The sequence below is a fragment of the Gossypium arboreum genome, chromosome 5, assembly GCF_025698485.1.
Source record: "Gossypium arboreum isolate Shixiya-1 chromosome 5, ASM2569848v2, whole genome shotgun sequence".
Classification (NCBI taxonomy): Eukaryota; Viridiplantae; Streptophyta; class Magnoliopsida; order Malvales; family Malvaceae; genus Gossypium; species Gossypium arboreum.
Window position 1 is genome coordinate 544,041 of NC_069074.1, and position 70,452 is coordinate 614,492.

The 70,452-nt window shown below is 32.8% G+C and overlaps 8 protein-coding genes and 1 long non-coding RNA gene across 14 annotated transcripts; 3 read left to right on the forward strand and 6 right to left on the reverse strand.

Moving 5' to 3' along the window:
- Positions 1-2,404: 2,404 nt before the first annotated feature.
- Positions 2,405-7,033, reverse strand: LOC108455395 (ARF guanine-nucleotide exchange factor GNL2). Its single transcript, XM_017753955.2, has 2 exons — positions 5,942-7,033; positions 2,405-5,634 (listed from the first exon to the last, which is right to left on the reverse strand). Exons 1-2 carry the CDS (start codon positions 6,988-6,990, stop codon positions 2,550-2,552), a joined length of 4,134 nt encoding a protein of 1,377 aa, XP_017609444.2. The 5' UTR covers positions 6,991-7,033; the 3' UTR covers positions 2,405-2,549.
- Positions 7,034-7,305: 272 nt separating this feature from the next.
- LOC108454848 (aldehyde dehydrogenase family 2 member C4-like) lies at positions 7,306-11,587 on the reverse strand. The gene is made up of 9 exons (XM_017753447.2): positions 11,292-11,587; positions 11,029-11,171; positions 9,280-9,663; positions 9,121-9,210; positions 8,855-9,028; positions 8,637-8,774; positions 8,080-8,217; positions 7,815-7,876; positions 7,306-7,745 (listed from the first exon to the last, which is right to left on the reverse strand). Exons 1-9 carry the CDS (start codon positions 11,401-11,403, stop codon positions 7,472-7,474), a joined length of 1,515 nt encoding a protein of 504 aa, XP_017608936.1. The 5' UTR covers positions 11,404-11,587; the 3' UTR covers positions 7,306-7,471.
- Positions 11,588-16,432: 4,845 nt separating this feature from the next.
- LOC108457211 (casein kinase 1-like protein HD16) lies at positions 16,433-22,013 on the reverse strand. Of its 6 annotated transcripts, none has more exons than XM_053028280.1 (18): positions 21,769-22,013; positions 20,851-20,950; positions 20,556-20,749; positions 20,156-20,281; positions 19,990-20,063; positions 19,836-19,905; positions 19,673-19,728; positions 19,462-19,533; positions 19,285-19,379; positions 19,126-19,192; positions 18,795-18,924; positions 18,474-18,692; positions 18,234-18,364; positions 17,749-17,923; positions 17,568-17,658; positions 17,106-17,263; positions 16,837-17,025; positions 16,433-16,695 (listed from the first exon to the last, which is right to left on the reverse strand). In XM_053028280.1, exons 2-18 carry the CDS (start codon positions 20,945-20,947, stop codon positions 16,636-16,638), a joined length of 2,004 nt encoding a protein of 667 aa, XP_052884240.1. In that variant the 5' UTR covers positions 20,948-20,950; positions 21,769-22,013; the 3' UTR covers positions 16,433-16,635. The 6 variants fall into 6 exon arrangements, with proteins under 6 accessions (XP_052884240.1, XP_052884238.1, XP_017611629.1 ...); XM_053028278.1 differs by having other exon boundaries at positions 20,851-20,955; XM_017756140.2 differs by lacking the exon at positions 21,769-22,013 and adding an exon at positions 21,639-21,760 and having other exon boundaries at positions 20,851-20,948.
- A 5,857-nt stretch (positions 22,014-27,870) lies between these two features.
- Positions 27,871-30,479, forward strand: LOC108454687 (ras-related protein RHN1-like). The gene is made up of 8 exons (XM_017753221.2): positions 27,871-28,432; positions 28,563-28,640; positions 28,739-28,906; positions 29,199-29,247; positions 29,337-29,410; positions 29,567-29,660; positions 29,758-29,865; positions 30,112-30,479. The coding sequence occupies exons 1-7, from the start codon at positions 28,394-28,396 to the stop codon at positions 29,856-29,858; spliced, it is 603 nt and encodes a 200-aa protein (XP_017608710.1). The 5' UTR covers positions 27,871-28,393; the 3' UTR covers positions 29,859-29,865; positions 30,112-30,479.
- A 3,836-nt stretch (positions 30,480-34,315) lies between these two features.
- Positions 34,316-35,439, reverse strand: LOC108454482 (uncharacterized). Its single transcript, XM_017752958.2, has 3 exons — positions 35,087-35,439; positions 34,608-34,795; positions 34,316-34,525 (listed from the first exon to the last, which is right to left on the reverse strand). Coding segments are annotated over exons 1-3 (411 nt in total). The 5' UTR covers positions 35,309-35,439; the 3' UTR covers positions 34,316-34,524.
- Positions 35,440-36,850: 1,411 nt separating this feature from the next.
- Positions 36,851-37,848, reverse strand: LOC128293231 (uncharacterized). Its single transcript, XR_008283361.1, has 2 exons — positions 37,574-37,848; positions 36,851-37,497 (listed from the first exon to the last, which is right to left on the reverse strand). It is a non-coding gene; the product is annotated as an uncharacterized LOC128293231 (long non-coding RNA).
- Positions 37,849-39,071: 1,223 nt separating this feature from the next.
- Positions 39,072-40,375, reverse strand: LOC108454278 (uncharacterized). The gene is made up of 2 exons (XM_017752689.2): positions 39,952-40,375; positions 39,072-39,648 (listed from the first exon to the last, which is right to left on the reverse strand). Exons 1-2 carry the CDS (start codon positions 40,159-40,161, stop codon positions 39,460-39,462), a joined length of 399 nt encoding a protein of 132 aa, XP_017608178.2. The 5' UTR covers positions 40,162-40,375; the 3' UTR covers positions 39,072-39,459.
- A 3,169-nt stretch (positions 40,376-43,544) lies between these two features.
- On the forward strand, positions 43,545-49,007 carry LOC108457240 (kinesin-like protein KIN-13B). Its single transcript, XM_017756195.2, has 12 exons — positions 43,545-44,028; positions 44,131-44,307; positions 44,617-44,805; positions 45,115-45,222; positions 45,554-45,631; positions 45,712-45,793; positions 46,689-46,848; positions 46,928-47,230; positions 47,580-47,798; positions 47,879-48,317; positions 48,407-48,472; positions 48,550-49,007. Exons 1-12 carry the CDS (start codon positions 43,897-43,899, stop codon positions 48,724-48,726), a joined length of 2,130 nt encoding a protein of 709 aa, XP_017611684.1. The 5' UTR covers positions 43,545-43,896; the 3' UTR covers positions 48,727-49,007.
- Positions 49,008-53,087: 4,080 nt separating this feature from the next.
- On the forward strand, positions 53,088-54,662 carry LOC108455753 (heat stress transcription factor C-1). The gene is made up of 2 exons (XM_017754297.2): positions 53,088-53,544; positions 53,621-54,662. Exons 1-2 carry the CDS (start codon positions 53,335-53,337, stop codon positions 54,458-54,460), a joined length of 1,050 nt encoding a protein of 349 aa, XP_017609786.1. The 5' UTR covers positions 53,088-53,334; the 3' UTR covers positions 54,461-54,662.
- Positions 54,663-70,452: the final 15,790 nt, after the last annotated feature.

Below are 70,452 nucleotides of genomic sequence, written 5' to 3' on the forward strand. Positions count from 1 at the left end.
TGGTTCAATATACAGTTGCACCCACTAAACCATGTTTTAATTCAATCCACCACCACTTTTGTATTTATAATCATTTCAATTTTGACTTACTCTTTGGTTGGATTCGAAGCAACCAATGTTAACAGTGTGGGAGATGAATCAGCTATGCCCTCCAAATCAAACAGGGGTCAAAACGGAGATATATAAGTTAACGGGCTTGAATTCATAGGAGTCCTAGGTTATTACTGTTGCTTTTGAAAATTTTTATCTTGTTAAAAAGAGTTTATAGTAATCTAAAAATATTGTAAAGTAAAAGTATATTCACTTACCAATTTCAAGTGGATTATTTACTTAAACAAAAATTTACATCCAATTTATTTATAAATTTTGAAAAGAAGTTACAATGCCTAGATTTATTGATTATAAAAAAAACTCTTTTCATTATTTTTTTTAAAAGTGCTTTGATTTAAGGATCGTCTAGACTTGATTTAAAAGGATGTAGTTTGCGTCAAGGGTTGTCAAGATTTAATCTTGAAACTGAATTTGGAGAGATGCTTGGTTGAGAATTTGATTTGATTTGGATTCAAGGGTATTCTAGACTTGATCTTGAATCGATGACGTGTAACACCCCTAAAAGGATTGTATGAAACAGTGACGCCACGTCATCTGTATCCCTTTCCAATAGTTTTATGCCATATTAGTATTCTTATCCTGAATTTTAGAATTTTATCCTGAATTTTAGTATTTTAATTTGAATTTGATATTTTTCAGGATAAAATCCTGAAATTCAGGATAAGAGTATTGATGTGGCATAAAACTATTGGAAAGGGATACGATGATGACGTAAGCGTCAATACAATCTTTTCCCAATCAATATAATATAAAAGTAGTATTAAATTGAATGATGTATAATTGATTTTTCTGGTAAAGTGAGAAAATGATAAAAGAAAGGTTGAGTGATACCAAGAAAAAAAATTGAATTAAGAAGTATGTTGTGATAAATTAATTTAAAGCAATGATTAAATTGTAAATATATGAAAAGCTTCACTTGGATTTAAGTTTTACACTGAAAATATGTTACAAACATGTTTGTAGGGTTAAAATATGACTAGAAAGGGATTCAAATAATTGAATTTAGCCAGAATTACTTCAGTGCTCAAATGTGTCATTCCTATATTCGACTTGGTAGTCAGGTCGGATATAGGGGTGTTACATGATATTTACTTTAATGGTTGTCGATACTTTATCTTGCAAATATGTTTGAAGATAGCTTGAATCCAACTTCATCTTAGAGGATTGAGTCTGCTTCAAGTGTTGTCGAGATTTGATATTGAAAACATGTTTTTTTCCTTTGTTGGTGCAATCGGATTGGGGAAAACGTTGATCTAAAGGTCATTTAGACAAACCTTATTTGTGTTGGTGCAATCGGATTGGCGAGAACTTTGATTCAAAGGTTGTTTAGACTTGATATTGAATGGAAGAATGATTCTGCTTTAAGGGCTTTCTAAGCTTGAAAAAACAGGGTTGGTCTCCTTCTTGTTTTCTATTAGTTGAACAACATCAAAAAAACAACTTTGTTGGTAGACAACTTTTGACTTATGGTATATGGGGATGCCTGTTGAAGAAACTCGAGAGTGCACCATGGGTGTATTGAAAAATGGTGAAACACATTGTAAATTACTATTTTTCTTTTTTCACTTTATATGGGTAAATTCTTAGCGATTATAGTCTTCCATTTGGTAATCATTGTGCTTTCATTTTGCACACATAAAGCTAAACCATAGTATTATATATATATAATTTGTTGTTTACTGTTTGTCCCATTCTGGGTAACTGTTATTTTTAGGTATTTTTCACTTGATGATTCAATCAGTGTTGTGTACAGGTTTAATGGAATGTCTTGGTTCCTTTACTGGGCAGTCTAAGTTTATAATACTTATAAAGGTTCAGTCCTCTATTGGGTATTTTTAGATTTTTGCCTGGTCATCTAATTTGAGCCATAAAACCTCAAACAAAAAAGCCCATCTAGGCTGATTATAGACATAAGATCCAGTAATGTATATTATTACACAGCCTAAACCCTGGTCGTATCCACACTGTAATATTACAATTTACATATTACAGTTTCCAGTGTTCTTAGCAATAAATTTTATATTTTGAAAATATTTTTAAAATGTGAATAGTTTTTCCAATGGTGAGAAGTTACCGTGGGTAGTTTAATTAAGGATTTGAAGGGTAATTATTTTATATAAATGATATAATTTTTGTTAAATATAAATATTATATTAACAAAAAATATATAAGTACATTAATAAAAAATATTAAACTAGTCTTACATTATGTATATATTTTAGATTTAGTTTACATTCTTTAACTAAATCATGATAAATTTTATATTTTTAAAATTTAAAATTTTAATTTTTACATAATTTTTTATTAATTTACTTTTAATATTCTACATGTAATAATATACTTGTAATATTATCGAGAAATCTGAAAATTTTAAAATTAAAAATTAACCTGAACGATGTTTAAGACTAACGTTAACCTCACTAGTAATTCGACTCGGTTTATATTTCATCAGGAAAAAGCTCTTCTTTGAGTGAAGGAGCAATCCACTGTATCTGAATGTATGTAATATCCCATAGATCATCTTCCTCCTTACGTACCAAAATCCCAGTTTCCCGCATCTTCGTTATCATCTTCCTCAACAACTCCGGCACCACTTCCTGCAATTTCGTTTCCCCATATTCTCCCAAATCAGCTTTCATGCACGTATCCATCCTTCTCAATACCCCTAACCAAAACGTCCTAAACCCTGGATTCTCCATTATCTGATTCAAGTATTGTAAATACACATCCGTCAGCAGCTCCATTGACAGCTTTAAAGTCCCCTCCATGCTTCTCGTTTCCCTCTCCGCGTTTTCCCGTCGAGAATATTCTATCATCTTTTCATGTTGATCATCCACCATAGCAAATATAACAAGAGTAAAGCAGTTTATACATCTTGATGAAGATAGTTCCAGGTCTTCAGCTAGTTTAAACCCTCTACGAAGGGCCAATATTGCATGGTTTCTTATCTCTTCTCGACGTGCTAAGCTGGTTTTCCTTAAGGCTTCACCTAGTTTAACAAATAAACTCATTATAAAGTTGACGGATTCTATGCCTTTGGGGTTATCCTCGCTTGATGAAGTACTGGTATTGCTTGAAAAGCTGTAACTGTTGGTTTGATCAGAGGCGGTTGTATACCATTGGATTAACAGCTTCACTGAGTCTGACATTAGATCGAGGATCTTCAAGTTTTTCTCGAGAGGACTGTTTTTAAGAGCAACGAAACCAAATGCACAATCGATACAGTAAGCATAGTTTATCTTTGAGATATGGAAGGCATCGGACATTAACATGATTAAAGCTTCCACTGCTTGATCATAGGTTTCTGGGTGTCGACCAGTGATTGAAAGCAAATGAAGAACCGATTTCCATCCTAGTTGTGTCTGCAAATTTGCTGGGTATTCTGTCAGAATCTTGCTCACTGACTGTGTTATGTACTCACAACATGTGTCGAGGATTTCTTTATCTAATTTCCACATCAAATTTATGGACTTAAAAATGAGTTCCTCGGGTGTTTTATCGGCTTGGTATGAAGCCAGAAGCTTGAGGCAGACTTTGAAAAGGCCAATAATGCCTTTTTCTGCAAATGGGACAGGGGAAAATAAAGGGAATTGAGCAACTGCAAGTAAATAATCATTGTAAGAAGGCCAAAAAACTGGGAACCTGTGAAGGTTGGCTAAAGAGATGGCAATGATCAAATCCCAGCAGAATCCAACTGTTTCTTCTTCTTCAGTGGGTGTACTGAACTTTTGGCCTTTACCAGCTGCTGCAAATATCAAAGAACGCCCAAGGTTCATCAATGCCTCAACGGGTAACTGAAAGCTGTTGCCAAATATACTCCCGATTTGGCATTGTCTTATAATCTTCAAATTTTGCTCAAACTCGCTCATTCCCAGAGATATGGACTCTTCCATGCTATCTAGTGTTAGGAAATGTGAGAATCGACTAACCACACCAGCAGTGTTTTTAGAGAACTTAGAATCATGATTGGGGATTATGACTCCGGATTCGGATTTTGAACCTTCTGGTGCATCTGATGACGAAGTGACGTCGAATTCGATGACCGATTGAGGAAGTAGTCTAAGCCGTTTGAGTTTCAACAAGCAGTCGATGATGTTCCTCCAACCGCCTCGAAGCGACCTTCCAAAGTTGTTAGCTGTGGTGAAAAGCGCAAGTGTAGCCATTCTTGGTTTCATATCATTGCTGAACGCAAACAGGGTTTCTTCGGCCGATGCATACGGGTTCAAAAGCGTCGTAAATTTACAAAATGACGCGACAAGCTCGTCGAGCGTGTCGGCCAGCCCGTACTGAGCTATCCTAGCTAAAGAGATCAAACCTTCAATACATTCGTGTAGCATTTCATCTTCGTCTGCATGTTCAAAGAACGCCGAAAGAGCTGCAATCGTCGGGCCGGCAACGCAGGCAAACATATCTCTTCCCAATCGACGATCGAAATCACAAAGGATATACGGTTGCATTAATTTAGCTCGGTTCATCAACTCGATCCATCGGCTCGGGTTCATCTCTACCGGACCAGATTGACCGAAAAGCGTGATCGCATTATTCGAAATGGAATGAAAGAGCTCAGACAGGTACTCTCTAGGAAGATCTTGCCCACCATTAATTGCTCTATTGTTCCTTATAAACTCATCTTCCGTCATCTTCTTCTTCACTTGTGGATTATGTTGATCTGTATTAAGCATAATAAGAGAATAACAAAGAATAAACACCGAATCTTTCGTCACAAATATTTCCGATGATTGTTGATCAAAGAATCTCTCCGAGAAAGCTTCGAGTATTCTCTGAATCTTCTGTGACTCTCCGGGGAGTCTGAACGTTTCAAGATAAGTTCGTAAAGCAGAATCGAGAATCATGCCATGAAATTCAAAAGTTGCAGTGAATTCTTTAAGAACTTGAATGTGAAGTTCATCAGGGTCACCCAGATAATCACCGATCATGTTCTTATCCAGCCCCGGAGTGTATCGGAAAAAAAAGGCAAAAGCTTTAGGATTCGGTGGATCAGAAACCAATTGACAATGTTTCAGATACTCCAATCCTTTCTTTTCATCTCGACTGAAATGACTAGCAGCAATTAAAATCTTCCTTTTTTGAGCTTTCCTTACACGTATATATTCCACCCAAGTTTCTAAATCATCCTTGGGTTTCTCTACCCAAAAGGGTCTGTATTCTTTAATTTCAATAGGATATGGATCTGATGGGGTTGAATCTTCTTCTTTATCGATGTTTGTAGAAATGCTATGAATCATAATAATCAATCCTTCGAAAGCTTGGACTTGTAATGTCGAGGTTGGACCGTTCCCTGGAAAGGCTTGCTTGCATAGCAACTTCCCTACATCTTCGAAAATGTTTCTGCAAACCGGATCACAATCGTAATTTACATAAGCTTCGATTACAAACGTTGGTTGCCTGAAAAAATTTATAATTGCTTCCAATGCCACTTCCTGGAGCTGCAAAGAAACTCCTGGTGCGGCGATTCTCAACAATACAAACGAAAAGAAAGCCTCTAATTGAAGACGTATGAACCTGCAAAAAGGTAAAAAAATAACAATTATTTTTATTATAATTTGATATAATGTAAAATTTAATTTTCAATGTTTACATATTTGATTAAATCAGTAAAACTTAACCTTTAATCTTAAAAAAAATTTGAATTCTTTGTTGTTTTCTAATAAAAATACATTAAAATTTTAAATATGACAATTTGACCTTCATTTTTTATTATTATTTATAAATTTTATATTAGTTGATAAATAATGTAATATAAATATGAAATACATATTAACCAAGGATTAACAAAGCTAACATCATTCCATGGAAAAAGAAATAAAACCTGCGAAGAAAGTGATAGATATTCAAGACGGTGCTGCAAATCATGGAAAGAACAAGTGGGGTTGAACAAGTCCCGTAATGGATCAAATGGTGAAATAAATCATCTTGTACCATCCTCAAAAGCTTTGGGTGTTTCCCAATTTCATCACCGCTTAATTCTATAGCACAGTTTATCAAAACCAATGCGAAAAGTTGAACATCTTCATCGGCTGTGTGACAAATTGGTCCTTCAGTATTGTCCACAACTTCAACTACATTCAACAACGAACATAAGAACTGGAAAATATCTACGGCGCAACGTATTCCGTACCCCGAGTTTTCATCGATGTCGTCGGTATCAGATTCCGAGCTCTCCCCTTCGTTAACGTCGACATCGGGCAATCGCGAAAAGATGATCTGAATCAACTCGTGCATGGTATGCCTTGCCGTGCGTTGAAGCAGATCTCCCCTGGTTACTGATTGTTGAACGACCTGAAAACATGTATTCACAATGGTACAAACAGCCTGATCGGTGAGCAAAACCGATGCATTGTGTCTCATCGTCGCTGTTAAAACCTGTAAAATTTTCATCATTACAGCGTCTTCGGAAACAGGGTCTGTTTGTTCCAAGCGGCAGCTGGTGATCCCTGTAACGACGATGTTAATAGCGTCTTTGGCTCCTGGGGTTTTCTCATCGAAGATACCGAGTTTAAGAATCTTCAAAATAGCTGAAAGAGCAACCCCGGTGGCTGCTGCTGGGATACCATCGCTTTGAACAACGTCAAGGAAAGGGGAGAGATAAATGCAAGGATCAATGGTTCGCCATTCTTGATGAGGATTGAAGATGAAACCCCTTAATGATTTCAAGGATTGTTGGAGCGAAGAGTCAAAATAATCTTCTTGGGGTGAAATGAATTGAGATGTGGGATCGATCGGCCGCCGTATCACGGCTAGAACTGCCCCTACCTCGGTGTTCAACATGCAAGAGAGTCCCAGCTCTTTCCTCTTCGATTTCAGCATTTCTTTCTTCTTATAAAAAAAATGCCTAGGAATCTTAGTTTTTTTTTTCATGCATGGAATAATAATATTAGGGTGTGGGAGTCGAGTGTTTTTTTTTCCTCGTGTGATTAGTGAGAAAAACAGTAATTAAATGTAATTAACGTGAATGTGAAAGAAAGAAAATCATATCTCCAAAAAAATTGGAAGAAAGGTAGGCGGATTGTTTGCTAAACTTGAGGTTAATTAAATACTTTGTTAATTAACCGTCTTTAGTAAATTTATATGGTTAAGGGTGAATATTTGAAGACTTCTACCACTAATATCTCCTCCATTTGTTCAGTTTTATTGACTTAAAATTGTTTTTTTGTTTTTTTTTTTGAGAGAGAATTATAAGATGTAATAGATTGGACCCCAAAAAAATTACATTGATTAACCATTCGCTGGCATTCTAGACCATTTATTATGGAAATCAAATCAGAATGTCACAAACCAGATTATATTATTGGTGGATTGCTATAAAACCAGCTCCGGTGTTCATAATCACTCTGCTTATTTAGTGCCAGGGAGAATCATGAATGGGAGTAACAATGGACTTGATTTGCAGATACTGGTTAAGGGCATCCAAACCAAATTCCCTTCCAAAGCCACTCATCTTATATCCACCATAAGGGCAATCCACATCAAATGCTGTGTAACAATTGAGCCATATAATCCCCGCTCTGATGGATCTTGACACCGTGTTCGCCACGTTCAAGTTCTTGGTTATTACCCCTGCTGCTAGCCCATATGTTGTGTTGTTTGCTCTCTTTATTGCTTCTTCCATTGTTCTGAAAATTAATCAAACCACTCAATAATTTGAAAACTCCCAACAACAAACAATAGGAAAGAAAATTTACTTGAATTTCATCAATGACATCACAGGGCCAAAAATTTCTTCTTTTGCTATAGTCATGTCCTCCTGTTTGTGTGCACAAACAAAATTTACTCAATTGTTAAAGCAAACTTCCAAAAAGTAAATCTATTATAAAAATTGGATTAAATTAATTTTTTTATTATTAAATGAATCAAATCTAATTTTGCATTATTAAAAAATAAAGTTAATCCGTCCCTGTAATATAATATATGTACCTCAATAGCATAGTTATTTTCTAAGGAATTCACCTTAACATCAGTAAATATCGTAGGCTCAATGTAGAATCCCTTGCTGCCCAGCCGCTTGCCCCCTGTTAACAACGTAGCTCCTTCTCTTTTTCCATGCTCAATGTATGAGAGAATTTTCTCGAATTGCTTCTTATCGGTCTATGTCATTTGGTCAAACATTGCGTTAATTAAAGGAACTAGAATACATATATAAAATATATGTAAGTACTTGTACTCTTTATAAATTTAAAATTTAGTCTTTATACTTTTATTTTTAATAATTTAGTCCCTTTAATTTTTAGATTTCAAAATTCAAGTTCATTACAATGTTATTTTTTAGTTACATTGCTGCAGAGTGATTTTTTTTAACTTTAAAATGTCATACCAACCAATATAACAAAAAATATAATTGTATCAATAATTAAACACAATTTTGATATCGAAAAGTAAAAGAATTAAATTCATGAAAATAAAAGTACAGAAACTAAATTTAAATTTCAAATGTGTGAAAAATATAGAAATTTATGACATATTTTAACTTAAAAATAATAGTATAACTTATCCATTATCATTCTTACTTGGGGTCCTTGATTAACTCGAGGATCAAAAGGATCTCCAATCACCCATGCATTTGCCTTCTCTACCAACTTTTTTACAAAAGTTTGATAAATTCCTTCTTGAACATAAACACGAGAGCTTGCAACACAAATTTCCCCCTATGAAATTTAGAAAAAATGAGAAAAATTAGGCTGATAATGACATGCAATAAGAGCAACCCACACACACACACGCTTACTTTGTTGTAAAAGATGGCATTGAAAGCAATATTTACAGCCTGATCAATATCAGCATCTTCAAATATTAATAGAGGTGATTTTCCACCCAACTCCAATGACACTGGTTTCAGATTGCTTGCTGCTGCTGCTGCCATTATCTTACGTCCAACTTCAGTAGACCCCGTAAAAGTCACCTACAAAACCCACCCAACATAACAATATTTCTTCATAAATTAATGTGTGTTTAGTTAAGTTTCTCATCCTAAACATGAAACTAAAGTCTCACTTTATCAATGTCCATATGAGAGCTAATGGCAGCTCCCGCAGTCTCTCCAAATCCAGTTACAACATTCAGCACTCCGTCAGGGAGGCCAGCCTGAAATCAATAAAAAACCATTTAATCATTTTAAAAGGGTTTTAAACGAATTATCTAAAGCTTAATTACCAGTTTAGCGAGATAAGCATAATAAAGAGCCGAGAGAGGAGTCTGCTCAGCAGGTTTGACGACCATGCTGCAGCCTGCGGCTAATGCCGGGCTAGCTTTCATGAAAAACATGATAGCGGGAAAGTTCCAGGGAATTATACTTCCGACTACTCCAATGGGTTCCCTCAGAGTGTAGCCCTGAAATCCTTTGGACAATTTTAACACTGTTCCATGGATTTTATCGGCTGCACCTGCATAGTAACGAAGATTCCTTGCTGCACCTGGGATGTCCATGGCCTTACAATGAGAGAACAGCTTGCCCCCATTGATGGCATCCAGTGCGGCTAATTCTTCTACGTTTTTTTCAATTAGATCAGCGAACTTCATCATGATCATGCCCCGCTCCTGATATCCAATTTAAGGGAAATTTTTCAAAAGAAGAATATGCCAAGTAAAGAAGTATAGCAAGCAAAATGGCAATATTTAGCCTTCCATCTTTTGGCATAAGAATTTGTATATATATATATTATTATTCTCTTGGTAAATAAAGAGGCTAAGCCTTAAACAGCAGTTAATCAAATTGATTAAGTTGAATGAATTTGAACAGTCTAGTAGTGATTTAATTAACATGCATGAATATATTTATTTAAAATGCGTGAATGTAATAGATTATATTAAAATACATGTATAATATGATCGATGTGAGTGAACAAATAAAAGAAAATTTTCATTCCATTACCATCTCTAAATTCTATCCAACAGCTTCCAACAATATATTTTGATTTTTTATTCATATATTTTGAATCTTTGATGCATACATAATTACCCTTCCTTTATGAACAACTATACCTACGTAACCTAATGCAGTATTTAGACAATAACATATCACAAGTAAAATTTACAGTTACAGTTAAACAAATTTCATTAAAATACATAATAACAACACGTTCATCATGAAAGGTAACATTAATCATCGAAATAATTAAATAAATTAATAAAACCGACACCATATCCAACTAATTAATTCAAGAAACTCATATAAAGATATGAAAATGAAGTTGAATATGTTAAGATGTCATCATCAATCCGAAAAGCAAAAATTACATAACTGTGTATACTATGACGTGTTGAAATACTAATCTTAAATATACCCTCTAATTAAATGCCTATAATTTTAAATATACCCTCGAATTAAATGCCTATAATTAGGGTTGGGAAGCGGGACCTCATAAATTTAAAAGGTTAAAATTAAATTAAATATATTTTTTAAATTAAAATTTTAAGGTACAAAAATTTCCATCTAGTGGAATCGATAATCATCCATTGCAATATATCGAGATAAATAATTGAATACCTTATCAAATAAAAAAGTTTCACTTGTTAATCTAGATAATAATCTTTTTTTCTTTTTATAGACTTCAACTAATACATTGTATTAAGAGTGCTGTATTCCCGCGATTTATCAGTAAAACACACACAAAGGAAGTGGTTAAAAATAGCTGAACTATTGGCTTAACTGATGGACCATTTGGTTTTTATTTAAAACAACCGAATAGAAACACCGACTCCGTGACTAGTATGTAGTAACTACTGAGGCTAATAAGCTGCCAAAAGGAGTTTCGTTTTTTTTAAAATATCGACAGATTATAGATACAAGATTTGAAAATTAGCTTGTTGAATAAGAAAATATATGTATATAATATATATGATTGATTTGAACGCATAGCAAAAGGATTTAGAAGAAGAGAAAAAGTAACTAGTAAAACGTACTGAGCCGGACATGCGAGGCCAAGGGCCATGGTCAAAAGCTTGACGGGCAGCCTTCACAGCCAAATCAATATCCTCTTTATCTCCTTCTGAAACTCGTGTTATCGCTTCCCCTGTTCTTGGATCAATGGCCTCAAACGTTTTCCCTGTAGCAATCAAATCATTCAAATTTAAAAGTAAAAAGGAAATCAAATGAGTTCACTTATCTATCAGAGAAAGGGAGGGAGGGAAAAAAAGAACAGACATGGAAATGGAACGAAAGATACCAGAAACGGAATCCACAAACTTGCCATTGATGAAGAGCTTGGTGAATTTTATTGGCGGAATCTTAAAAACAGATTCAGAGGCTTTGGAACTTCCGTTGTATTCGCTGGCCATTTCTAATTTCTCCGTCTCTGCCTTTCTCGTACTGGTTTATCTAAAGGAACAAGAAGAGCTGACGAGGCCTTTATTTTATTTACTTTTATTTTCTCGCTTTTTGATAACTTAGAGCTCGTTTTATCTTCGTCTGGCAATGAGTTGAGCTAGCTCATCCCCCCGTAGTCTGTATTTAAAGCCAAAATTTTGCCACTTTATTTAAAATAAAAACCTTGTTATTCTTTTTACCTTACACTAACTGAATTAAATAATTTAAATTTTACTTTTCAAGAAATTAATCAATATTATTTTATTTTTAAATATTTTATAAAAATATTTAAATAAAATAACTAAAATTTCTACTTAAATTAAATTATATGTCTAAAGATAAAACTCAAAATAGTGAAATTTTGTATATAAACCACTCCACTATAAATTAATTAATACTTTTTATAAATAATTTTCTAAGTAATTATTTAGTACATTGATATTGAATTTTTTTATTTCACAAGCGAAATTAATTTTTAACTATAAGTTCTTTTTATCTTTTAAATACAATTTAAAGACACGTGACAAAATCTTAATAGTGCTTGCATAGTTAAAAATTTCACCTCTAGTATACCAAATAATTTTCACCTACATGTATAAATATAAAATGAAAATTTTTAATTCCACAAATAAACTTCAAATATCCACACGTCTTGTATTTTTAAAAATAAAATTATTTGTTTGTTTTAATATACATTAAAGAGATAGGTACCACCCATTTAGGCTTAGTTTGGATGGGCGGTGTGTTTACCTCTGGTGAGGTTAAAAAGCAATGATGGCGGTGAGATTAATTCTTGTAGCGATGAGATTAGCAACAATGGTGGAGTGTGTGTTTGAATTCAAACGTGGTATAGCGATGAAGTGAGAATAAAAATAACTATTAAGGACATCGATTAGAATTGATATATAATAGAAGTTTTTAAATTATTTTACTTTTTAAAATTATTAAAATATGTGAATTTATAAATTCATTTAATAAAATATTAAATGTATCTTCCAATATTTTATTATAAATATTTTAATGAATTATATAATCAATTTAAATTATTTATTAGATAAAATGATCATTATTTTAATTTTTATAGTTAAATATTCTTTTATAACAATGATAAATATTATTTTCACAAATAGTAACATTATACTTGAATTAAATTTTGAAGTATCTAAAAGGATAAAATGGTAAAATAATAAATAAAAGTAAGGGTATTTTTGTGCGTTAAAAATACCTACTACCCCACTGCCTTCAATTGCTGCTAAAACCTCCAGCTTCTTTTCAGCATAGCAGTGTGGTTGAAATCAACTTTCACTGCACTGTGTTGCTGAACCAAGCAACATATCAGTGAAGTTGCTACCCCAATTACACCTCGTTGATGTTAAAAGCCAAACCAAAAGAGCCCTTAATTGGGTTTGTGAATTTTTTTAAAAAATAGACACTTGTAGAGTTAAAATTTGTTATCTACAATATATTAAATGCTTTCATTTCTGTTTTTGTAGTAAGGAAAATACATAAGGCAAGAGATTTCGTGGGTTAAAAATATTAACTTGGATGATTAATTTTTATAAAGTAAAATAAAAATTATTAGGATCTTTTCTCCTTTGAATATTTTGATAAATAATATAAGAATCTCTAAATCAAAAGATTTGTAATCCATAAAAGGCAATCCAAACATTCTTCAATTATTATAAATATAGAAATATAAAGTTTATATGTGAAATATTTATTGGGTTAAAAGATGGTGATGCTGACAGGTGTTGTGAGAGAGAGGAGGGAAGGGGAAGGATTTTTTTTTATATAAATTTATTTTTTATTATGTGTCAATCTTTGGTTGAAGACTTTTTATATAAAATATAAATATATTTGTAGTTTAAAACTTAAATATGTTCATATTATTTTTATTTGTTTCACCTTTGATTGTGGGTGTTTCATGTGACTAGTACATATATATGACTTATATCAATGTTATTGGTAAAAGTATGAGTGAAGCGAATGCAGTTTGGGGTTGATTGCATTTCTAACTCCTATATTGAAAAACTAAGTCAATTTGCTTTTATATATTTTAAAATATATAAATTAATTATATAATATTTTTTAAAAGTGATTAATAATATCAACTATGTCATCATTTAATAGATAAAATTTATTGAAAGAATTAATTTACACATTTTAAAATATATAATAATTAATTTATTCATTTTTCAATAGAGGGTCAATGCAAGTTATCCCTAAAAAGGAGCTTCCTAGTATTTTTACCTTATGCTATATTTAAGTTTTTTGTTTTTTTATATAAGATATATAGAAAAAATAATTTAAACTTAAAAAATCACCCAAAATGAGAGTTGAGAGATTTCCATAATCTTAAAAATTAAAAATTAAGAATATATATTTTACACGTTTTTTTCCATCCAACATGGAAAAGTGTCTGGTTTTAATGGCATCATGTTGCATGTGTTATGTTATAAAGACAGGTAAGAAAAAAGGTAAGAGCTGCTCTTAATTAAAAAAAAAAATGTAGAAGATTCAGTTATTATATAAGAAAATTGTAGAATTCCGTGACACTTACAACATTCAGAACAGTAATAAAGTCTAAAAAGTGTTACCTCTAAAGAAAATAGTGAAAAGATAATAACCACAAAAGTCACAGTCAAAAGATTACAAACTCGTGCAAATCGTTTTCGTGATGCACGACTCAGTTTTGGCAAAACAAAATATTTGTATAAGATTTCTATATATTTTCTGAAATATTTCATTTTTCTGTAAAATTTTATATCAAATTAAGTTGTTTATATTTAAATGAATATGCTAAAAGTAGAAATTGATAGTTATATGTTTATTTAAGGCGAAGATAAAAAATTTTTAGGAAAACTGAAATGAAATTTTAATAATTTATATCTTTATAAAATTTAAAAGATTAAAATAAATTTCTATAATTTTAAAAAATTAAAATATAATTTTATTTTTATTATTTTAAAATTTTAAAATTTTTAAAAATTAAAACAATAATTTTTATTTTAAATAGCCGCCCTCTTTAATGTCCATAATCTGGTCATTGAGTTGATTTCCGATTCGCCTCTGGACCAAGACTTTGATAACCTTAATTTCAACATACACATTTACCAATCTCCTATTTGTCGCTTTAGCTTTTTGGATCTCTCTTTTTAAAAAATTTTAAAAAAATATATGTTTCGATGTATTACATTTATTAAACTAAAAAATTAAGAAATGACATTTATGAGGCAAACATAAATTATTTTTTATTACATCCTAAGAGTTTTCTATCACGTATCTTTGAAGTTTTAAAAGTGCTACAAAATAATTTTATTTTCAGAATTAAATACTAATTATAGGGTTTAGTATTTAAGTCTGCGAGGAGTTAGTTTCGCTCTTTTTAGGTGTTTTTTCTTAAAATATAAACAGTGGGATCACTAATATTAATATGCACCATTCCAGGAATAATGAAATAGAAGCCTGGAATCATCGAGGTATTACTAATATCGGCTGGAATCATCGAGGTGAAATTACTAATATCGTCAATAAATATTAAAATATTAAATGATATCTGAAGCTGTCAAAATGTCACGTTCTATTCCAGAAATCGAATTTTATTTGTTTAAAATTCCTAAAAAGTCCTCGTTTTATAAGGGCTGGTGACACCCTTTTGAAATCAAGATATATTTTTATTTTCATTAAAATATTTTTTTTATAAGTAGTGTTATAACCATCTATTCTCGTAAATTTTCATCTTATTTTCGTAGTTATTTTATTTAACATTATTGACGTAAGAAACTGAAAATTTATATATAAAAATATTTTTTTTCTCCCACCCACTTTATCAATGTGACAAAATTCTGTTTTACTTGCAGATCAACAGATTGCTAATGTAGAAAACGGGAAAAATTGGATTTAGAGATACTTTTTGTTTTCTATCCTATTTTAAACTTGAACAAAAGGGGAAGAGAATCACGCCATCGTATTATGTATTATTTGTCACATAAGGTTACTCAGAAAGCTAAATATGGCAAACTATATGATCACAATAATTCTTCACGTGCCCTGGAATATCTGGTTAATTTCCATGGCTTTTTCTCAAATTAAAATTTGAATTATATTCATCCGCATGAAACTAGGGTTGGTTACGGGCTTAAATTATTTTCATACCCTTCTAAAAATTACCAAAAATAACATAAGAAAAACCCAGTTGTGGGTATTAGTTAAAGTACCTAACAAGTCCTTATATTATAAGAACTGAATTATATTAGTCCTTTATTACTAAACAGGTTAAAAAGAATTTAAGTCTATCTAAATTGTAATAGAGTTAACATTTACTGTATAAAATTTATCTTAAAAATTATTTGTTCCAATTACAATTCAATTTCAAATAGAATGTTCCATTTACAAAACCATAAAAACTTTAAAAATCTATTCCTATCTGGCCTTATTTGAGATTAAACCGATCCATTTAATAAAGAAAAAGGACTAATTTGATCAAGTCCCTACAATAGAGGGACCTCCGACTTTGTATTCTAGTATAAAATAATAGCGACAAATTTCAGCATTCATTGTAAACGCTACTCGGGGAAAATTAAAAATTCTTCCCTAGTCCCTTGTCATATAGCTGATATTACAACCAATGAAGTTTTTTGTCAAGCTGAAAGCCCAACAACATAAAACAGTCTCTGATGCTAGATATGATCAACAAATTTAACATCCTCAGGGCTGCCCACTTCACACAGACAAACTTGGTAGGGTTTTAACAAAGCCATTGCGATTAGCATTGTCTCGACTGGCTTTGCCCAGTACAAGCTTTTTCTTTTTTTTCTATATCATTTGGTAATATATTGTCTGCTCATCTCTTAGCAAGTTAAAAGCTATATTGTGAAATTATCATAAGATAGCCATTTTAAGAAAAACCCTTCTCAGGTATTGTATACTAAAGGGGTATTAGAGGCTGAGATGGCAACAGAATAAACAAACACGATGTAATTTATGCTTGATAGACGAGGATTCGAGCAAAATCAAAAAGATAAGATGGAAGGAAACTTTTGATTCAAAGCATTAAGTATTAGCTGGACAAAATGCGCAATCAGATGGAATCTTTACAAGACTCATCAACAGTTATTAATTTCAAGGCCTTGAATAATAGACCGGGATAGTTTACCTGCCTTTTTAACTTGTAAACTGCAGTTGCTTCTTCCGAATACCAAACTTCAGGACACTGTCCTCCCATAGCAAATGGATGAAATATACAGATTTTTCAACCATTTATCCTGAAAAACAGATAAGTGGGATAAATCAACTATTTAATTACATTCCTCGTGAGTTAACATCTAAGAATCATTTTATTGTATAAAATAATACTACTAGCAGGCAATCTTCAGCCTTGCTAAAATCATGCAAAATTAGATTACCTTTACATGGGTACTAGGAAAAGCAGATGTACGCAAAGTTTCTTGCATTACATCTTGTGATTTTCTCTTGGACGCACTAAGTATGAATGCAGCTTGATCCTCTGTAGCAGCTGCTGCGGTAATCCGATATCCTTTTTCCCATCTTCTATGAATCCCCTCACTTGGATAAAGGAAATCGAGTTCAACAACCTAGTCAGCAAGTGCAAAAAGATGTAAGTGATTGCTTCAGTATCATATAATTGAGTATTATACAGCTGGAATTAGGCAACCTGAGTAGGATAGCCTGCATTACGGGACATGACAATGCCCCATTTGCTGCCTGCAGCGGTCATTGAGGTCACAGAGAAGCCTTCTTTCCACTTCTTATTAATCCATTTGAAAGGAAATACGTCACTAACTTTGTAGGACTGTTGCGTGTAGGGTGTACCTTTAGTAGCAGTAAGGAGAAAACAACATTGAACTTCGCAACATCAATTTCCAGGTAAAGTTCATGGGAAGTGATCTACTAACAAGATAATCATAACAGGAGAATGTCTATTTTTCCTAATCAAAGAACTTAGCATGAGCTGAACTACAAGACTACAACAATCAGATGTTATAGTCCCAAAGGCTTGACAGTTTGGTAAAACTTTCCACACTATATATACAACAGCCCACCGTTTTAGATAATGTTTTTTTTTTTATCCAAATATTTATGTTCACCAAATAAAATAAGGCAAACATGAAATTACCCTTTGACATTACAACCAGTGCACTGCCATTGCAAGCACCAGCAACTGAAGTAATGTAGTAATTCTTCTCCCATTGTTCCATTATCCATTCCTGATCATATAGTCAGTAAGAAGCCTGAGACTTCAGTAATAAGAATGATTGAAACTGAAAAGCTGAGAGCTGAGAACCAGTTAGTTCTACCTTATGCAAAAAGACAGGAGATAACTCATAAACCTGAGATGTGAAACCTGTCCCTGCATCCATAACAATGGCCCACAGATTCAATGATGAAGCTACACAGCTAATATACAAGCCATCTTCTTTTCCTTTCTCCACATGTTGCTGGAGTCTTGAATCTATAACATTGTAGTGATACCTGCAATTAGTATTGCAAGTATTGATAAAAAAGGATGAAGAATCTAATACCAAAAGTTGCAGGAGATACCAAATTCCAAAATGAAACAGCAATGATTGGCTTTTCATGACCACCTTACTTACTTATTCCTTCTTCATCTTTTTTTTTTTTTTTTTTTTTTAACTGGAGGTAAGATGGATTTCCACCATTGCCCCATTCAGGTTATCAGTGAAGCATATGAAACAGCCAAAATACACATGCGCTTGTGGACACAGTTAAAGGATAATCTTACACAAGATGCAAGATCATTGGTTTGGAATAGAATTTTCACCTCTGTTTCATTGGATTTCTGGAACTATATACTGTGATCCACTGAGAAGCAGGAGAACCTAGCCGAAGTTTCTTCCTAAGCTGCTCACCATCTTCCAGCTCAAAAAGTGCTCTTCCCCTTTTTTGACCCAGCTGATGCATTGAGGTTCATCAACAAATACTAAAGTTAAAAAATCCAAACATTTTTGGTTTAAAGAGAAGGTATTGGCACAAGTTAAAATCCCAATTCCCAGGTAACCACCTTAATAGCTCCATCAATTTGGATAGGACGTATTGATGAATTGAAATCAATGCTATTATGGAAAAGAGAAATAAGCTTTGAGTAATTTGGTTCTTCATCAAATTTCATGTTGGTCACAATCTCAAGAAATTGTTGAAAAGGAGGAGGGCACAAGTAACAAAGCATCTCAGGAGAAGTTGCCATCTTCTTCTTACAAACAAGAAATCCTTTGTTCTCCCCCTGCAGCCCCGTAATACATCAAAGCATAACACATTAATGACAAAGGACAGCAATTAGGCTACAAAGTTCTGATTGCAAATACAAACGTTTGAACAAACTTACAATGTAACCTTGCCAGGGAAGTTTTCCTCTAAGTAAAAATATTAGTGTATAAGCCAATGACTCAAGGTCATCCCTTCGACTGCCTGTCCTACCCAAATGAGCATGCACACTTGCATAACGTACAGTTCCCCTAAAACAGAAGGAATAATAATAAATTCAAAATCTCAATCTAAACAATTAAATTCTTGTCATCCTTCAGTCGAATAAGACCAGGCAAGTAAGCTGGGAAAATTATGCTAGCTACTTAATGAAGTCTGTAAACATACATCTCTGTACAAATAATAAATAGATAAAATAGGGTCATACTCCTAACATAACAAAAGTCAGTTACCTAAACACATCAGGCTTTTGGTCATAATCTACATGACGTCCAGAAGCTGCCTCCTTCCACCTCGAAGCTGAAAAGAACCAAAAATTATAGGCCACTCTACAAATGGTATGTTATAGAATAGGAAAGCACCTCCATCAAATTATAGGAAAGCAACTATACCCAAACCCAGATCAACTAAATACAACTTCTTCTCATTTGAGGTCCCAGGCTGACCAAGCAAAAAGTTCTCAGGCTTAACATCTCCATGTACAAAGCTGAAGTAGAGAAAAGAAATGTGGGCAAATTACAAGTAAAAAATGTGAGTAAATAAAATGGAATGCAACAACTTCAAAGTACCCTTTGTGATGGAGCTGCTCTAAAATTGATATTGCCTCAACTGCTATACAAGCAACCATATCTTCTGTAAGCCTATATCAAGAGCAAAAACAACAAGATATAGTGGCATCAATGTGTTAGTTAAAAAAATAAAATTAAAAGCATAAAATTTTAAGAAAACTGATAATAAAGTAAAAATGAAAAATAACTTAAGAGAATAATGGTCCCATACATCTGATTGTTTGAGTTCCAAACATCCCATAAACTTGGACCAAGCATATCCATAACCTAGTCACAAGATTCACAGAAACATCAATAAAGACTCCATTTCTTGGTTTTTTCCCCTTTTTCCAAAATACAACAGTGGATTTGAAGCTCTTTACTAAGAAACTCACGAGTATGTAGTAGTCCCCTAGTTGACCCTTGTAATGAACCGATGGAAGTCCATAGCAGCCATTAAGAGAGCTGAACGATAATTTTGAGAAAGTAAAATAAATTAGGTCACAAAATTTGAAGTTCAAATGACTGCAAGGGCCAAAGTTTGCATACCTGTATACTTGCCACTCATAAGGAGGACCAGAACTACATCCCTTACCATTTCGATGCTCAAATTTCAAAGCAACCTGCAAAATAAAGTAGGATAATGGCATTAACAACAGATTTGACTTCCTGTGAATTTTGTTTGGGTTCACTGGAATAGCAAGTGAAAGAGAACCTCAAAGGCATCAGCACCAGTGCATCCTATGGCACTAGTGATCCTTCTTCCAACATAAACTTGTCCAAAACCACCTTTACCCAACTTTCTATCCAACATGTACACAGGAGAGTTACCAAATTGTACCTGCCGAAGGAGAAGCAGATTTCACATCAGTATAAATAACTTGAAAAGTCAATTTGGAGATGATAAATATAAGTGAATTGGTCAGCGATTTCTTTTTCATGATAAGGGAAAGTAGGAACAGTTGAAGTGATTGCGTAGGCCTATCTGGTCATTTACCTCCAACAGTTTGACATCTGCACCCACTAACATGAGACTCTCATCCACTATTGTTCTAGTATAAGAAAAGTAAATTAATGGCCCCATAAGTCAGCTTACTATCGAAGAAAATTTGTACCCTTTCAGGAAGTGGACTAGTGCTTCCTTCTTCCTCAACAGCAACCAATCTTTCAGCAGTTTTCTCAACCGGGTGCTTCACTGGCAAGTTTAATCCACTGCAACCCCTGCCACAAGCACCAGGGCCAACAAGCACTGCATTGTCATCCTGGTTCATTGCTCTGCGTCCTCTACCTCGACCTCGACCTCTATTAGCTGATTATAGATTCATATTATACAAGGAAACATCGGTAACCTCAAATTGGATTGATTATAAACAAAGAGATTTGAAGACATGAAACCAAAAAGGTTATTACCACCACCACGCTGAGCAGTTGTAGCTAAGACAGCAGGGGTCTCCTGGTTGTCATTGATCCTCTTTGATCGTCGAATTCCCCCTTTCAAATCTGGCATCCTTTTCTAAGAAAAAAGAGAGAGTAAAAGCTCCTATCAACCATTTTCATGATATTTTATTTTATCATCATACACAATCCCAGAACTTGGCAATTCATAACATATATACCAGTAAAATTCAATCAATTTCAAATTTATTGCAACCTAAAAAATTCTATTTCAACAATTATACATCAAAGCTCAAGTTATAAGTAACAATAGTTGAATCACATGCTTAAAACATCAAATCGTAAGCATGAACCGTAATCTAAGAAAAAATCGACTGCAATTTCAGATTCATCCAAAGTTGCAAAACCAACACTCTGATCATCATCAAAAAAGAAAACCCGGAAATTGCCACTGATCTTTTATATAGGGTAGAAACCCAATTACTAAATATTGAATCCAAATCAGTTCAAACACAAATATATCATCCACAACCAAAAGAACATACAGAAAACAGTTTAAAACTTTCCCAATTTAAAGAAAAAGTTAAAAACTTTAACAAATTTCAGCATCCGCCGTAAACAAAAGCCTGATCACACCAACATGAATTTGATTACTTGTAAATCAAACGATCATCCAAAAAACCGATTCCAAAAAACAAAAAAGAACATGTACAATTTTCTAACAAAAAAAAAAACATTAATGAAACCCAGAAAGCGATTCCCATAAAACAATGCACGAAATGAACAAAAACATTAAAACATACACAAACCGATTTGCCTCTTTTACTGGGTTTTTGTTTGATCTATTTTTTATTGCTTTTGTTACAACAAAGCTCAAAGATGATAAAAAAACGTTGGGAATATGATATATATATATATATATATATATATACCTTTTATTCGAAGAAGAAGAAAATGAAACGACGCAAACCAATCATGTGCTTCAAAAAGTTAGGTTCTTGAAAGAACATGAAAAATATGAAGTGTTAATTGAGAAAAAATAATACGATCGAAGGGAAAAACAATGTGTCATGGCTGTGGATGGCAGAGAGGAAGTTAGGAACGAAATTGGGAATTTGGAAGATTTGAGCCCTAAATCTCAACACCTGACTTTGCTACGACTTAGCTACGTAGGATCCCATTAAGGAGTTTCGTGGAATTATTATTATTTAAAATGGATTTTCATTTTTTTATTTTAAATAATTAATATTTTTGGGGTCAATAATATTAAATATTGTTATGTCTTATACCAAAATTCATGAGAAATTTAATTTTTTTTATTTTTATTTTTAGTTTACTAGAACTTAGATAACCCATCTCGGTCACTTTTTCACGTGCACATTTGCTATAATTTTATTTTATAAATTACTTTTTTCATTTAATTTTTTAAAATTTCCATGATTTAAAATTATTAATTATTTTTATCTTTTTATTTTATTTTATTTTATCAATTTTAAATTAACTTCAATATACAACCAATATGGATTTAGCTTATTAGCGAATTTTGGATTGAAAATTTTGTGATTCTAAATTTAAGTCTTCTTAGATATTGTTATTTTTATTTTTATTTAAAATTAATATATTTTAATTCCCAATCTAATCATTTTATTTTGATTTAAAAATAAAATATTTTAGTGATCAACCCAATCATGCTTTATATATATATATATATATATATATATATATATATATTCAAATAGTTTTTAATTTTTTAACAAACTAATTATTTAGATAATTATACACATTTGTATTTGTAACCTCTTAAAATAGTCAACATACAATTTTTATATTTTTTTATATGAATGGTATAATTTATATTATATAAAAGGTCTAGTTCTATTTTTTTCTTTTGCCTTTATTCCTTAAATTTGAATAAACTACAATAAAAGGTGATTTAATTATACTTTTCTTTTATCATTGGCGAGCCATCAAGTCCATAAGTCTAAACACATTGTGAGTTAATTGTCATGTAAGATCTACTCGGAAGGATTTAACAGCAATAATAAAAAAATAAATTCTAATAATTAAGTGGTTATTTCGTAATTTTTTATTATTAAATGATAAAAAATAAAATAATACATAATGAGTCACCACTACTATAATCTACCCTTTTAAATCTAATCCCCATGTACGTATTTGATTGAAGCTTTTCGTCCGATATCAAATCGCAAGAGCAAAAACACAATTAAAAACAGCTTGTCATGAAAGAACCAACACACAAAGAATTATTCATATTTAATTTTAAAAGTTAAAACCTATAAAAATTATTTTTTATCCCGTGAAACCATTTTATTTACCTCATTAATGAGGTATTAGGTATTGCATTGTAGTACTACATATTAATTATAAATGTTTTTGTTATATACCTTTCTAACTTATAATTTTATCAAATCCTTTTGTTGAGTTTTAAGTCTAACAAAGTAGAGGAGGTTGAGATTTGTGGTTTAACTCACTTAATCCAAGGTAGGTTATATGATAAAGAATGAGACGGATGAATACGAAAATGAATCGTAAAATTTGTCAAAGTTGTGAATTTAAATTACGGCTCTAAAGTTTATTGATTTCCCAAGATTAAAAATTGACAACTTCAATAAATAAACTTTTATAGCCTTAACCACATTTATGAGCTATGTATTAACAATTGAACATTCTTTTAATCGTTCCAAATGGAATAAAGTAGTTAAAATCAAAGATGACAATTAGCGAGTGAGGTCAACACAAACACTAAGTTGACAAGTACTTTCGAGAGGATGTCTTTGACGATTAAGTGAAATCCTCATAAATGTTATTCCGGAGTGTTTTCAAGTTGTAAGAATAAATTTCAATAAAAAAATATTATTTCGTAATTAATTGATTAATTATAATCAAAATACAATTGAAAGTCAACCCAATAATTAAAAAAAAAAAACTTATTTTTGACATTAGGGAAAAAATTGAAGCAATACTAATCTTCCTCCAAACCCCTGAAAAAAGAAAACTAAAAACGTTTTGATCTATCCATTTGGTCATATAAATCTAAATATATTCCAAATTCCACAATGATCAAAAAAATATATAGTAAAATGATTATGTCATCTCAAATTCTCAACTGGACGAATTTACAACACAGAGATAGGAGAGAAGAAAAATACAAAATTGCTGCAATTTCTCTCACTAGATATATGGAGAAAATACATAAAAAAATCATTTATAGCTCAGATACCAATAAAAATAAAATATAAAAAAAATCATCAATGGATGAGATAGGTAATCGCCAGAGCAAGTAAAAGAAGAATGTAAGCAATTCCTTGATCAATGGCAGTACCATCGTTTGACGGAAGTGGTGCAGGCGATGAACCCATGCTTTGACCGTAACTGAGATGCGAAAGTGCCAAGAACAAGAACCCTATGGCTGAAACCACATGCAACTTCCTCATCTTCGAATCAAAATACTACGATTAATCAACGAGAAATTCTGTTTCTTTTTTCACCGGAAAAGAAAAAGAGCAGTCGAAGAGAAGACGGATGTTTGTGAATGTGAATTTGAGAGAGGAATTTAATGGTATTTATATTGGGAGAGCGTTTATTGTGGGTTAGGTTTAGGTCTGCAATTTCCGGGAAAAGAAAATTGAAAGGTCTAGAAACTGATGCACGCGTCGTCGTAGATGCGAGAATTTTTGACTCAGTTGGCGGCTTACGTAAAACCATAAAAGATTGACCTACTAGGATTCTAAAGTAACTTCCCAGATTTATACACTAGTTTTTTATTTTGATTTCTTTTTCGCGTAGATATTCCATCGAGATAAATTTTTTTATTTAATTTTATCTTCTGTACCTTTATTCTTCCATAATTTGAAATTTAGATTAGTGGGGTTGAATTCAAGGATTAAATTTAATTATTTTCAAGTATTTGGATTAAATTTAAATTTTAAAATTTTATTATTTCCTTGAATGCCACGTTCGCCTAAGCTAGCCTTAGACAGTAAAACAGATAGGGGTACATGTGATTTTACAAAAAATGGATAATATAAGATTTAGCCCTTGAACTTGATAACTAGATTGGTACTTTTACTTTTTTTTTTCCCACTTTGGCACTTAAACTTGTTAAAACGGTTCATTTTGGCCCTTAAACTTAAAAAAAAAAAATTGATGATGTAGCACTATGAGATTGTGTCACATGATCATTTAAAAATTACAAATTTTATATAAATTTAATTTTTAGGTGATGACATGGTACAATTACATTCAGTGTTTTAATAACCAAATAGATAGTTAAATAAGTCAGACCACTAGTTCTTAATTTAACCAATTCGATTGCTTCGACATCGGTTCAACAATAATTATTTAATAACCAAATTATAATATCCTAAAAAAAGAAAGAGTGAGGGGATTATGTTTCAAAAATCAGAATAAGACAGAGACGGAAGGCAGAAATAGACCCATATTTATTTATAGTTATGATAAACGTGAATACGTTTTAGATTTATAAAAAAAGAAAAAGGCATGCTGATATCACTATTTGAAGTGTGAGGTCTCACCGGTCGTGATTGGCTACCCTTATGTTCTTTTAATATTCGATAGTTTAGAATAGTAGTATTTTTCTGGTAAAATGTTTCTTCCACTTGGACCATGACTAAACCACCACTTCTATATATTTAGGAGTTTTATGACTTTTATTTTGGTTTTCTCTTCTAGTTAAATTTGAATTTTATGTTCTAATTTCAATTTTGAAGGAAAATAAAATATTTATATATACATGTTTTAATTAAAAAAAGCTAATATACATGATTTTAAATTTATAATAATCTCAAATTCGCAATTCAAAGTTTTACTTTTCTTAATTACGATTCATATTGAAGCCAAAGTTGTCATATTGTTTGTAAGGGCATGCCAAACATGTCAAATTAAAAAGGTCAAATAAGTAGTTTTGCTTTGCTGTTATAAATTTTGAAATTAGTTATTTTGGTTTTTTTGTAAGAGTAATATGTTGTAAGTACAAGAGTTTAGGTTTGATTTTAAGTAATTTATTATTCTTCTTCAACTATTAAAAATTTCAGTAAAATTTTAGACTTTAACTCCACAAGCATAATTAGAAGGTTGACACTACGATCAGCGGCAGATTTAAGCTCTTAAAATGAAAATTTTTTATTTAAGTTCTTTATAATGCATAAAATTTTAAATTAGTAATAATAGAAGCGCATTTTGACTACTAAAAATATAATAATTTTGATTTAATTTTCTAAAATTATAAAAATATAAACTATTAAAATAATAAATTATATTTTATTATCATAAAATATATAATTTAATTTCTACTGTTCGAAAAAAATTCCTACTTCACTCGTCCCACCTTAGGAAGAACTATTCTCCCAAAGGACCCAACATCACTGTTCTTCAACTATATCTTTAGCAACACCCTCAGACTCTGCGTTATTTATTCCAAGTTATTAACAATTTCAGTCATTAGTGAAGATAATGAAATTTAAAACTCAAAAGATCATCAAGTTTAAAAAAATCCACCTTCTTATCTGGTATGCAAAACTTGTATGGATCCTTTTTGGTACCCTTGTTTTTATTTGTATCAATGTCAGCACCCGAGTTTTTCAGTCTCCTGGCATCCACCTGTGTTGAAGCCCCTGAATTAGCATTTCATTTCAGGCTTCTTTGTCATGCCAACTTTCTCTTAATCCTTGCAAGCTCTGTTCTATAAGGACCCATGGTTCTTCTCTCTTGTTCCTTCCATACCCTAAATTCAAACACCTTTTGCTTCGTAAAGAAAGGATACTTAGGAGCCTGCTCTATGGGATGACTGTATGGGAATTGTTGGCTCTGATAAGGTAGCAAAAAGCCGTGATGGATGTTGAAACTGAGAGTTCATTGGTTCAAACATGGAGAAGCCTGAATTTTGAGACGGCCAACCCATGTTTGAGGTTGAATTGGTGGCTGTGGTGGTGGAGAAAAAGGGAATGTAAGAAAGAATTCTCATTAGGACAAAGTTGCAATGTGATGATGAGTCTAAGGGATTGCAGTGCTGGTAGTGATTAGAGAAGAAAGAAAATGGAAAAATGAAAAAATAATAATATGGTGGGGTCAATTGACAGAAATTAATGCCATGTCACTATATCGGCACAGTGATTAAAAGAAAAAATTCAAACATTTAATGAGGAGCTTAAATAATAGCAGAAAAACAATTATATAAAATTGAGATATTATGTTATTTTAATATTTTCATTTTAAATTTTAACACATCGTGTTTGATTTAATGACACATGATCTTATACCTATTTTTAATTATTTAATAATATTTTAATAAATTTTTTCATGTCATTGAATCTCAAACTCGAACCTTAAATCTTAAATCTGAACTCGAAACCTAGAATCTTAAACCCCGAAACCTGAACTCAAAACTCGAGCCCTAAATTTGGCCTTTTGGTTCAAAGTTCAATTTAAAATTTAAGATTTAGAGTTTAAATTCAAGATTCAAGGTTTAAATTAAAAAATTATTAAAATTATGTATGAATAATATGAAATAAATTACTGAAATATTATTAAATAATTAGAGAGTGATACAGGATGGCATGACATCCCTGTTTCATAAAATCTTTCTTTTTTTGAAAATAAAAATATTAAAATTTACAATAAAAATATTGAAATATAATTATATCCCAAATTCATATAATCTTTGTTGCAAGCATAAGAATACATTTTTTTACCGATTCTTGATGTGAAAAGTGCATCATCCTATAGTCATTTTTGCTTCTGATTTGACAGATTTGAACAAAAATGATGGATCAGACATTGAGATCCAGCCAATGTGTCACATGGAGCTAATAAAGAGCTTCCTATCTGGAATCTGGATTCAATGCAACAAGGTTCTGTTTAGAAATAAAAAGCCAAATCCTCTACATGTATGATTGACAGCTAAATCTTCTAGTTGTGACAAAAGCACATTAAAGATCAAATTGGCTAATTATATGCATGTAATATAAGATCAAATTGGCATCCATGTAATCCATATTCTAGCCAAGACAAGCATTTTCTCGGGAAAATTAAGAATTTCCCGTGAATCCCAGCTTGTAAACTGGACAGCTAAGCCAACAGCTTTGTTCACCTCCATTGATACATTGATGATGTTCCGTGTATTTGTATCCAAATAAGAGGTGGCTGCCCTTTTTAAAATCAAAATTAGGAAATAAAAAATTTCCAGCTGTAGCCTGAAAACACTAGATAATGAACACCAACTTACCAGTCAACCGCCAAAACTACCGGTCTCACTTAAAAAACAACTGCTATTCCCACTCTATGTTTCCATTCTTACTTGTAGTTCTGGGTATAATCTTTGTTGGTCACTTACCTGGAAGCAATAAAAACGTTCCTGGAGTTGGCCATTTTCCCTCTTGTAATCTTATCTTCTACTTATCAGCTTTTGACCCTTTCCATTTTTGCTTTTCAACACACTTTTAAATCCCAAAGTTTCTCTCTACCTTTGAAACTCTATAATTTTCTCTTTGTTTTCTGGGAATCCTTGATCAAATCGTTAATGGCAAGAACAAGCAACAAGAACGTACAAGCCAAGCTGGTAGGTATGTCTTTCCCTTTGTTTTTTGGTTTAGAAAAGGAATTATTTTCATGAAGAACATGATCTTGATGCCTGAACCAAAATTATGATCATGAAAATGCGTTGATGAAGCATATTCTTTTTCTTTCAGGTACTGCTTGGGGACGTGGGAACTGGGAAAACAAGCTTGGTTTTGAGATTTGTCAAAGGCCAATTTTCTGATTTTCAGGTTTTTATCTTATTTTTTCTCTATTTTTTTTTAACATATGATCAAGGTATATATATGTATTTATATATACATCTAATGCAAGTGTAAATGTAATATAGGAATCCACAATTGGAGCTGCCTTCTTCACTCAGGTTCTGTCTCTAAACGAAGCCACGGTTAAGTTTGATATATGGGACACAGCAGGACAGGAGAGATACCATAGCTTGGCTCCTATGTACTATCGAGGTGCTGCAGCTGCCATCGTGGTCTACGATATCACAAACTCGGTAACTTCCTCTCGATCTTTTTATCCGATTTTACCTTTAACATGTTTATGCAGTTATGATCAAGCTTCGATCTCTTTGTAACTGATGTCCCTATAAGTTTATTAACTGATGTCTCTTTGTAACTGTATCTGGTCTAGATGCTATATCTGCATATCTAGTTATAAGAAACGTACCATAGCTTATCCGGTAGCTGACTTGAAGTTCCTATCTTTGATATTAGTGTCTCCATGCATTCATGCTCTGTAAGTGATTGTCCGTATGATCAAATTAAATGATGGTTTTGGTATTTCAGGAATCCTTTGAGCGTGCCAAAAAATGGGTTCAAGAACTGCAAAGACGAGGTAATTGACTTACAGTATTTTAAAATTTACTTAGTTCAAGCATGTTCATATTCCTAACATGCTGTTTGATTCGTATTACAACGGTTCAGGAAATCCGAATCTGATAATGTTCTTGGTAGCAAACAAGGTTGACCTGGAAGAAAAGAGAGCGGTGGGAAATGAGGTATCTGCAAACTGATATTCGCTTCAATCATCTATTTTACCTTTTGCAACTCGAAATATTGCGATTAAAAGCAGCTCTACTCATAATTACATACTGCATCACCACTGACAAGTAACCCCTGTATGTGTTTAAGTGAGTTTTAATGTTTTTGCTCAGGAAGGTGAAGTATATGCCAAAGAAAATGGTTTGACTTTCATGGAAACATCTGCAAAGACGGCACAGAATGTCAGCGAACTCTTCTACGAAATAGGTAAATACTGTGTTTCATAAGCCGTTTGCTTCCTATATGATGTAAATTGGCAAGCATCTTCTGAACTCGTTTCTTATGCTGACATACTTTCTTGCAGCAAAGAGGTTGGCAAAAGCTGCTCCTTCTCGGACAAGTGGAATGAAATTGCATAGCCGACGGCAAGAAAGCGGAAGAAGGCTATTCTGTTGCTCCTCGTGATACAAAGGTTAGTTTTGCATCTGAATAAATCTGGGAACATGATTTCATCACTATCTGTCAGTCAACTAAAGACATGAAGGTCTTATTACCATGATTGAGGTTTCGTGTCGGGGGTTTCTAGGGGCTTTAGTTTCCCCTGGAGCGATGGAATCACTTCTGTCATACTAACTAGATATAATGCATTTCCCCTTAATTTACAAGCAATACTTTTTAGGCCTCTCTTGTTAATTAACAGCTAAAGAAATTGTTGCAGGTCATCGAAACTGAAGATTATGCTGGTTCCTGGCTGAATTTGCTTCAATGAATATTGGCTGTGCCTATATGCACGTACACTGCTGAAACACAGGAAAAGCTTTATTGTGAATTTCAAATGCGCTCATTTCGTGTAAGAGATGATCATGGATCTCTAAATGAATAAAGGTTCAAAGCAAAAAAATGACTTTGATTACTGAATTAATAGTGTGTTTATGTCCAATTAGTTTTTCTCTGTATAGTAAGAAGACTCGGTAACCAATGCTGCGGTTCCAGATCCTCTGTTATAATTTATAAGCTTTTCAGCATGGTTTGATTTTCTAGTATCAATTGCATTATTTTCGAAGTTTCAAGTCACCGTAAACAAAAGACGTGGCATTCGTGACTCTCCGATAAGGATCTAGACAACAACTAGTGTCTCAGAGCCGACTTTGATATTAAAAGTCACCATCTTTACCAACTTACAAGATTTTATCCACTTTTGTTGATTAAAGCTCATGGTTTTATTTACAAAGTGTCTCAAAGGTTTCAAACTGGCTAATCAGACGGTCCAGTGCTGGGTTGTTTTCTTTTTTATTTCTTTTAATAATTACAAGGTTGTTGTTTTTTCCATGTAGCAAGGCAAGGGTACCAACTTGATAGCCTCAATTTAGTATTATTTCTCAGGAATACTTGCGGGACAAAATATGCTTTTGAAATAAAAAGTATTGTTAAAGCAAAATCTGTTGAGTTCTTCAAAAATATTTTTGGGACAAAAAAATACTCTAGAAAAACATTTTCTTTTTGCCAAAAGTAAAAGTAAAAAATTTTAAAGTGTTTTTCTTCATTGTTGCTAAAAATTATAGTTGAAAGTTAAAAAAATTTTGAGATAATAGTGAAAAGTTAAAAATTAATTAAGTTAGGAGGAGGTATAAGTAGTTCTAGTCATTATATAAAAAACAAAGATTAAGAACGTGATGCTACACTCATATGAAGGAAGTAAATAAAAAAATTAATTAAGTTATATAATATTTAAATAATTTAATATAATAATATATGAAGTATAAAATTTTAAATACTCTTTAAATAATTAATATAAACTATTTGTTAAACTAATCATGCATAAAATATTTTAAAAACTTAAATATATTAAATTATATTTAAATAATTTATTATAATTCTACATGAAATATTTAAATAAATTATGATAATGATATACAAATTATATATTCATCTAATTTTTATAAAAGTCAAAAGCAAGTAAATCTTAGCTTTTGCATTTAGGTGGAGTCGCAATTTTTATCGCAATTTTGACCCCAAAAGCTAGTTCTTCTTCAGGCTAGTTTAACATTATTTTTGAGAAATGTTTTTAAAAAGTGTTACTTAATTTTGAGAAATATTTTTAAAAATAATTTAATATTTAAGTGTTCAATATTGTTGTCAAAAATACTTTTGAGAAATAAAATGTTCATTTTAAATATGGTGTTATGAAGTAACAAATATGTATTTAAATAATATTCAAATTAATTAATATTATGATATTTTAATAAGAATATAAAAAATTATTATAATTTGTTGTTAATATTTTAATATATGAAATATAAATATTAAATATTAAAATATAATCAATAAAATTTAAATATATAATAGTGTATATTTAAAATAAATTTCAATATAAAAGTAACTACATACCCAATATAGATATTATATAGAATATTTTATAAGAATTAAAATTGTCTTTTATTCGTAAAAATGCTTATGTTAAAAGCAGAAACTAAAAAAAGTTGCTTTTACTTTAAAATTCAAAAGCACATATCACTCCAAAAATTGTCTGATTAATATTTTTTATGGTTCCGAAAACACTTTTGACCGAAATGCAATAAAAGATTTTTTCACTACAGTTTTGACCAAAACCCAGTTGTTCTTGTTGCTTATGCAGTGAAACGTCCCAATGGGTCGACTTTCAGAACCTGAAGCTTCTGTACCCTATGGAACTCATGGAAACCAACAAGACATGGCATTAAAATGATGTGGACAAAAGCAAAGCCTCGCCGGTGGTTTTGGCCTTTCTATGCCGTAAGAATCACTATTCAAGGCCCTCGAGAACAGAAATATTTTTACTGTTTTTTTAAGAAAAAGTAAAATTCTAACTTCTTTTTGCAATGTCACATGCATTACTGGAATGCCAAAAAAGAAAAAGAAACAAAACCATTAAACTTCGTTTTCTGCTGTCAACAGCTATTTTAAAAAAGCCACAACACGGTCAATAAGCAAATGAATCCAAGAAAGCATTTCTTCAAAAAAAAAAAAAAGGACAATGAGAAAGTAAGAATTTTAGTTAGCAATGGCTGTTAGAATTTTGAAAACGTTAGAGAAAATGGTTTTGGTTATGCCCCTGCTAATTTTGAACTTTGACAGAAACCCCAATCACCATGAAGGAGAAGTGCATGGAGAACCCGATGAAAATGATGAAAGACCATTATTACTATTAGAATCACTGCCCAAAGTGACTAAAGACCTAGCATCTCTAAGAGAAATAGGACAAATCTGAGCTGGGAGCTTCTTCATTGGACTCGAAGGAGATGTCATCGAAAGCTCAGCCTTAGAACCGTTGTTTTCTAAATGTGAAGGCGATGTATCCGGCCTCTCAAACGGAGTATCTGGCATGCTGCAGCCAACATCATTGTTGTAAATAGGATTCGATATGTAAACGAAATTATCCACACCATGACCAGGAGTAGTACCTTTAGCTTTTTCTTTACAATTAGTAGTAGTTCCGGTGCCAACTCGTGTTGAGATTTCTTGAACAGGGTTAGGGAAGACGCAAAGGAAGTTGATGGAGTTACAAGAGATAAGAAATCAATTTGATGAAGGGGCTTGTGTTTGGTTCTTGGGTAAGGAATTTAAAAAACTTGAGGATGTAAAGGGAGAACTGCATGGAAAAGGAAGCTCCTTGGTGCATGAATAACTCCTTGTGCATAGAAGCCACTAAGGGGACTGGTTGATTGAATTTGGTTATCAAGAGGAGGAAAGGAAGAAGCAATATTTGTAGGGGTGGTGGCAGCAGTTGCAGTGTTGGTAATGATAGGGCTGGCAGCAGAGTGTATACGCTGACAAAGCAATAGAGCTTAGCTAGCAATACTATGATTAAAGCTAATACAATGGCCAGGCTAACCACCATTATAAGTATTGCACCCATGGTTACCTAGGATGCCCCCTTCATTGTTTTACTTTCTCTTAGATTTTTCTTCTAACTTCTTCGGAAAGGACCGACAGAGAGGGAAAGTAATTACAGGGTAAGACAATAGAAAACTTGCTTTCTTCCTTTTTGGCGGGAAATAGTAGGTGGGGAATCTCGTGAGACTTTGGACATGGGGAATGCGTAAGCAACTCTTCGTGAGACTTTAGTAACCGCAGCTGTAGCTTGATTCATAGAGCAAGGTACAACCCAAAAAAGTATCGTGGTCAATACGCCCAGTTCAGAATTTTTCCTGCTCAGTTCTCAGTCATTTGTTGTGAATGACAACATCCAATCTCAATCTTAAAGCATAACTGCAGATTAGCATGAGTAAATCCATTTGACATCAACTCTGGCAGGCACGGGATTTGTGGAAACAAAGTGATTTTCTTGAGCTGAAGGATGAATCACAGGAATCATGCCCCAAAAACGAGCTGCTGATTATTATTCAGGTCGTTTTGCTGGGCGTGCAAACAAGTGCAACTGGCAGACCTACCATAAGTTTTGTCTTTAGTTACAACTGGTCTTACATTTCTATAAGTTATGTCTTCACACTGTACAAAAAAATCATATCATGTGGCATTTCTTCAATGTGCCTTTTGAGAGAGGATGAAGTTGAATGCTGCTAAGTTTATCCTTGTAGTTTTTATCAATTCCAAATATAGAAATGGCATTTTAATTGTATAACTCTATATGAAGCCTCAGAAGTCTGATCAAATGCTTAATGAAAAAATCATTCCAGCTTTTTCCATAACTGGAACCCTATGATTCACATTATAGACGCATGAGAAGCAGTTTAGAGTCAGAATCCGAATCAACACCATTCCTTGTATATCTCAATGAATTTCATCCATGAACTCTTAACCCTTTCGTTGTATTATTGCACTCAAAATCTCAAACTTAGAATTTGACAACATTGAATTTCATGTTATCAATAAATTCTAGTCCCGCAAACAAATGAAAAAGAACATAAAAACTCAGAACAAGGTAATCAAAAGCAACTAGAATAATTATATAAGAAAGACTTATGGATTACAACACTCTAAAACAGGAACTTGGACCTAAGTTTCCCTATATTAACCATATAAGATAACAAAATCCCAAGAAGATGCCTGCACAATCCCCTCAACTCAAATATGGTTATACCACTCAACTCCATGTTCTAAAATGGATGACTGTGACATCTTATCTACTCCATCTATTAAAAGGACGTAAGCAAACTGTTAACCACCATTGAATATTAAAAACAGCAAAATTGAAGTAGCAGCAAAAATACTAACTATTGTTTCTCAGGGTTGTCAGGTTCTTCTTCCTTATCAGGATCTTCCTCCTCTTCCTCTTTCTTTTCTTCCTCTTCTTCATCTTCTTCAGGGGGATCATATGGCATTGGTGGTGGTAATGGTGTTTTCATAGGGCTGAATTGAGGGAATATGTCAGGTCTACGTCCAGGTTTAGGCCTCTCCCACTCCTGCCATGTGAACCAAGGTGCTCATGTTTAATCACACTGTCTTGAAAAAACAAGTTTCCAAACAAAAAAAACCAATATTGATTATCTAGACGGTACCCATCAACCAAACAAAACTACCCCAATAGAATATTACTGCATAAAATTAAACCCATCTCATAAAAATCCTGCTGAGGCTTATTCTTCTTTCACAAAGCTAAAAACAAATATCATATCACTAATTTGGAATTTCCCTGTCCTGTTAACAAGGCAATTAAAACTACTTATAGCTGAATAAACAGAGCATGAACTTACAATGGGAAAATCGAGGGGATTGCGACGAGTCAATTTTTCTTCCTCGGGAGCCATACAAACCACCTGCAGCCTCTTTCTCGTCGTCAGTTGATGGGATTTAGAAATGGAGACGACGAGGGAGCATCTGCAACGGCATATACTGGAAGTCGATGAACCCGGCGCTAGGGTTTTGGGAGGCGGCAATAACGATAGGCAAATGGATGATGCCATGGTTGGCTTCATGGTAGGAACAGTTTCCCCAGAAACAAACAAAAATAAAAGAAGCACCCAGTTAACCGCCTTATCTTCGAGTCGTGTTCATCTCGGCTAGGACGGCCTGCACTCAACCCCTAAATACCCAATGGCCACAATTCTATCATCTGTAGGCTCAGCATCTCTATCAACGTTTATGGGTCTATGTTATCTAATGGGTGGTCCAATCCACTTGTTGATTTAGTGCCATTTTAGATTCACCTTTCGTCCCAAATGAAGCTTAAATTGGACTCAGAATTGACCCCAAAAATGGGCTCAGAATGTTAGACTAGTTTTAACCAAATTCAACTTTTAGTTTTTAGAGCTATAATTATATATTATTTATTTATTAGTTTTAAATATTAATTAAAAGCATATGATAGTTTCATAACTTCCCTACAGAATTAAAATAATTCACTAAACTTCATAATAAGAGGAAATGTATGAAAATGTCAACATTGGCTATTATGAATACTAACCACTTATAGTTTTTTTTCTTTCATATTGATTTTACTATCAATGTTTGAGGTTTATAATTATTTTTTCTGATAATGTTATCTTCAAAGTTTGAATTCATATCTCCCTTTGAGTATGTAATGTGTTTTATCATTATATTCAACACTTATTAATACCACAAATCATGTTATCTACCATTTACAATAGGACATGTTAAGCCCATTAAACTCTTATATGATATAGGAAAAGGGTTTAAATCCCATCAAGTACAAATTTTGAATTTGTAGCAAGTGAATGCGATCTCACTCCATAAACCTAATAAAGCTATGTGCGAAAGTGAAAAATAGAATCTAATAATAAAACCGAGTATAGACACTTCGAACCTAATTTTAGACCTATTGAAGAGATTTATCATCTTTTGGAAAATAACAATTTAAAGATTTCTCCTAATAAGTCAAAACACCCTTAAAAAGAGCTAAACTAATGTCAGGTAAATTTATGATGAAACAAAAACAAATTATTAAAATAAATTGAAGTTTAATCTCTAATCTAATGCATACTTCAACTTTTAAATTTTCTTTTAAATGAAAAGTAGTTCGGGCAAGTTATGAAACTTTAGACTATTTTTGGTGTTACATGTGTGCATAACTTGAATCATTGTTGGGTTATTTATATCAGATCTTATTTATCGAAGACATTGAGTGTCATTTATTTGTCAGGGTTTGATTGGTATAACTCTAAAAGTAAAAATATATTTTAATAAAAACAAAATATTTTTATAATAAAATAAAATCTATTTAATAATAAAATAAAATCTATTTAATCTTTAGAAAATTCAATAACATTCATTTGTTTCATTCATCATTAACGAGCTCGAAACCTTTTACATAATTAAACTCCAAATAATATATTCCATCAAGAAAAAAAATTAACCATACAATTGAACTCCACATAAAAATTCTTTAAAGTTTGAAAAAAAAAAAGAGAATAATTTTCTTTTAAAGGTAAATGCTACTATATTATAATTCAATTAGCCCGTTGGATTAGGGTTGTGTAAGATTAAAAAGAAAAAAGAAATGATTAATAATAGCAGCAAACTTTAGTCATAGCCATGATGATTTGGTAATAACTAATATCCATGAACAGGAATGGAAATAATATATCTCTGTTTGAATAAAAAAACAACTACTAAATTTCTAACTTCTTTTTGCAATGTCAGATGCATTATTGGAATGCCAAAGAAGAAAAAGAAACAAAACCATTAAGCTTTGTTTTCTGCTGTAAACAGCTTTTTCAAGAACACCACAACACAGTCAACAAACAAATGAACCCAGGAGAACCTTTCTGCTAAATAAAAAAACCAATGAGAAAGTAGGAATTTTAGTTACCAATGGTCGTTAGAATTTTGAAAACATTTGAGAAAACGGTACAAAAAGCTTAAAATAAAGGTTCCCTGGCTAGTTTTGAGCTTTGACAGAAACCCTAGTCACCATGAAGGAGAAGTGCATGGAGAACTTGATGAGGATGATGAAAGACCATTATTACACTATTAGAATCACTGCCCGAAGTGACTAAAGACTTAGCATCTCTAAGAGAAACAGGACAAGCCTGAGCTGGAAGATTCTTCATTGGAATCGAAGGAGATGTCATCCAAGGCTCAGCCTTCTCATCATCCCCTGAAGAACGGTTGTTTCCTAGACCTCTCGAACGGAGCATCTGCCATGCTGCAGCCAACATCATTGCTGTAATTAGGATTCGATATGTAAGCAAAATTATCCACACCATGACCAGGAATAGTACCGTTAGCTTTTCTTTACAATTAGTAGTAGTTCCAGTGCCAACTCGAGTTGAGATTTCTTGAAGAGGGTTAGGGGAAGTCGCAAAGGACGTTGATGGAGATACCAGAGGTAAGATACCAAATTGATGAGGGGGCTTGTGTTTGGTTCTTGGGCAAGGATTTCAAAAACTTGAGGATGTAAAGGGAGAACAGCAGGAAAAAGGAAGTTCCTTGGTGCATGAATAACTCCTTGTGCATAGAAGCTACTAAGGGGACTGGTTGATTGAGTTTGGTTATCAAGTGGAGGAAAGGAAGCAGCAGTATTTGTAGGGGTGGGGGCAGCAGTTGCAGTGTTGGTAATGATAGGGATGGCAGCAGAGTGTATACGCTGACACCGCCAGCGGAGTAAGACAAAAGCAATAGAGCTTAGCTAGCAGTACTACGATTAAAGCTAATACAATGGCCAGGCTAACCACCATTATCAGTGTTGCACCCATTACCTAGGATGCCCCCTTCATTGTTTTACTTTCTCTTAGCTCTTTTCCTTTAACTTCGTTGGAGAGGACCGACAGAGTGGGAAAGCTTCCTTTTTTGGCGGCAACAGTAGGTGGTGAATCTCATGAGAATGCGTAAGCAACTCTTTGGTTCTTCAATGGTTGGCTGCTTTCTGTATTGTCTTTTCTATCTGGAATTCAAGTTCATAGAGGTCATTTAGTAACCGCAGCTATAGCTTGATACATAGAGCAAGGTACAACCCACAAAAGTATCATGGCCAATACGCCCAATTCAGAATTTTTCCTGCTCAGTTCTCAGTCATTTGTTCTGAGTGACAACATCTCAATCTCAATCTTAAAGCATAACTGCAGATTTGCATGAGGACATCCATTTGACATCAACTCTCGCAGGCATGGGATTCGCAGAAACAAAGTGATTTTCTCGAGCTGAAGGATGAATCACGGGAATCATGCCCCCAAAAGGAGTTGTTGAGTATTATTATTCCGCTTGTTTTGCTGGGCGTGCAAATGAGTGCAACTGACAGACCTACCAAAAGTTATGTCTTCACTTACAACTGATTTTACATTTCTATAAGAACCAAAATTCATCTATATCCATAATGGTGCTGTCAAGAATTATGTTTTTTTCCTCCCAAATTTCAAGATAATTATGTACTTTGATATTCACACTGTACAGGAAAATCGTATCATGTGGTATTTCTTCAATGTGCCTTATGAGAGATGATGAAGTTGAATACTGCTAAGTTTATCCTTGATGTGTTTATCAATTCCAAATATAGAAATGGCATTTTAATTGTATAACTCTATATGAAGCCTCAGATGTCTGATCATATGCTTAATGAAAAAACCAGTCTAGCGATTTGCATAACTGGAATCCTATGATTCACATTATAGATGCATGAGAAGCAGTTTTAAAGTCAGAATCCGAATAAACACCATTTCTTGTATATCTCATTGAATTTCATCCATGAACTCTTAACCCTTTCGTTGTATTATTGCACTCAAATTTTCAAACTTAGAATTTGACAATATTGAATTTCATGTTATCAATAAATTCTAGTCCCGCAAACAAATGAACAAGAACATAACAACTAAGAACAAGGTATTCGAAAGCAACTAGTATAATCATGTAAGAAAGACTTACGGATTACAACACTCTAAAACAGGAACTTGGACCTAAGTTTCTCTATATTAACCTAACAAGACAATAAAATCCCAAGAAGATGCCTGCAAAATCCCCTCAACTCAAATATGGTTATACCACTCAACTCCATGTTCTAAAATGGCTGACTGTGACATCTTATCTACTCCATCTATTATAAGGACATAAGCAAAGTGGTAAACACCATTGAATATTAAAAACAGCAAAATTGAAGTAGCAGCAATAATACTAACTATTGTTTCTCAGGGTTGTCAGGTACTTCTTCCTTTTCAGGATCTTCCTCCTCTTCCTCTTTCTTTTCTTCCTCTTCTTCATCTTCTTCAGGGGGATCATATGGCATTGGTGGTGGTAATGGTGTTTTCATAGGGCTGAATTGAGGGAATATGTCAGGTCTGCGTCCAGGCTTAGGCCTCTCCCACTCCTGCCATGTGAACCAAGTTGCTCATGTTTAATCACACTGTCTTGAAAAAACAAGTTTCCAAACAAAAAAAAAAAAAAAAAACCAAGATTGAATTATCTAAACGGCACCCATCAACCAAACAAAACTACCCCAACAGAATATTACTGCATAAAATTAAACCCATCTCGTAAAAATCCTGCTGAGGCTTTTTCTTCATTCACAAAATTAAAAACAAATATCATATCACTAATTTGGAAATTCCCTGTCCTGTTAACAAGGCAATTTAAAGCTACTTATAGCTGAATAAACAGAGCATGAACTTACAATGGGAAAATCGAGGGGATTGCGACGAGTCAATTTTTCTTCCTCGGGAGCCATACAAACCACCTGCAGCCTCTTTCTCGTCGTCAGTTGATGGGATTTAGAAATGGAGACGACGAGGGAGCATCTGCAACGGCGTGTACTGGAAGTGGATGAACCCGGCTTTAGGGTTTTGGAAGGCGGCAATAAGGATAGGCAAATGGATGATGCCATGGTTAGTGTCTTGGTGGGAACAGTTTCCGCAGAAACAAACAAAAATTAAATAAGTACCAAGTTAACTGCCTTATCTCCGTGTCGTATTCGTCTTGGCTAGGTCGGCCCGCACTCAGCCCCTATATCCCCAATGGCCACAATTCTAACATCTGTAAGTTCAGCATCTCTTTCAGCGTTTATGGGTCTGTGACTCTGTGTTTTCTCATGGGTTGCCCAATCCACTTGTTGATTTATATTCCTTTCTTAAGGTCGTTTAGGATTTACTGCCATTTTAGATTCACCTTTCATCCCAAATGAAGCTTAAATTGGACTCAGAATTGACCCCAAAAAATGGGCTCAGAGTATTAGACTAGTTTTAACTAAATTCAACTTTTAGTTTTTAGAGTCAACGTTTGTAATCAATTATTATTTGATAGGTTTTTAACGATAATTAAAAATCATCATATATTTCATTTATTTACTATTATTTTAAATATTAATTAAAAAGCTTGATAACTTCACTCACAAAATTAAAATAATTCACTGAACTTTGTAATAAAAAGAAATGTATGGAAATGACAGCATTAGATATCGTGAATATAACCATCGGTTATATTTTTTTTTACAACCCATGTTTGAAATTTGTGATTACTAGCTTCCGACAAAATGGTCTTTAAGATTCAAACTTGCGTCTTTCATTAAAAATGTCATTTATCTTACCATTACACTCAATATTTATGGATATCACAAATCACGTAATCTACCATTGCAATAGGACATATTATGTTCATTAAACTCCTATATGCTATAGGACATGGGCTTCAATATATTAAACTCCTATATGCTATAGGACATGGGCTTCAATTCCCACCAAATACAAATTCTGAATTTTTAATAGGTGAATACACTCACTCCATGAACTCGATGAGGTTGTACACGAAGGCGAAAAATAAAATTCAATAATATAAGCCAAGCATAGACACCTTGAGGCTTGGTTTTAGACCCATTGAGGAGGTCTATCGTTTCTTGACACATAACAATTCAAAGACTTCTCCTAATAAGTCAAAACATTTTTTTGTTGATATGATTATAATCAAGCTCGTTATTGACATTTTTGGGACCTTAGGCGAAATAATAAATTGAGCCTATCTTAAAAAATTATAAAATGTAATACAATAAAAGCTAAAAAATTTTGGGACTCTAAGAGATGAAGCATTTATGGTGAAAATTTAAAATCCCTAAATATTTACTTAATTAATTTTAGTCTAAATTTTTTTCACACATTAAAAGTTGAAAAAAAAAAAACATTTGGCCTCTTCTAACTCTAGGCTTGAACAGTTACACACTCAAATAACCTTTAGAATCAGCCGTGAATTTATGATGAAACAAAATTAAATTATTAAAATAAAATTGAAGGTTAATGCTAGAGACATACTTCAACATTTAGTTTTTCTTTTGAATTAAAAGCAGCTAAGGCAAGTTATGAAACTTTAGACTACTCAATACCTTGGATCAATCTTGTTAGGTTATTTATAACAGATCCTGTTCATCAAAGACATTGAGTGTTATTTATTTGTTAAGGTTTTATTGGTATAACTATGAAAATAAAAATATATTTTAATAAAAATAAATTTTTATAATAAAATAAAATCTATTTAATATTTAGAAAAATCAATGACATTCAATTGTTTCATTCATCATTAACATGAGGTCGAAGACTTTTACATAATAAAACACCAAATAATATATTCTATTAAGAAAAAAAACCATACAATACAACTCTACATAAAAACAATGCAGTAATGAAATTTCTTTAAAGTTAGAAAAAGAAAAAGAGAATAATTTTATTTAAAAGGTAAATGCCACCATATTATAATTCAAATAACCCGTTGGATTACTAATATCCATAAACAGGAGTGGAAATAATATATCACTGTTTGAACAAAAAGAAAAAAAAAAAAAAGTCACCGACAAAATTAAATTCAAATTCAGGCTTCCCTCCCAAACCTATTTGTAGTAAGTCCCCCGTTAAAATTAATCTCTTATTTTAATAATAAAAAATTAAATTAAATTCAAACTTTCCCTCCCTTCTATCTTATTTTTTGGGTATTAGTTGTTCATTTGTTCCAAAAAGTATACAGCATTTCATTAATGGCCAATTGACCAACCAAAATTTGAAGCAGCCTGCCCACTCATCTCAATCCTAACCTTAGCAATTTAAAAGGTCCACAATTATATTTTATATGTCGAAATCATCTTAAGTAGAAAGGTAAGGTAATCGGCATTTAATAATAAAATATCAAGGTCCACAATCTGCTGAAGCGTCCTACAAGGTCTGGACAACGACAATCCACTCCCACACTCCGCTTTAGGCTTTTACCAATCCAACAAAGCCGCTTTGGCCTCTCCTGTCCAGTGCAGTCCCCCTGCCTGCCTGCATTTTTAAATTTTAAAAGCAAAGCCACTGACTCTCACGCGCTGTTTTCACTTCACTACTCCTTACGTTCAAATTTTAAAATAATGAAGCTTTGTGTTTTATAGGTTAAATAATTTTTTAGGATACGTAGTATATGCATTTAATTTATTTACTTTTATTCGTTTATTATTATTTTTACTTTTATAGTTAAACACTTCCTGTTAAATTACATTTAAAGGTTTAAAATATACTATAAATTTTACACTATTTATAAATTTTAAATTTAATCATTATATTTTTATGTTTTTATGTTATAGAATTTAATTCTCTATTTTTATATTTTAAATTTTACATAAAATTTGTTAACATTATTTTTTAGTGTGATATTTTGAAATAAAAGTACATTTATTTGATAGTAATATAATTAAAAATAATATTTGTAGTGAACTAAATTTAACAAAATAAATTTAACGGTGAGTTGGACTTAAATTTTAAAATAAAAATAGATTAAATTCTTATAAATAAAAGTATAAAAATTAAATTCTAAATTTATGAAAAATATAGAGATTTCACATATTTCAACCCATTTAAAATTATTTATAATAATTTTGATCCTAAACTTTTACAATTTTTATATTGGACTTAATATTTTAATTAATTTTATTTTAATTTATATAATTAGAAAATAGTGTCACCTTAATTATGAAAAATATGCGTGGAATGGTACATAAGTTGCCTAGTCTATTTCTAAGTTAATATTATAATTGAATTGCCAATAGCATAAAAGACTAGCGTGACAGATGCTGAATTTATCCAAATTGATGGGACAAATTTAAGAGAAAAAGAATAAATGTAAAATTGAAAAAAATATAAAGATTAAGGATTAAAATTTCAATTATGCCTATTCTTTTTATAAATATGCTTAATTTTCATATGGGGTTACTTAAAATAAGCAATTCCAGAAGAAATCAGTAAGTAATGGATTATCCTTCGAATTTAACCTATTTTATATTGCCGTGTTTTCCATTTTTTTCTTCGCGTGTTACACACGCGCCGCTCCTCCTCGAGACTCGCCCCTTTAATTTTGAAAACAAGTATATTATGAGCTATGATTATACACATTCTCTCTCTTATTCAAATTTAGTACTGGTAGTTTGAAAAACTTTGAAAGAGCAAGTGAAAAGAAGAAAGCTTCAAAACAACAACACACCAACCACCACTTGTATTTACTTTGTTTGTCTTCTCTAGTTTTTGCTTTCCCTTTCTCTCTTAATTTTTCCTTTATTTGCTTTCGATTGCGAAACAAGCTCTGCGGAGTTATTGCAGACCGGCCAGTGAAAATGAGCGTGGTAGGGAGACAGATGGCGAGATCTAATTCGGCGGCTCATCATCAACGGCAGTACTCCGATAACTTCCTCGAAGCGTCGTTTAACGCCAAATGGCTTCAGTCCTCCAATTTGCCTTCTTCTCAGGTCTTCGATCTTTCCCAATCTCTCCCTTCACGTTTACTTTTTTGATCTTCTTCCTGTAATGGCATCGGATTTATTTTATTTTTGTTTTTGATGTTTGTTTAGGAGTTTGGGTTCTACGGCGGGGGAAGAATGAGCAGGAAGTCGCCGGAGCCAGGGACACCGCCGCTTTCTTCGAGGTCGTCGAGCTTGAGGAAGAACAGCGATGAATACGTGTCGCCCAGTGAGCTCAGCCCCGGCTTACTGGATCTGCATTCATTTGATACTGAGCTGCTTCCCGAGGTTTTACACTATTTCTTCAATTAGATTAAAGTTTCCGGTCTCGTTGTCACGCATGAATGCCTAATTTATTTAGCTTTGTTTCAATAAAATATCAAATGCTAATTAATATATAAATTTCTTATGTATAAGGTTTGATTTGATCCTGTGGTTAACCAAGTGATAAATTGGTAATTAGATAACTGCATTATATTTTTCTTGAATCATAAAGTATTGTTTATATTAATAATCAGAGGTGTTTTTAGATTAGTTATTAGAAGCTTCATTTTCTTTCGTGAATAAGAAATTTATCAGTCCTTTTCATAATTACAGGTTCCTAGTCTTTATGAAGGATACGGGATTCAAAAACCTGTCCGTGGTAAAAGTTTTGATGATTCTGAACAGTATCTATCTACCAACAAACTTCCAAACAGGCCGCGGGGAATGGCTGAGAATAACCTTCTCAAAAGCATCTCAGTAGATAAAGAAAAAGCTAACAGTGTTGCCAAGATTAAAGTTGTGGTATGTTATTTGAATGCTTCCTTTGGGTTTTCTATGATATCACACTGAAAATATCAGTTTCCATGTTTTGAGTGATTCAACTACCAAATTGACCCATCAGTTGAGCTAAGAAATGCAATGAAGCTGTGTTTTCCCGGAACTTTAATGCTCATCTGAGTGATGAATTTATGATTTGAACCTGTTAAAGGTTTATAGCCAATTGAATGTGACAGACGTAGCCATGCTTTTTTCATGTTATAGCAAGATATACATAGTCGCTAGATTTTTATTTGTAATTGTTAAAATAGCTAATAATAACTTCCAATGCAGGTGCGCAAGAGACCATTGAACAAGAAGGAAATTGCAAAGAAAGAAGAAGATATTATCACTATAGAGCCAAATTCCAATGCACTAATGGTTCATGAGAAAAAGCTAAAGGTGAGGAGCTTTTAGGGCATCTCTGTTTTCCTATAGTGTGTTATGATGTAGGTATTTGGATTTATTATTTGCGGCACTTGCTAACTTGAGCTCTTGATGGATCAGTTGTTTGATGCTATAGCTTTTTCAGGAGATTACTGTCTATTGAACCAAAAAGTTTTAGCACTTTTTTCCTTGACTTTTCATGAAAATCCAAATTATTTTATTATTTAAAAGCCTAAGCAATTCGTAATAACCTTCACCAGCTCAAACACTTTGCATCTTCCATGGTTATCTTTAAATGGCGTTTGTGGCAGTCTTTTGCATGAGGTGTAATGATTGATACATGCAGGTTGACCTGACAGAATATGTTGAGAAGCATGGATTTATTTTTGATGCCGTACTGAATGAAGATGTTAGCAATGAGGAGGTGAGTATATGATGGAAAGTGAATAACCTTTAAAGTGTCATCCAGCTAATGTAACTAGATTTCATTTTTTATTGCGGTAGGTGTACTCGGAGACTGTGGAGCCGATAGTCCCACTAATTTTCAATCGAACAAAAGCAACTTGTTTTGCGTATGGGCAAACAGGTAAGTTATTTTATCCTAGATTTGAAAGTTATGTGTATGCCACAGCACACTCTTAAAAATTCTCTAGTATAAACTCTCTTCTCACTATGAACACGCCAATTCTTTATCTGCTGAGTGCCAGCTATATTATGTTTTTTTGCCTGAACGCTAATCTTTTAATATTTGTAGTTTTTATGTGTTCTTTATGCAAGATTTTGACAAAGATTGGTTTGAAGTGTTATGGTTGATTTATATATAGACTCATACATTGTATATCTTTTCCCTTTGCTATTTGTCATTTATGAGTGATATGCTTTTCAATTGATCATTTTTTATTTACCCTGGTATTTATTCCTGTTATTCTCTACTGAGAACATGTATGATTGAAATTCTCTGACCAGTCATTATGCTCCAGTGCCTTTGGTATGGTTATGTTTTTTTTTTTTTCTTTTTTTTGTCTTCTATATGGTGTTTGAGTTGTCACATAAGTTGTATAAGAAAAGAGAGAAAGCACTGAAGCTAGCATATTGGTGAATGTTTATGTATGGATATTTTAAAGGGATGTATCTGGTTATCCAATTTACCAGTTGTAAAATTTTTAATAATGATATAAAAGGCAGACCATTCCACAGTTTACAAAAAAATTATTGGAATGAAATAAATGGTAAACTAACTCTTTTTAAATACCCTTTTAAGTGATATATGATACATGCATCTTTAAAAGTCCATTTCTTAATTAATTCATGTGTTTTTGTGTACTCTTATAACATCTTGTATGGGTAATTTTGGCTTTGCGTTTCTTTTGGAAATTGTCTTTTACAATGTTCATACTGTTCCGTTCTCCATATCTTAATAACTCTTTTTTGGTTTATATTCTTGCAAATAACATCTAGTTACTCCTATGTTTTCTTTGCAGGAAGTGGGAAGACATATACTATGCAGCCACTGCCTCTAAAGGCATCTCAAGATATATTAAGACTAATGTATCACACATATCGGAACCAAGGTTTCCAACTCTTTGTCAGTTTTTTTGAGATATATGGAGGAAAAGTCTTTGATCTCCTTAATGATCGGAAGTAAGTTATTTCCATATGGAAACCAAGACAAATTGTCTTATTGTTAATGGTTCTGTAATTAGATTTCTATTTTTTGCAGAAAGCTTTGCATGAGAGAAGATGGTAAACAACAAGTATGTATTGTGGGTCTGCAAGAGTACAAGGTATTAGATGTTCAGACGATCAAGGAGTTAATCGAGAGAGGAAATGCAACAAGAAGCACTGGCACCACTGGAGCGAATGAGGAATCTTCAAGGTCACATGCCATTCTTCAGCTTGCCATCAAGAGATCAGCTGATGGCAGTGAATCAAAGCCTCCTAGACCTGTAGGGAAACTTTCCTTCATAGATCTTGCTGGAAGTGAGCGTGGTGCTGATACAACTGACAATGACAAACAGACAAGGTAGAAGATTTTGAATCCATGCAATCTGGAATTATACTTCTTGAAAGCGCAAAACTATGAATTGATGATGTTGGAAAAGTAACTCAGTATTAAAAATTCTTGAAATCTCTATAATTTATTCATCAAAAGCCTCAAACTATTAAACATAATATCTTAACTGGCATATCTTGGTTCTCTGTAAAACAGAATCCTAGTCTCCTAGATAACTTTAAGATTCTAACTGGCATATTTATGGAGCCATAGAGCCATTGAACTGCTCCATGAAGGTACTAGGCCAGAAAGTGCCCCAACTAGATAACCAAGACTCGTGCCATTCAAATCATAACAAGCTGATTTCACATTTCTGCAGAATGGAAGGTGCTGAAATTAATAAAAGTTTACTTGCTTTAAAAGAATGCATCAGAGCACTTGACAATGACCAGGGTCACATACCTTTCCGAGGAAGTAAGCTGACTGAAGTTCTTAGAGATTCATTTGTTGGTGACTCACGTACTGTTATGATATCATGTATTTCACCAAGCTCAGGGTCATGCGAACATACTCTGAATACACTAAGATATGCTGATAGGTATGTGGTTCTGCAATTGAAATTGCATTCTAGAACCTAGGTGCATTTTACTGAAAATACTGTGGATGCATGCATTCCAGGGTGAAGAGCCTATCAAAAGGGACCAACTCCAAGAAGGATATGCTATCTTCATCATCAAATCTTAGGGAGTCAACTGCTTTGCCATTGAGTTCATCTTTACGAACTGACACATTTGAGGATGATATAACCGATGTTCCTTTTGAAAAGAACAAATTTGGTTGGTCCAAACCGATTGAAAGAGATATGTCTCTAAAAGTGGATCCTGTTGCTAGTGGAAGGGTGGACGGAAATTTGGTTGGTCCATATTCCGATTATTTTAACGGTCAGAGAGGTGAACTAAACGATATGCCTGAGGATGATTTTGATTACTCAGAGGAGGCATATGAGCAACCAAAGATGTTGCAGAAAACAAAAGATCCTATGATAAAGCGAGCGAATCCTTCAACCTTTGATGATAACAATTATCATTCAGATGATGATTTGAGTGCCCTGTTGAAGGTTAGCATTAATTAGAATCTTGACATCTGATTTTTCTTCCCTGCTTGTAATTTAATGATGAAATGAAAATTGTCTTTCCGTATTCTTAGGAAGAGGAAGATCTTGTATCTGCTCATCGAAGGCAAGTCGAGGACACAATGGAGATTGTTAGGGAGGTAGATAACATTATGCCTGTAGCTCATTTCCTTGCGTGCTACGATCAAATTTGTTCTGACTGTTATTATGCCTGCAGGAAATGAATCTGCTAGTTGAAGCTGACCAACCAGGCAATCAACTGGATAATTATATCTCGAAGTTAAATACCATTCTTTCACAGAAGGCTGCAGGAATCGTACAACTGCAAGCGCGCTTGGATCAATTCCAAAAACATTTAAAGGAGTACAATGTTTTAGTATCTTCAGGCAATTGATAAACCGGTTAATGAAGCTGGTGAAACCCATTGATATACGGTGGAGTTCAGCCTGGGTGTGGATTTAGACCTGCCTTTGATTTGATTGTTTCCTCTTTGATGCTGTGGCTTTCTTCCTCCATTTTTGATGCTTCAGGTTAGGTACTGTTGTGACTCCATATTATAAATATATGCATTGCTCCTCCCTTCGTTATAAATAAAATGTGTGAAATTTATTCAGCGGAATAATATTATTGTTAATGATAATAAAAAACACCTTGTTTTTGTGTTTCGACTTTCAAGCTTGTTTTGGACCGGGTATAGCTTTTATTTATACGCCACCTCTCATTTAATTTTGGTTATATTGCATTGTTTTGTTGATTTTAAATATCAAAATGCACTGAATTCATGACTGACTGACTGAATTTTATTTTAGATTAAAATATGTTTTAAGTGTTTTATTCTTTATATTTAGAATTTAATTCCTTCACTTTTATTGTCAAGACTTTAGGATTTTTACTATTTCAAATTTAAAAATGATATTTAATTGTTAATATCCTTATAAATATTTTATTAAATCTACTTGTATGACATTGGTCAAATTTAAAAAGAAATCTGTAATCGTATAATAATAAAATTGACATAATGAATTTAACTGAGAAAAACATAATTGAATTTACTTTTTTAAAATTCAAAATGTGGTGTAGAAGGATTGGATTTAAAATGTAGTAGAAATACATTTAGCATATTCTAATTTAATTGGATAGCCATGAATGATTAATACTTAAACACATAAGATTCAAGGTAAGAAAACAAATGCACTGAACGAGTTAAATTGAATGAGAAAGTTGAACAAATAGGACGTAATCAATTTTGTACATGACATTTAAGGTTCCACAATTATATTATCATCTTCACTTGGACAAGATTTTATTGACTTCTAAAAGCAATTTTGACCATGTGATGTGGGTGACGAGATATGATTCAAAATAAAAGGAAAGAGGTAGATACAGGGATTAAACTAAAATACTGCATTGAATACATTGTTTTCGGCATTTCGTTATCGTTGAATTTGGCTGCCACTAGCTTGTATTTCTTTGATATGCCTTGCCACGTTGTAGTTATCACCTCTTACTATTCAGTTTGACATTTCTCTCCTTTTTTTTTGGGTTTTCATTTTGGTGCCCCTGTTTCAGAACAAATATTTCACGATAAAAAAAAGCAGTACAGTACCATCTAGAAAATATTTCAAGTTCGTTTCTCTCATTTTATTATTTTAACTTGATTTGAAATTATTTTAAGCTGATAAGTCTTATTTTATTACTTTAACTTGATTTAAAATTTTTTAAATCGAGTTGAGTAAAATAAAAATCAAGTTGAACTAAATCGAGTAAAGTTATTCGATTTAAATTAAAAATAAAAATATCAAATTAATTTTTTGTTATAATATAATTAATTTTATGTTAGAGCACATAAATTTGAAATGATATATATTTAAAAAATTTCAAAACAGAATTAACTTATTAATTATTAATTAATAAATTTAAATTATTAATTAACTTATTTAAGTATGAAATTTATTATTTAAATTTTAAAATTCAATTCAACTTGAACTCAAAATTTAAATAATTTTATTTAATTAATTTAAAATTTAAATTTAAATTTTTATTTTATTTTCTAAATCGAATTGAATTTTATTACTCCTAATTCTAGTTGTTTTATGATATACGTCCAAAATCCATGGAAAGCCAAAGATAAGTGCGAATGTTTATTGTTACATAATCGGGAGACAAATAAAAAGCAAAATCAAAATCGACCGAACACCTGTACTTTTATTGCGTTACTGCATGATCCAAATTCCGTCGGAGCGAATCTTCTGGGGAATATACAAACATGTTGGTACAATATTTGATCTTATCACAGTATTGAGCAACAAAAAGAGTAGAAAACAAAGAGAAAATCAGTGAGAAATGAAAAGTGGGACTCTTTCTCTTAAATATATATATATATATATATATGAAGATAATAAAAAATTTGATCACCTCAACTAATAGCTGATTTAATGAAAAACAATACATATCTTAATTATCATGAACTTTTTAAACTTAAAATAAGATGGATTTAAGGTTTTATTTTAAAAGGAAAAAAGAGCTAGATAAACTCAATGTTTTATTAAAAATATGATCAGGTTTTTCTAAATGTTGTTTGTGGAAGTGTTAGATCAGCACTTTTGGTATTGTCTTCCAATTCTATCTAGAATACAGAGGTGCTGTTGGCGAGTTTATAAAAAGAGAGCAACATATTGAATGTCTAAAAAGTGAGTGAGTTATTCTATCAAAATGTTTTGACACTTATTCAATTTGCTTAATTCATTTATTCTAAATTATTTTGTTTATCTTATTAATAAAAATAATTATAGTCAATTTATATTGAGAGTGTTTGGTAAATAAAATTTTGGGCATTTTTAATTGATTTAGGCACAAATAAAAGATTAGGTAGTTAAACCCTCTAATTATATTATTTAGTGAATAGAGATTTACAATAACTTGTTGAATTAAAATTTTCAAATTAAAAACATAAGGATGAACAACTTTTTCATAACTAATTAGGAATAAGATATGTGGAATGACATGTTTGATCATGCTTGCTAAAAATTATTCTTTTATCACATGCTCTCAAACTTAATAGGGGTACCAAGATATGAGTAACCTCCATCCTAAAAATATTCACTAATTAGGTTATGTACTCTTGATTTATTTTTAATTTACTAGTGTAAAATGATTTCTTATGCAACTTGATAAATCTGCAAATAAGGAAATTAAGAAATTGGTTTATTTAAATTTTAAAAATATTCACTAATTAATTTCCATGACGAATGTTTTAATTCTTTGATAATAATATTTTATTTCAATAATTTCACCCAATAAAGACTAAAGTATTATAAACCAATAAATATTTAATGATAAAATGTGACATATCCTTATTTGAAATTTTACACCTATCAATTTTTCAGTTAAATTTTATCAAATACTAAATAAATAAACAATTAATAGAATCGTTAATAAAAACTACTTTAGTCAACTATTAATCAATTGTCAAATAGTATCATTGTCTTTTGACTTTAAAATAATATAAAAATTAAATTGTCTTAATTTTTCTAAGGAACTAAATTAATTTTATTTTATAATGCAAGAATCTCGTAATTATTTATTCCTAATATAAATAATCGGACAAAGACAAAGAAAAACTTATAAAATGGAGACAACAAGCATAAATTTGGGGGTATATAAAAATAATAATATGCCCTCCAAGGTCAAGGGCCTAGCTAGTACCAATGAGTAGCATTTAAACTTTTAGGGCATAAGCATATGAACCAATGGGGAAGCGGCACCTGCATGTCATAAAGCCTTACGCCACAACGCGCGAGGCCAAAAAGAAATGCCGAAAGCAAATGGAATGACTGAATCAGCCTATAAATTATTATTTTAATTATTATTCAACAATAATAATAATAATAAACCCCTTCCTCTTATTGGACAAATTTATTTATTTATTTAATTACTCATTATAAAAGCTTATCTTAAATTAAATGCTCACGTATTAAAATATCACATGATAACATAACGATGTTGACTCTTGTTTGTTATGCTTACCAATATTAAATTTATGTCCAACAATTATTACATCATAATCTTTTAATACTTAACTAATAAAATATTTTACTCCCCAAAAATATAGAATAATATCAAAATAATTTTTATATCTTATAAATAAACACACTTCCTTTATGAAATAATAATTTAAATTGAATATAATTCTTCTGCTTTTTAAATTTTAAATTTTAAATTTTAAATTTTAAATTTTAAATATAATTATTATGAATGTTCTCATTTGTTTTTAATTTATTGATATAAATTTTAAAATAAAAAATATTTTAAAATTTTAAATTACATTATAATAAACTTGAATTTAATAATATTAATATTACATTTTATTTTAAATAAAATTTTAATTTAATCATAGAAAATAGAGGTAGTTAAGGCATATTTTAATCTCATATTTTATGATATAAAATCAATCATTTTGGTATTTTAAATTCCTTAAAAAATTTTCAGCTCCGCCTCGGATTTATTATATTGTAGTTATGGAATCCATCTGACATTAAGGCACGTGGACTCCCAACTATAGTCATTTGTCTTCTTCAGCTACAATTGTTTATACAATGAGGGGACCACGTCACTAATTCTAAAGCTGAGACGCACAAAAACCATCGTACCAGGCGCGTGTGCCAAGCACACTTCCAAGAGTCAAATAAGCTTGTAAAAATATCTAAAACCAAACACCGTTGGGACCAAGACGTGTTGCCAAAAGATGATAAAAGCGGAACCATGTGGGTGCCTATCCCGTGACCCAGAAAATATCAAAGCCATCTTGATTCTAGCCACGACACCACCCTTTTTCCTTACTGTACATTTCCTCCAATTATATTTAGCCTTTTGTATTTATATATTACAGTTCTTCTTCTCCATTTCTACCACAAACATCTTCATTTCAAGTAAAATAAAAACCCAAACTTTTTCTTTAGTTTAGAGGGGAATTGGCACAAAAAGGTTAAGCTTTGATGCTAAGATGGAGGGTAACAATACCAATATTGTTGCCCCTTTCGTTGTGAAAACTTATCAGATGGTGAATGATCCGATGACTAACACTGTGATCACTTGGGGTAAAGCTAATAACAGTTTCATAGTGATAGACCATTTAGTTTTCACTCAGAGGATTTTGCCTGTTTACTTCAAGCATAGCAATTTCTCTAGCTTCGTTCGTCAGCTTAATACTTATGTAAGTCGTATATTTCAATTGAATCTGATATCTGTATTTATCTGTATATATATACTAATATACGTATATTGTTTAGGGTTTCAAAAAGGTGGATCCAGATAAGTGGGAGTTTGCAAATGACTGGTTTCTCAGAGGGAAAATGCATTTGTTGAAGAACATAGTGAGGAGAAAACATAATAAAAATCTAAACAGGCAAGTGAAAGCTGAGGGTTTAAACGAGGAGGAGGAGGAAGAAGAAGATATAGTGATGGAAATAGCGAAGCTAAAAGAGGAACAAAAGTCGTTGGAAGAAGAGATAAAAGGCATGAACAAGCGTTTAGAAGCCACCGAGAGACGGCCGCAACAAATGATGGCGTTTCTTTACAAAGTCGTCGAAGACCCTGATCTCCTTCCACGTATGCTGCTCGAAAAGGAACGTAAAAGACAGCTTAACCCCGACAAGAAGCGACGGTTGATTACGGTGATGCCATCATCTGCACAGTCATCCTCTTCGAGCCTGGCGGTTTCAAGTAATTCAGTAAAATCTGAAGAGGAAGACGAATGTCATGCAGGAACAATTTCGTCACTAGAAACTGGATACGATATAGGCAACAACAGATTTCGTTACTCGAGTTATCAATCGTCGCCATCGCCTGAGGATTCTAAAGAGTTATTGGGGCATATTAACAAACAGTTTGTGGGGCAATTCATGAATTACGGCTGCGCCACAGTAACAAGGCAATTACCTTCGGTTATTGTGGCTCCGTCTGTGATTGTAAATGGCTTGACGGTGTCGTCGTCGTCAGTGACGAGTAGTAAAGCAGGGTATGGTGATAGGAATGAACAAGTGGGTTATTTTGGAGAACTAGTGGCGGAAGAGATGGAGGCGCGTCCACCACTGCCTTATCCATTTTCGCTGTTAGAGGGTGGCTTTTAGGGTTTTCTTTTTTTAGATTTGTTAATGAAGGAGCGTATATGTAATTAAATGGTTAGAAGTTTAACTTAACTTCATTATGAAAAGTATTTGCAGATTATGAATATTAATATTTTCCAAGTTTGTATACTCAATATTTATTAAGAATGTTTTGTATTTTTATATATCAATAAATTAATAAATACTTTAAATTTTTATTAAAAAACTATAGTTATTATCATGAGACATTTTGCTATTTAAGATTTAAAAAAAAACATTTGCAAAATATTAAAAAAATTTAATATTGGTTGATTCCTTTTACTAATATAAAACTAATCGAAAGGGTTCCAATAATAAAGGAATGTTCATTCACCTCAATCAGCTGGTTCTTATATGTTGGGCTACCCAACAAACAGCATGTCACCTCACCTCGTCTAATAGTCCAACCTACCATACTCTTTTTGGCAATGCCTTTGGAATTTAGCAACCGAATTTTTTGGCACCAACTTTTCTTTCAAAATAACATATGCACCCAGTCCATTTCAACACCATGTGACTGTTATATCTTTCTGCTCAACTACGCAACAAGTAAGTGTGTGCTTGTTTGTTTTCGGTTAATTTCTATAAATTATAATTATATGGATTTAGTTTTTTTTTATTTGATTAAATTTATTTTTCTATTTTCTTTTAATTGCTTTATTTTAGTTTTAAGCTTAACGGATTTTATTACTATCGTTAAATAATGACATATTGCTAGTTCCACCTGTATTACCCACATCACCAACATATTCTACATGGAGTATATTAAAAATTCACCTAAATTTATTTAACTGGTGGTCAGAGGTGAATTTAAGAATTAGCAATGCCACGTTAACATTTAAATTCTAAATTTTTTTTAGGTCCTTTTATATTTTTAAATTTTTATTTTGATATCATGATTATTGATAAAAAACAATAAATTTGTGCTCACGAGTTTTAAAGCTTTTTATAATTTAATTTCTTTTATAGAATTTATAATTTAGTAACAATTTTAGTTTAATTTGATAAACTAATACAAAGTAATATCTAAATATTAATTAGATAAAAATAAACTTCAATAATTATAATATTTAATACAAATCGAGCATTTAACTTATTTTGTTTTTTCTTTCTAACTTTTGATGGTCATGATTATTTCAAATTTAAAAAGACATTATTGAAAATACGAGCCGCTTTCAACATATATATTTTATATAAATATCTCAGTCCCTCTATCGACAGTTCTAACTTCGCTCCTGTGATATCTCCTGACCATTTAAAATGTGTTTTTCTTATAGTAATGTCATCCGACCGAGCTCAATCTGAGGAAGCTGGGAGTCATGCTCCGGCTTCAGTACAAAGAGAAGAAACTAGCGATAGAAGGTCCGAGACAGAGGGTCGAGGGAGGAGGCAAAAACGACCTTCTTTCAAATGATGAATGAATGGTTTAATCAATACTTAAGAACTAACCACAGAGTGCAAAGAAGTTCAAGCTTCCTCCTGCTCCTTCACGGTTCCGAGATCCCACAAGGTGCAGTCTTGAATCATGTCGGAAAAGGAAAGCTCCAGAGATAAAATTCGAAAATATGGGGTAGAAGAATTTCGAGCAGCAGTTGATGATGATTCGAGCAATTTGAATTCGGTTAGAAAATACTACTCGGGTTCGGAAGAATTATCTTGTACACCGAAGAATGTCCGAAATGTGCCGTCTCACCGCTAAAAGATACAACTTACCATTGGTGGAATACTAAAGCTTCAGTTGTTCAAAGAATAAATTACATGGGAATTCTTTCGCATCGAGTTCGAAAAAAATATATCACCAGAGGTTCCTTGACCGAAAAGAAAAGAATTTCTTGAGCTAAAACAGGCAATAGATCAAGATCTCGAATATGAAAGAGAATTTGTTCGATTGAGTAAATATGCTCGAGAATGGGTACGATCGTCGTGAAATGTGCAAACGATTCAAGAAGGGTTGAATGAAGACATTAAGTTCTTGATCGAATTCTTGAAATTCGAGAGTTTGCTACATTGGCGAGAGAGCTTATAAAGCAGAAGAATTGAGCAAAGAAAAGAAACAGGCTGAGAGGGAAGCTCGAATTTTTAGTAAAAGACCGATGGGAAAATCCCAGTTTTCTGCTTCAAAGAAATTGAAGAAATATCAGGATCGTTCTACTTCAGCCATTGGGTATTCGGGCAAAGAGCGAGGTTCTCAACGCACTAATCCAAGGCCTTCTACTCCATCAGTGACCAGTGTTGGCAGTGTTGGCACTCCTAAACCGAGATGCCAGTACTGTAATAAAGCTCATTTTGGTGAATGCCGATTTAAGAGTGGGGCTTGTTACCGATGTGGTTCTTTTGACCATTTCCTCAGAGATTGTCCAGAAAGGGTTGAAAAAGAAGTTGAACATATATCGAAGCCGAGTAATCTAGTTTCGAGGGGCAGACCACCTCGACCATCCGGTAATGTCAGTGGTAGTCGAGGAGCTACAAAAGATACTATAGGTAGGCCTGAGGTACGAGCACCTGCTAGGACATATGCCATTCGTGCCAGAGAAGATGCTTCAGCACCCGATGTTATTACTGGTACATTTTCTTTACTTGATACTGATATTACTGCATTGATTGATCCTGGTTCTACGCATTCATATATATGTGTTAAACTTGCAATTGTTAAAAATTTATCTGTTGAACCTACTGAATTTGTGGTTAAAGTCTCAAACCCCCTGGGCCAGTCTGTGTTAGTGGATAAAATTTGTAAAAATTGTCCACTGATGGTAAGAGGTTATTTTTTCCTGGCTGATTTGATATTACTGCCATTTGATGAATTTGACGTGATATTGGGTATGGATTGGTTAACCCAGCATGATGCGGTAGTAAATTGTAAACAAAAATATAATGTGTTAAAATGTCAGAATGGTGAGTTGCTCCGGGTGAAATCTGATCAGACAGAGGGGTTATCTGATATGATTTTAGTAATGGCAGCACAGAGGTATGTCAAAAAGGGGTATGATGCTTACTTGGCTTATGTACTCGACACCAAGGTATCTCGAGTCAAAGATACAGAGCGATTCGAGTGGTATGTGAATTTTCGATGTGTTTCGGAAGAATTACCAGATTGCCACCGAAAGAGAAGTGGAATTTTCTATAGATTTGATTCCGGAGCTACTCCGATCTCCATAGCTCCGTCATCGGATGGCTCTATAGAATTAAAAGAGTTAAAGACACAATTGCAAGAGCTTGTTCACAGGGGTTTTGTTCGACCGAGTCATTCACCTTGGGGTGCTCCGGTTCTGTTTGTGAAAAAGAAAGATGGGTCTTTGAGATTGTGTATTGACTACCGGCAGCTTAATAAAGTAACCATAAAGAATAAGTATCCGTTACCCCGGATTGATGATTTATTTGATCAGCTGAAAGGTGCTACTATGTTTTCAAAGATTGATCTTCGATCAGGTTATTATCAGTTACGGGTAAAGGAGTCGATGTGCCAAAACAGCCTTTAGAACCGTGTACGGGCATTATGAGTTTCTAGTTATGCCGTTTGGGCTAACTAATGCACTGCGCAGATTCATGGATTTGATGAACCGGATATTTAGACCGTACTTAGACAGATTTGTAGTAGTATTCATTGATGATATTTTGGTTTATTCTCGGGATGAAGAAGAACATGCAGAACATTTGAGAATTGTGTTGCAAATTTTACGAGAGAAGTAGTTGTATGCTAAATTCAGTAAATGTGAATTTTGGCTTCGAGAAGTGAGTTTTCTTGGACACATTGTATCTGCCGAAGGCATCAGGGTAGATCCAAGTAAAATCTCAGCTATTGTCAATTGGAGTCCACCGAAGAATGTATCTGAAGTTAGAAGTTTCTTGGGTTTAGCTGGTTATTATCGGAGATTTGTACAGGGATTCTCTATGATAGCTTCTCCAATGACTCGATTATTGCAGAAAGATGTAAAGTTCGAGTGGACTGATGAATGTCAATAAAGTTTCAACCAATTGAAAGACCTATTAACGAAAGCACCTGTATTAGTGCAGCCTGAACCGGGTAAGGAATTTGTTATTTACAGTGATGCCTCATTAAATGGTTTAGGTTGTGTTTTGATGCAAGAAGGTAAAGTAATAGCCTATGCTTCAAGACAACTTAAACCACATGAAAGAAATTACCCAGTACATGATCTTGAATTAGCTGCTATTGTATTTGCGCTGAAGATATGGCGGCATTACTTGTACGGTGAGAAATGTCATATTTATACTGATCATAAAAGCTTGAAATATTTGATGACACAGAAAGATTTGAATTTGAGACAGCGCAGGTGGCTTGAACTAATAAAGGACTATGATTTGATTATTGATTACCATCCGGGTAAGGCTAATGTTGTAGCTGATGCTTTGAGCCGAAAATCTCTGTTTGCTTTACGAGCTATGAATACCGGTTATCATTGGTGATGATGGTTCAATCTAGCTGAATTGAGAGCTAAACCGACATTTTACAACAAATATGTGAAGCTCGGAAGAATGATGAGAAGTTACAGTTAAGCAGACACAGTGTGAGTCGTAATGCTTCGAATTTCAGATTGGTTCGATGATTGTTTATTATTCGAGGTAGGGTATGTGTACCTCGAATTGAGCTCATCTGAAGATTCTACGCGAGGCCCACAGAGTACTATGTCTGTACATCCGGGAGTAATAAAATGTATAATGATCTGAAAAAGATGTACGGTGGTCGGAATGAAACGTGATATCTCCGAGTTTGTATCAAGGTGTTTAATATGTCAACAAGTTAAAGCTGAACATCAGGTACCTTCGGGGTTACTTCAGCCAATTACTATACCGGAATGGAAATGGGAAAGAATCACTATGGATTTTGTATCGGGGCTACCTTTGTCTCCGAGGAAAAAAGATGCTATTTGGGTGATTGTAGACCGATTGACAAAGTCAGCTCACTTTATTCCGGTACGTATGGATTATTCTTTAGATAAACTAGCTGAACTGTACATATCTGAGATTGTCAGGTTACATGGAGTGCCTGTCTCCATTATATCAGATAGAGATCCCCGATTTACGTCTCGTTTCTGGGACAAATTGCAAGAAGCCTTGGGTACTCAGTTGTATTTCAGCACTGCATTTCATCCTCAGACAGATGGTCAATCTGAGCGTGTAATTCAAGTATTGGAAGATATGCTCCGATGTTGTATACTAGAGTTTGAAGGTAATTGGGAGAGGTATCTACCTTTGATTGAATTTGCTTACAATAACAGTTATCAGTCTAGTATTAAAATGGCTCCGTATGAAGCTTTGTATGGTAGAAAATGTAGAACACCGTTATATTGGATGAGAGCTCGATGAAAGGAAGATACATGGGGTTGATTTGATTCGGAAGCAGAAGAAAAGTAAAGGTTATTCGAGATAGTCTAAAAGCGACTTCCGATCGTCAAAAATCATATGCCGACCTTAAGCGAAAAGAGATTAAATTTCAAGTCGGTGACAAGGTATTTCGAAAGTGTCTCCTTGGAAGAAAGTTCTTCGATTCGATCGAAAGGGTAAATTGAGTCCAAGATTTATCGGCCCTATGAAATCATAGAAAGAATTGGACCGATCGCTTATCGATTGGCATTACCACGAACTTGATAGAATCCATAATGTTTTCATGTATCTATGTTACGACGATATCGATCAGATCCTTCACATGTTATTTCTCAATGAAGTAGAGATTCAACCGGATATGACTTACGGTGAAGAACCGGTCAAGATATTGGCACGGAGACAAAAGAGCTTAGAAATAAAAGATAAATTTGGTGAAAGTATTGTGGCAAAAACACGGGATTGAGGAAGCAACATGGGAACCGGAGGAGGCAATGAGGAAACAATACCCAAACCTCTTTCTTGGTAAGATTTTCGAGGACGAAAATCCTTAAAAGGGGAGAGTTGTAATGGCCTAAATTCAAGGTTATCGGAACAATGGTTTCAGAACCATAGATCCGATTTAAAGAAAAATTTATTTTAATATTTTTGCTTGAAAATTTATATGATAGGAAAATCGTATGAAAATATTGATAGGAAAATTTTATCGATTTAGTGATTAGTTCAAAAAAAATTATTGAAGAAATTGGGTAAAATAAGGTATCGGACCTCTATCTCGTAAAACCGAGTCAAAAATAATTTTATAAATATTTATGAAATGTTATTAATGTGGTATTAAAATTTCGTTAGGAAATTTTAATGTTTGGGTAGTCAATTAAATGAAAAGGATTGAATTGTAATAGGTGTAAAAGTTGCTAGAGTGATTAAATAGCTTATTAGTCTAATGAGAAAGGATTTAAAAGGTAATTAGACCCAAAAGTTATTTGGGCTGGCCGGCAAGGGTATGCAATCAGCAGAAAAATTGATAAATTAAGGGTAAAATTGGAATATTGCAAAATTAACTAAATAAAACTAGGACTAAATAGGAAATACCTAGATTTCTCTTCATTTCTCTTCAATTCCAGCAGCTAAAAACGCCATAGGAGGGTTCTCTAAGCTGGTATTTCATAATTTTTGCACCAAGTGAGTTAATCCTTGCCTTTTTCTTGTAATTTTTGTGTTTCTAAGACTTTTACAACTAGATCCTACTATTAAATTCATTAGTTTTTGATTTCATGGATGAAATTTAAAGTCACCATGGTTGAGTTCTGTAAGTTTATGATGAAATAGAATGAAATTAAAGCTTTAATTTGTTTATGAGATGATTTTATTAGGCAATTTCAATGGAAATTGATTTTGGGACCTAATTGTGAAAATGTTTGGAATTAAAGTCTATTGCTGAAATTCTGATTCCTAAAGGTTGTAAACTAGTTTAAGGTGATAGAATAAAATGTTAATTGAGAAAAATCAGCTCAATTGAGAGGCTAATTGAGTAGGGACGAAATTATCATTTATTAAAAGCTTAGGGGAAAAATGGTAATAAACAGCTTGCACTAAAACAGTTTGGACAGCAGCAGTAGACTAACTTTGAAAAATCACCAAAAATTGTAGGAATCGAATTAGAATATGAACAAAATATTTAATTAAAGCTTATTGAGTCTAGTTTCTCATAGAAGAAATATTGTAAGTAATGGATTTGTAAATTTTGAGATATAATGAATTTTGTGAGACAAGGTCAGAATGAATTCAGGTTCCCTGTTCTGACTTTGAGAAATTATAAAAATTGAATAAAAATAATTAGGGACTTAAATTTATATGTCTAGAATTCTGAATGAGTCTATTTTAATAGAAACAAACAAGAACATCATTTGAATTCTGTATAAAGAGATAATTTATTTTTAGTGAAGAAGGGTCAGAACTGTTAGACAACAGAATAGGGGTGAATTTGAAGAATAAACTATACTGATTGGCTAAATCAAAAAATTATGAAAATTTTATGGTAAAAATATATATGAGTCTAGTTTCAGGGAAAATTAACGGATCTTAATTTCGAGTTCCATAGCTCAAGTTATAAATAATTTAGTGACTATGACTCAAGTAGACAGCTTTGAATGAACTATAAATAATAGTTGAATTATAGAGAATGTTGCATATGAACATGAAATGTATTAAATTGATAATTAAATTTATTTATTTAGATCCAGAAGATTCAAATACGAAGCTAGATCGAGGAAAGGAAAAAGTTCGGGATTAATAGATTTTTACTGTTTACAATCAAGTATCAAGGTAAGTTCGTGTAACTTGAATTATATTCTTAAATTACTTGAGATTGTATGTTTTTGATATGAATATGATTTGAATGTTCATTGTATGAAAATTTATGAAACATTGATATATTTGATAAAATGGGAAGAAATCTCGTTTGAATGAAAGGAAAATTCGATGGATTTCTGAAAAGGAATTGACGGTAAAAAGGATCTAGCCCGGACGAGTGATCCTATCCTGATATAGCCCTCCCGAAGAATATGTGTAAAATGGATTTAGCCCGGACGGGTAATCCGAATTAGGGTCTGAATTTAGCCTGGACTGGTAATTCAGATCCAAGCTCATTAGAGTAATTGTCGTTGCAGGGGATTTAGCCTGGACTGGTAATCCCGACAATACTCTATGAGTTTATATTGCAGGGGATTTAGCCTGGACTGGTAATCCCGCTGCAAGGTTGAGATTCATGGAGTGTGCTCTCTGAAATGGAAATGTGCACATGAATATGAATTGACGGACCGAATTGTACACTAAAAGTGTACCTCTGAAAATCCATTGAAATTCGATAAATTCAACGGGATAAATATGAAAATAATAAGGAATGAAAATCATGGTATTGATGAGTACATCAATCATGGTATATATATATATTATTGATACATGGAAATTATTGTACTAACTTGAATGTTGAGTTTGTGCATGTTAGGGTAATAATGCATTGAATGGATATATGAATGTTTATTATATTGTATTGAAAATATTAGGTAAGTATAATTCTTGTTACATGAGCTTACTAAGCACAAAGTGCTTACCCGCTTCCTTTTTCCCTGCTTTTGTAGTGTTAAGAGCTCGGAGGTCGGATTTGGTGGAGACACATCACACTGTCAACCTCGAGATTTCGGTATATAAAGAAACTTTATTTTGGAAATCAATGGCATGTATAAGCTAACAAAGTAAATGTTAACGTGAAATGAATGTAAAGTTAGCCATGAGTATGGTTAACAAACCGGGTTATAGATATGTGATGACGTTATTTTATATAAATGCATGAATCTATCATAAAAATATGTTGAATTGATTTGGTTGATGTGGATTGGTCTCGATTTAATATTACAGGGAAGGTTAGATATTTATAAAAGGGCTATATTGAATATAAAAAAAATTAATTAAGAACTCCGGTAATGCCTCGTACCCTATTCCGGCAATGAATACAGGTAGGGGTATTACAGCTCCAGTTGGTGGTGTTAGAATATATTAACCTTCAAAGTTAAAATAATAGTAGAGGAACTAAATTCATACAATAGTACAATTATATTTAAGATATATTGTTTTTACATTGTATAAATTATAAAATTCTGATAATTTCGTGAAACAATGTTCATGGTAATTCTAATAAGTTAGCTTTAGATGGCTTGAAAAATCACAAAGTCTTATGTTGTTTGAGACTAAAATGTAATAAAACAGAGATTTTTAAGACAAAAGGATGTTATTGAAGGCCTTGATAGCATAAATGTATTGTTTTTTTAGTTGAAATTAGGGTATTTATTGTCAGTGAAATGATTAATTTTCTCACCACAGGTTCTTTTTGAAGAGCTAAATAGTTGAATAATGGTTGAACATAAAATATGCTCAATTTTCATGGATAGAATCATGATAGAATTAAAAAAATTATATAAAACTTAATAAATCAATATTGTCATGTCAGATCATCGAGAAAAACAAAACTAGATGCTTGATCTGTCAGCAGGTAAAGGCCGAACATCAGGTGCCTTCAGGTTTATTGCAGCCTGTGCTAGTCCCTGAGTGGAAATGGGATCGAGTTACTATGGATTTTGTGACAGGATTGCCGTTGACACCAAGAAAGAAAGATGCAATATGGGTTGTGATTGATAAGTTAACGAAGTCGGCTCATTTTATCCCAGTTCGTATGGATTATTCACTTGACAAGTTGGCCGAGTTGTATATTTCAAAGATAGTCAGACTACAAGGGGTACCATTATCGATCATTTCAGACAGAGATCCAAGATTTACTTCACGGTTTTGGAAGAAATTACAGGAGGTTTTGGGCACTAAGTTGAGTTTTAGTACAGCTTCCCATCCTCAAACCGACGGTCAGTCAGAGAGAGTTATTCAGGTACTTGAAGATATGCTTAGATGTTGTGTACTGGAATTTCAAGGCAGTTGGGAAAAATATTTACCATTAGTAGAGTTTGCCTACAATAATAGTTATCAGTCGAGTTTGAAGATGGCACCTTATGAAGCTTTGTATGGACGTAAATGTCGCACACCTTTGTATTGGACAGAGCTTAAGGAAAATCAGATTCTGAGGTTGATCTAGTTAAGGAAACGAAGAGGAAGTAAAATCATCGATATTGCTTGAAAGCGACTTCAGATGCACAAAAGTCGTATGCGATTTGAAGAGAAAGAGATTGAGTATCAAGTTGGTGACAAAGTGTTTTGAAAGTATCCCGTGGAAGAAAGTTCTCGATTTGGCAAGAAAGGCAAACTAAGTCCACGTTTTATTGGACCGTTTGAAGTGATTGAGAGAATCGGACCATTAGCATATCAGTTAGCTTTGCCGATTGAGTTAGAGAAGATTCATAATGTATTTCATGTGTCTATGCTACGTCGTTATCGTTCAGATCCGTCACATGTGATTTCTCAGACAGAGGTTGAGATTCAGCCAGACATGACTTACGGTGAAGAACCGGTAAAGATTCTAGCTCGAGAGGTAAATCAATTAAGGAACAAAAGTATTACACTTGTGAAAGTACTATGGAATAGACATGGGGTAGACGAGGCTACATGGGAGCCCGAAGAGGCTATGGGAAAACAATACCTAAATCTTTTCACAGGTAAGATTTTCGGGGACGAAAATCCCTAAAGGGGGGAGAAATGTAACATCCCGAAATAGGGCCTAAACGGAATAGTGGTTACGAAACCACAAATATGAGGTAGAAAATTTTATTTTGTTATTATTTTGAGGTTCATGATGTGATTGGATGATTGTGTGAAAATTTTGTGATGAAATTCTATGCATAAAGTGCTTAAGTTGAGATTAGGGACTAAATCGAATAATTTGCAAAACTTGCATTCTAGAAGTTTTTAGTATGAAATTGCTTTGGAATATTAATGAGGAGGTCTTAAATAGCAATTTTACCAATTTCAAAGTCTATGGACAAAAATTGGACATGGATGGAATTTTTGGAAAGTTTAGTAGTAAGGGCATTTTGGTCATTTAGTTATTAAAATGAATTAAAAACAAAATTAAAAGCCAATTTGTGTCCATCTTCTTCATTAGGCCAAAATTTCAAGGGCTCTCCATAGCTAGGGTTTGTTTCAAGCTTTCAAGCTCTATAATAAGTGATTCCAAGCCCCGTTTTTAATGATCTTTACGTTTTTGGAGTCCCGATAACTTGATTAAGCTTATTCTAGCAATAATTCAACCTAGGGTTCATATTTGGAAAAATACCCATAGGTGAAATTTGTGTATTTTGGTGTTTTATGATAGAATATGAGGTTTTAAATTATGTTAGACAACTTGTGCTACTCGGTTTTAAGTGAAAACGAGTAAAAGGGCTTAATCGGTAAAAATACCTAATAGTCATAAGTACATGTTAGAGTGTGAATTTGATGTTGTCATAGAAGGGAAAAATGATCAGCATGTCATAAAACATAAGAAAATAGGATGAAGTTTAAATTACGAGCCTTGGGGCAAAAGTGAAAATATGTGAAAGTTTAGGGGCAAAAATGTAATTTTGCCAAAGTTTGGGTCAAGGACTGTTTTAATAAATGTGAGTATTAAATAAGGTAAATTTTTTATTATAGATCAAGAAGAACAAAATCCAGAGTTAGACCGAGGAAAGAAAAAGATAGTGGACTAAATCGATATAGTTGATCGTATTTTGTTTCGAGGTAAGTTTGCGGTAAATAAATGCAATATTCTGTTATTTTATGTTAATTTTGTTAATTTCCAGCATGCGTATATTTATTTTATGAAATTATTCAAAGAAGACTTAAGCATGAATTGACGGAGAAGAAATTTCAGAAAGTCCTGGTTGAACCTTAGGAATGTGTAGGATACAAATGTCATGACATTAGGGTTTAAGGATACCGTGTAAGACCATACCAAGGCATGGCAATTGCTAAGGTTTCTTGTGACAGCCCTAATTTAACCCTAGTCGGGAATGGTTTTGGGACCACAAAAATCGAGTCACAAAAATAATTAAATGTTATATTCTATGCCTATTATAAGTGAAAGTGTATGTGTGAAAGTTTCATACTTTGATTTTTTTCATTTAAATGTGAAATTAATTAAAAAGGACTTATGTGAAAAATATTGAAATTGTAGTAGGTTGAAGTGTAATGGTCAAATATTGCACGGCTTAAAATATGGGGATTTGCATGTCAAATTCCCCATTTTTATGTAAGTGGCCGGCCATGATGATGGTTGAATAGCCATATATGCATTATATATTATATTATAATAGTTAATGGTTTAAATTTTAAAATAAAAAAAAGCGGAAGCCATACATCCTTGCCTTGTGCTTGCCAAATGTTGAGAAAGAAAGAAGAAATATAATTATTAAATGATATTTGGCCACTATATAGGTAAGTGGACGGTAATGGACCACCATTAAAAAGGTTTTGATATTAAATTACAAAGATTAATTTAGTAATTGGCTCATTAAAATGAAATATAATAGAAAATGGTGATAAAAACAAAGTTACACCCATCATTTCTTGCATTTTTGCCGAAAACCATAAAGAAAAGAAAAAGGAAATGAAGCTAAGGCATTCGACTATGGTGAATGTATAGATTAAGGTATGTTTAATGCTCTTTCTTTGAAAATCCTTGTATATTTGGAGTGGTCATCAAGTATAGAAGTCAACTCATGGCAAAATTTTTGTAAATGGATGAAGATGACATTTGATGTTGTTTTTGATGTTTTGTGTATTGAGGGTTGATAATAGATGGAAGTTGAATGGTTGTTGTATGTAGATAGCATGCATGCTAATAAGGTTTTTATTTTCTACTTAATATCTTATTGATTATGAGTTAACATGAATATTTAGTTGAACATATACCTTGAATTATGTCCAAAAATTTTAATTGATTAGTTGTACTCTTCTTTTTGCTTTTGAATATTCGAAATATTGAAGGTGAAAGGCTGGAAAATTTCAAGTTGAAATGTTGTCCAAATGCTGGAAATTTAGCATGCATATTCTTTTATTTAAATGCTTTGACCGAATGTTGGAAGTTAACTTGCATGCTGTCTGGTTGCTGCATGATGGAGTTAAAATTGAACTTAAGATAGTTTATTACTAATTAATTTTTATTACTAATTAATTTGCTGCTATAATGCTGTAAATTATTGGCTGTCCAAATTAGCACAAATTTATGGTACTTAGCTAATTAATATGCTGCTGTAATACTTAAATTATTGGCTGTCCAAATTAGGACAAAATCATGGTGTTATGTGCTAGCATGATATGTATGTGTGATTTAAGTGAAAAATGTTTAGATGATTTATAGTAATTGGCTAATGTGTTTTGTGGATATAGATGCGAATGTGGACTCAAGAAATTAATTGGAAAATTTGTTGTTTGTTTAGGTGATAGAAAGTATGAAATGGTCTTGTGTGATACGTGTATATAAGTAGATGGAAGTGAAGTGTCCTATATTTTTGTGTATGGGATTAATTGCACTTTGATTTTAATGTGCATGATTATTACTATGTTTAAAATGTGTGAAAGCCGAATATGCTCATGATACAATGCTTGATTAGTTGATTAACAATCAGTTAAATTTGTGTAATTCAAGCTCAAGAGCATAAGGAGCCAATTTTGGATAAAGGGAAAGTGAAACTAGTCGATTAGTCAATCCGTAGTTATTCGATAAAATCCAAGGTAAGTTTTGAGTAGTCACCTTTAGTATATAATTGATGATGCATTGATATGTGTATATTAGATGAATTGTGACCTTTTGGTTCTGCTTAAATTAAGTTGTGTTAAATAATTTATGTATATGACTTATAGTCGAATGGTCACTATGGGTTAAGCTTGAATGATGAAATGGATATGTGATATTTATGTATAACTTTTGAACCGAAATGTAAATGACGGTATTCATATGGAGATTATATCCGAATGTAGCAAATGACTACTGATGTGATATGTTGAATGAGATGTGTTAATATATGATTAAATATGCATGATATTTGATGTATATCCAGACTTAAGGTCCGCAAGTTTCGTGCTGGAATTGTATCCGGGCTTAAAGACCCGCAGGCTGTATGCTGGAATTATATCCGGGCTTAAAGACCCGCAGGCTTTGTGCTGGAATTGTATCCGGACTTAAGGTCCGCAGGCTTCGTGCTGGAATTGTATCTGGGCTTAAAGACCCACAGGCTTCGTGATGAAATTGTATCTGAGCTTAAAGACCCGCAGGCTTCATGCTGGAATTGTATTCGGACTTAAGACCCGTAAGCTTTGTGTTGGTGATTGAATTCGGGGTTTAAACCTAGCAAGCTTAACGCCGATGATTCGAATAAGATTATAAATTTGAATGTTCGAGGTAAACTACTACTGATTATGTATGTTACATTATGAGGGCCAGGTACGTATTATGTACTCGTATGCGATTTTGACTTGGATTGAATTATAAGTGTATAAAGTGATGCATATGTGAATAAGTGTTACAACTATAAATGTGATCGTGATACATTCGGTAAATCTGTGAAGTTATGTGGAAGTATATGATTGTTATATGTGATTATGATAATGGAAAATTAAATGTGGATATGATATTGTATTTTGTTCGTTTTGATTGAATTAAAGTTGATAGTGAAGCATTTTAAATGCCTATGTTATATAAGTTCAATCTTGAATGACATGATATACATGTTTAAATAATATGAAAGCAAAGAATGTGTGAAAGAGTAGATTGTAATAAATCGCTTGGGACAAGAAGAATAACATGATTTTTGGAAAATCACCAAAGATAGTGGGAGTTGAGTTAGAGGCTGAATAAATTATTATTGAAAGCTTAATGAGTCTTGTTTCTTATAAAAGAAACTGTGTAAGCAAAAGAATTGCCGATAATGAGATATTTGAAATGGCGTGGGACAGAGTCGAAATGACTTCGAGGTTCCCTGTTCTGTTTTTATAAAATCATTGTAAATTTTACAATCATGGTTATAAAATAAAATTTATATGCTTAGACTCCTTAATGAGTCTAGTTTCAAATGAAATAAACGAGAACATGTTTTGAATTCTGTACAATGAGAAATCTGATTCAAAGTGAAGAATGGTCAGAATAGTAAAACAGTGAAACAGGAGAAACTTTAAGAAAAATCTGGTATTGATTGGCCAATTCAAAAATTCTGAAAATTTTATGGATAGAAGATATATGAATTTATTTTCAGGGAAAATTAACGACAATTGATTTGGAGTTTCTTAGCTCCAGTTATAAATAATTTAGTGACTGTTGCTTAGGAAGACAGCTTGTCATGAAATTGAGTATATGTTGTAAACATTGATTAAACATGTAAATGAGCTGCTAATTGTTTTCTTAAGAACTTACTAAGCGTAAAGCTTACCCCCTTCTTTCCCATGTTCTCTAGGATTGCCAAGTTTGCTCGGGATGGAGTTCGCCGGAGATATTATCACGCTGTCGAGCTAACGCTATTGGTGTAGTGAATTCAAGTACTTTGGGTCTATGGCATGTATAGGTGTGTAAATATTAGAGTATGTGATATGGCTTTAACCGTATGTGTTGGCCTATTTTGATTATGGGGTTGTAAATCCATTTTAATTATGCATGTATGTGCTATGGTATTTCGTGATGAGTTTATAATGATTAAAGCATGAATTTTCTAAGTTTTTATTAAGTTCTCGGTTTAGTCCCGAACCACCCCGGATGTATGTTTTGGGCCTCGTAAGCCCGCATAAGGGACATATTGCAAAAGAGAAAAAAAGAAAAGAAAAGTTTTTAATTTTTTGAGATTTCTTGGCCCTGTTTAGTATAGAAGTGTTAGTAAAAGTCAGATAGCACCTCGAACCCTGTCCCGGCTTTTGATGCGGGCGAGGGGTGTTACAGTTCTAAGGCAAGGAAATCATGTAAGACCATGTCAAGACATGGCATTGATAAGTTACCATAAGGCAAAGGTCCCATGTAAGACCATGCCAAGGCATGGCATTGGTGAGTTCATAAGGCAAGGCTACCATGTAAGACCATGCCAAGACATGGCAATGGTAAGAAAAAGGATACCACGTAAGACCATGACAAGTCATGGCAATGGTAAGGTACCCGTGTATCCTTAGTATTCCAAGTG

Coding starts and splice junctions, on each gene's coding strand:
- LOC108457240 (XM_017756195.2), top strand. CDS start 43,897: ATGAGCGTGGTAGGGAGACAGATGGCGAGATCTAATTCGGCGGCTCAT. Junction 45,223..45,553: donor TTCATGAGAAAAAGCTAAAG/GTGAGGAGCTTT, acceptor TGATACATGCAG/GTTGACCTGACAGAATATGT. Junction 47,799..47,878: donor ACACTAAGATATGCTGATAG/GTATGTGGTTCT, acceptor CATGCATTCCAG/GGTGAAGAGCCTATCAAAAG.
- LOC108457211 (XM_053028280.1), bottom strand. CDS start 20,947: ATGCCAGATTTGAAAGGGGGAATTCGACGATCAAAGAGGATCAATGAC. Junction 19,729..19,835: donor TAGGGGACTACTACATACTC/GTGAGTTTCTTA, acceptor TCTTGTGACTAG/GTTATGGATATGCTTGGTCC. Junction 19,193..19,284: donor TTTAGTTGATCTGGGTTTGG/GTATAGTTGCTT, acceptor GGTTCTTTTCAG/CTTCGAGGTGGAAGGAGGCA.
- LOC108454482 (XM_017752958.2), bottom strand. CDS start 35,308: ATGAAGCCAACCATGGCATCATCCATTTGCCTATCGTTATTGCCGCCT. Junction 34,796..35,086: donor ATCCCCTCGATTTTCCCATT/GTAAGTTCATGC, acceptor TTCACATGGCAG/GAGTGGGAGAGGCCTAAACC.
- LOC108454687 (XM_017753221.2), top strand. CDS start 28,394: ATGGCAAGAACAAGCAACAAGAACGTACAAGCCAAGCTG. Junction 28,433..28,562: donor AGAACGTACAAGCCAAGCTG/GTAGGTATGTCT, acceptor TTTTTCTTTCAG/GTACTGCTTGGGGACGTGGG. Junction 28,641..28,738: donor GCCAATTTTCTGATTTTCAG/GTTTTTATCTTA, acceptor AATGTAATATAG/GAATCCACAATTGGAGCTGC.
- LOC108454848 (XM_017753447.2), bottom strand. CDS start 11,403: ATGGCCAGCGAATACAACGGAAGTTCCAAAGCCTCTGAATCTGTTTTT. Junction 11,172..11,291: donor GTTTGTGGATTCCGTTTCTG/GTATCTTTCGTT, acceptor TGATTGCTACAG/GGAAAACGTTTGAGGCCATT. Junction 7,877..8,079: donor CGATATTTACTGATGTTAAG/GTGAATTCCTTA, acceptor GCACACAAACAG/GAGGACATGACTATAGCAAA.
- LOC108455753 (XM_017754297.2), top strand. CDS start 53,335: ATGGAGGGTAACAATACCAATATTGTTGCCCCTTTCGTTGTGAAAACT. Junction 53,545..53,620: donor TTCGTCAGCTTAATACTTAT/GTAAGTCGTATA, acceptor TATATTGTTTAG/GGTTTCAAAAAGGTGGATCC.
- LOC108454278 (XM_017752689.2), bottom strand. CDS start 40,161: ATGGCATCATCCATTTGCCTATCCTTATTGCCGCCTTCCAAAACCCTA. Junction 39,649..39,951: donor ATCCCCTCGATTTTCCCATT/GTAAGTTCATGC, acceptor TTCACATGGCAG/GAGTGGGAGAGGCCTAAGCC.
- LOC108455395 (XM_017753955.2), bottom strand. CDS start 6,990: ATGAAAAAAAAAACTAAGATTCCTAGGCATTTTTTTTATAAGAAGAAA. Junction 5,635..5,941: donor ATCTATCACTTTCTTCGCAG/GTTTTATTTCTT, acceptor ACCTTTTTGCAG/GTTCATACGTCTTCAATTAG.